Source organism: Loxodonta africana, chromosome 19, assembly GCF_030014295.1.
Source record: "Loxodonta africana isolate mLoxAfr1 chromosome 19, mLoxAfr1.hap2, whole genome shotgun sequence".
NCBI lineage: Eukaryota > Metazoa > Chordata > Mammalia > Proboscidea > Elephantidae > Loxodonta > Loxodonta africana.
Window position 1 is genome coordinate 19047441 of NC_087360.1, and position 57324 is coordinate 19104764.

The 57324-nt window shown below is 51.5% G+C and overlaps 2 protein-coding genes across 4 annotated transcripts; both read right to left on the reverse strand.

The window, feature by feature from the left end:
• Positions 1–8803: 8803 nt before the first annotated feature.
• On the reverse strand, positions 8804–29251 carry TMEM119 (transmembrane protein 119). 2 transcript variants are annotated; one of them, XM_064272324.1, is made up of 3 exons: positions 25803–29251; positions 24967–25084; positions 8804–10989 (listed from the first exon to the last, which is right to left on the reverse strand). In XM_064272324.1, exon 3 carries the CDS (start codon positions 10973–10975, stop codon positions 10133–10135), a length of 843 nt encoding a protein of 280 aa, XP_064128394.1. In that variant the 5' UTR covers positions 10976–10989; positions 24967–25084; positions 25803–29251; the 3' UTR covers positions 8804–10132. The 2 variants fall into 2 exon arrangements, with proteins under 2 accessions (XP_064128394.1, XP_010597222.2); XM_010598920.3 differs by lacking the exons at positions 24967–25084; positions 25803–29251 and adding an exon at positions 15802–15887.
• Positions 29252–32857: 3606 nt separating this feature from the next.
• SELPLG (selectin P ligand) lies at positions 32858–49032 on the reverse strand. Of its 2 annotated transcripts, none has more exons than XM_023559434.2 (3): positions 48869–49032; positions 47905–48046; positions 32858–38460 (listed from the first exon to the last, which is right to left on the reverse strand). In XM_023559434.2, the coding sequence occupies exon 3, from the start codon at positions 38453–38455 to the stop codon at positions 37460–37462; it is 996 nt and encodes a 331-aa protein (XP_023415202.1). In that variant the 5' UTR covers positions 38456–38460; positions 47905–48046; positions 48869–49032; the 3' UTR covers positions 32858–37459. The 2 variants fall into 2 exon arrangements, with proteins under 2 accessions (XP_023415202.1, XP_023415200.1); XM_023559432.2 differs by lacking the exon at positions 48869–49032 and adding an exon at positions 46344–46401 and having other exon boundaries at positions 47905–48028.
• Positions 49033–57324: the final 8292 nt, after the last annotated feature.

Sequence of the window (57324 nt, forward strand, 5' to 3'; positions counted from 1 at the left end):
GCTGGGCCTGTCCTTCCAGCCAGAACTCTGCTGCCGGCCAGACCCGGAGGAACTCGGCCTTTGGGTGCAGCGTGTTCAGCTTCGGTTAGACTGAAGGCAGTACTTCCTGACAGTGGGTGGGTTGCTGGATGCTGGAGAGACCACCACAGAGGCTGGGTGGGTTCCTCTAGACTAGAGGAACTTGATCATCCAGGAGCCCTGGTAATTAAGCGTTCAGCTACTAACCAAAATGTCAGCAGTTCGAATCCACCGGCCGTACTTTGGAAACCCTATGGGACAGTTCTACTCTGTCCTGTAGGGTCACTTTGAGTAAAAACTGACTTGACAGCAGCAGGTTTGGTTTTCTGATTTTTGGTCACTCTAAGAAGCCCTGGTGGTACAGTGGTTAAGTGCTCGGCTCCTAACCAGAAGTTCAGCAGTTCGAACCCCTGCCAGCTGCTCTGCGGGAGAAAATGTGACTCGGTGACAATGAGGTTGTTTTTTGGTTTGATCGCTCTGGGATGGATTATTGTTAGTTGCTGTCAGATTGATTCTGACTCATGGCGACCCCAGCTGTTAGAGAGTAGAACTGCTCCATAGGGCTTTCTTGGCAATAATCTTAACAGAAGCAGATCACCAGGCCTATCTTTCATGGTACTGCTGGGTGGGTTCAGACTGCCAACCTAGTTGAGCAGCCACGCGCAAACCGTTGGTGCCAACCAGAGACCTTCTGGGATGGATTGAAGGGGCCAGATCCCCCCAAGACCTGATAACTGAGAAGTTCTTTTTATTCCAGGGTTAGCGGCAACCTGCAGCCCTTTTCCCCAGGTGCTAACTTTTCACGCCTCACAGGCACACACAGTTTTGGGCCCACCAGCTGGCTGAAATCGAGAGCAAGCCTCCTTCTCTGTGTTGGAAGGGCAGCTGAGGCCCAGAGAAGGCAAATAACTTGCCCCGAGTGGCACAGCCATGGAGAGGACAGAACCAGACCTCCTCTCTGGTGCTCCTGACCCAGGGCCAGTGTCCGCCTGGGGACCCGGCCTCCACATTCATGTCTCCAGAGAGTCCCATGGTATGGGCCTGGACACCAGACTCTGTGGGCACCCTGCATCTCCCTAGGCAGCACCTTGGGCAGGAGCGAGGGCACTGGAGTCCAGTAGACTTGGCTTGGTTGTTCACTGACCATGTGACCTTGGGCAGGTTACTTCTGCTCACTCTAAACCAAAAAAAACCCAAACCCTTTGCTGTCGAATTGATTCAAACTCTTTAACGACCCTATAGGAGTGCCTAGAGCTGCCCCATAGGGTTTCTAAGGAGCAGCTGGTGGATTCAAACTGCCGACCTTTTGGTTAGTAGCCACTAAAAAACTAGGCCCCTCTAAAATGGAGGTGAGCAGCTCCGTGGATCAGTGTACAAGGGGGTGGGAGGCTACACGTCCGCTGGTGTGAGTTCCCCTCCCGGGTCAGAGCAGGTGGTGTCCTGGTCTAAACAGGAAGAGGCTGACCCACCAATTGACTGTCCTCAGGGCCCTCCTTGCTGTCTTTTCACTGGCAGTCAACGAGGGAGGCAGCATGCAGGGGTGTGAAGACACCCACTGCTGCCCACTGGGCCACAGGGGCCACGAAAAGTTTGGACTCATTGGCCTTGACCCCCTTCCCAGGGCACCCCGGCCCCCAATATCCTGTATGTATTCACTCATTCATTCATTCATTCCTGAATAAGGTTGCAGGCAGTGTGGAACAGGGGTTAGAGCTCTGGCTACACGGTCTGACAGCACTTGTTGTTAGCTGCCGTTGAGTCTGGCCCTGACTCATGGAGTCCCCACGTACAGCACAAAGAAACACTGCCCGGTCCTGCACCATCCCCATACTCGGTTGTGGAGTGGACCATTGTGATCCATGGGGTTTTCACTGACTGATTTTTGGAAGTAGATTACCAGACCTTTCTTCACAGTCTCTCTTACTCTGGAAGCTCCACCGAAAACTGTTCAGCATCATAGCAACACGCAACACGCCAGCTCCCACTGACAGATGGGTAGTGGTTGCATACGAGGTGCTTTGGCTCACAGTCGAACCCGGGTCTTCCGCACGGAAGGCAAGTATTCTACCACTGAACCACCAGTGTCGCCTCTAATGGCCCTAGGAGGTCAAAAGCCCACCCAGCTCAGACACTTTCCGGCTGTGTGACCTTGGGCAAGTCACTTCATCTCTCTGAACTTCCGTGTCTTTCTCTGCACGAGGTGGATAGTAACAGTGCCTCCCTAGACTTTGTGAGGCCCCAGTGTTTACAAGGAGCCCCTGGTGGTGCAGTGGTTAAGCATTCAACTCCTAGTCAAAAGGTCAGCAGTTTGAATCCACCGGCCACTCCTTGGAAACCCTACGGGAGCGATTCTACTCTGTCCTATAGGGTCGCTGTGAGTCGGAATAGACTTGATGGCAACAGGTTTTGGGTAATGTCTACAAAGTCCTTAGCGCCATGTCTAATATACACCAGGTGCTCAGGAAAGGTGGAAATGGGGCCTACTGGTGGGGTTTAAACACAAAAGCAGGGCAGAAACAGGAGATTCATGGGCTGAGGGAGATGCCCAGAGCCCTTTATCTCACCACCTCTCCCAGGGTGGGCCCAGAGGAGACTTCCAATGCCCCAACACCATCCTTCCCCTCACTCCCCCATTTGAGGGACCAACGTTTCCAGGTACTGAGCCCTCCCTTCTCAGCATTCATTGGGCACCTGCTGGGTACCCAGCCCTGCGCTGGGCTCTGACCGGCAGGGTGGGAGGATTCTCCTAGGGGGAATCAGACCTACCATTAGAACGAGCCATTTCTCAGGACGCACCCTGTGCCAAGCACTCCAAGAGCATTTCCTCATTCGGACCACGGGCTCACGTGGAATCTGAATGCTGGGATTCAAACCCACGTGTCTCAGGACTCAGATACCTGGTGCCCCTTCCTCACTGTGCCTGGCAGCGTTTCCACCCAGAGTCGGTCCTAATAAGTATTTGGTTGGTTTTACAGATGGAGATCCAACAGAAGCTCAGAGAGGGGAGGGCAGAGGTCACCTGGCAACTCATCCAGCGGGGTTCCCCCATCCCTCCAGCCTCCCTAGAAATAACCCTGGTGCTGGCGCCTGCCCCCAAGGGGCTCCAACCTCCAGGCTCCCCATCCATGTCGCCAGCCACGTCTCCAGCCACACTCACCCTGGACAATGTCTAAGCCCTGGCTGGGGTCACTGCACCCCAGAGGGAGACAGGGAGCAGCTGCATTCTGACCCCTGGCCCCCACCAGGCACCAAACCCCAGCATAGGGGCACTTGGGTTGGGGGACTTTTCACCTCCCAAAGGGCACGTGGGCCTGCCTCTTCTCTGGCCGCATCTGTCACCCCCTCCCTGTAGTTCCCGGGACTTCCCTGGCTGCTGGCTGATTTCACCCACACTTCTGGTGCCCTCTATCCTGCCACCCAAGAGAAGACGTTAAGATTCTGAAGACTCATGTATCTAAAAGTCACTGACCCTACGATTCCAAACTTTCTAAACTAGACCAAGAAAGAAGAGGAAATTCTCAGAACAGCCAGAATGTTTAGAAATGGAAGTTCCCCTTTTCTCCTTTGTGGGCACAGCACTTCACAGTTTATAGCTAACAACAGCTCACATTCTTCCAGGGCCCTGTTCTGAGCACTTGAAGTGAAGGAACTTAACTCCCACCGACCCTCTGAGGTACCAGTACCAGTTGCCATCCAGTCTATTCTGACTCATGGCAACTCTGTGTGTGTCAGAGGAGAACTGTGCTCCATAGAGTTTTCAGTGGTCACCAGGCCTTTCTTCCAAGGCACCGCTGGGTGGACTCGAACTTCCAGCCTTTAGGTTAGCAGCCCAGAACATTAACCGTTTGCACCCCCTAGCCCCTATCACAGATTCCACCATTATTCTCATTTCAAAGATGAGGAAACTCAGGCCCAGAGAGGTTAAGTGACTTACTCAAGGTCACACAGCCTGGGCCATCTGAAGCCGACAACCCTAACCCGCTGTCCTGCACGTTTGTAAAGTGTATCCATATCCGTTAGCCTCACAACATTCTGGGCGGAGGGGGAGCCAGGGCAAGGGAGGTGGTCCCAGCTTTACAGGTGAGGAAGGCTCAGAGAGGTGAGGCCACTTGCCCAAAGTTACACAGATGGGAGGGTCCCAACTGGGTCTCCTGGTTCCTTATTTCCACACCCCACTACCCCTCCCATCCATTGCTCTCCCCCGTCCTCAGCCCCTGTGCAATCCCATCCTTCTTCTTCCCCTTCCAGACTCTCTAGCCGAGTCCAGCTCCCCAAACCCCAGTAGAGAGGCTCCAGGTGGTTGCCCCAGGCCTGGACACTCCAGCCTCCTAGGGCACCCCACAATGTCCCTACAGGACCCCAGCGGACAGTGGGATGCCCATACTGGCACTGCAGAAGCCTCTGGCGTCAGTGACCCAGGCAAGAACAGATTTATGCGCAGGGGTATTTTATACTTTGCAGCTGCCGCCATAAACCCTGGACCCGCCTAGGCGACGGGAGGCAGCTGCAGGGGAACTTCCCCGGCCCCGGAGCCAGCGCCAAATCCCTCCAGCTATTTCTGAGAAGCCTAAGGAATCCTGAAATTAAAACCTCCCAGGAAAAAGGCAAATTCCTGTCCTGCTGTAGACAGGCCCAGTCCTTCCCCCAAACCAGACGAAGGGCCAGGGGTGAGGCAGAACCGAGCTGGGCGCTGCGCAAGGCTGCCCACCAGAGCCCAGCTTCCAGGCCCAGTGCTGGCCGGATCCCGGCTGGTCTGATCCTCAGATGCCCAAGTATAAAAGGAGAGGCTGGCCTCGGCCAGGGGTTCTCAAATTCTGATGTGGGTCAGAATTAGCCGAGGGCTGTAAGAGAGCGCGGATACCCTCTGCACTGCAGGAGATCCCTCAAGTCACGAGGCTTCAGAGACATCACAGGAAAGACCAATCGCTCCCTAGCAAAGGACGTAGAGGATGAGTGAAAACGAGGGAGACCCTCAAAGAGATGAATTGATACAATGGCCCCAACAATGGACTCAAACATACCAACAATCACGAAGATGGCAGAGGACAGGGTTTCATTCCGTTATATACAAGGTCACCCATAGCGATTAACAACATGACCTGCTTCTTGCTCCTGGGCCACCTCAGAACCCAGAGGGTTAATTCATCCCAATCAGGGAAGATCCAATAGCTCCAAGACTCTATGAAGGAGAACCAACAGAGGCCTGACCAGGAAGTGGGACAAATGATGAACCACCATGGACACAAAGCCCATGTCCCTTCCAGCCATCAGGGGAGGGGCTTGGCTTTGGGCTACAGACATGTCCCAAAATAAGGTGTGAAACTCCACACCAAAGAGCTTGGGCTGAGGAGCCAGAGACACCTGGATTTGAATCTCAGCTGTGTCTGGCTGTGTGACCTCGGGCAAGTCACCTCTGAACCTCAGTTTCCTTAACTGTAAGACAGGAGTAAGGAGCCCTGGTGGCACAATGGCTAAGAGCTCAGCTGCTAACCAAAAGTTTGGTGGTTCAAACCCACCTAGCGGCTCCATGGGAGAAAGACCTGGCAAGCTGCTCCCATAAAGATTACAGCCTAGAAAACTGTATGAGGCAGTTCTACTCTGTCACATGGGGTCGCTATGAGTCTGGATCCACTGGATGGCACCCAGCAACAAGAAGATAGGAGTAATAATATCCTCTCTCTGCAGGTGTGTGGCTATGGTGTGTGACACCTATGTCCCCCCACATACAAATGGAGCACCCACTGTGGGCCTGGCACCAGGCTGGGGGGCCAGTGGGGGGCTATGACCCCCACACCCTTCCCTCAGTATTTGGCATCATAGCAGTTACAAATGGTCAGCCCCACCCACAGAGATTCTGATGTAATAGGTCTGGGGCAGGGGACCCCAGGAGTCAGCATTTTTTTAAAGCTTCCAGGGGCTCCCAATGTGCAAGGTGAAGCCCCCACTCACACCTGGAGACTCAGGGGCCTGGGGAGGGAAGGAGGCTTGCTCAGGGCCACATAGCTGGAAAAGGGGAAAAGTAGAATTGAAGCCAGGCAGGCTGACCCGGGGGCCTAACCATCCTGACCACCACAAGGGGTTAAAGAGGGTGTGCCCACTGCAAAGTGGTGCCCAAGGGGTATTAGTCCTGCCCCCACATGTTCTCTCCCTGGATGTGACAAGTGCTGGCCAGTGAATGCCCACCCTCTGGGATTAATTCAGCAGGGCAAGGGCCAGGGAGGGGCCTGGCTGCCCACCTACTGCTCTCCAGCACCCCCATCGCAACGCTTATCCCAGAACCCCCCACTCCGACACTGAGCCCACATCTAGGGGGGGCTCATGTCTCGGGTGGTTTCGTGCACCCTCCCCTTCCCCCTTTATAGTGACAGCAGGCCTGGCCCCGGGACAGACGCCCAGGCCGAGGCAGCTGCACATATTTACAAGCCTGGGACAGTGGGGGCCTGTTCAGGCCCTGGCAGACTCCTGGGCCCCTGAGAACAGTGGAACTCTCGCCTCCCACCCCCAATCCCAATCCTCCTTCCTTGCCCACTCCCGCCCACACATGCCCCAAACATCAGCTCCCTAAATTGGTTCCCTCTTTCCATGGAGCCAGCCCAGGCGTGTGCCCATAAAATGCCCCTTCTGGGTAACTCCCTTGCAGAGGGGGGAAAGATTGGAGGGGCTCCAAGTGGGAGTGGAGCCCTGCTGTCTCCTCCCTCAGGGCTTCATTTATTGATTCATTGATTTGTTCGTTCACTCATTCATTCATCAAAGAAGCCATAGAGGACAGAGGAGGAGAGCTCAAACTCTGGGGTCACACCACTGGGTTGGAATCCTGGCTGTGTGACCCAGGCAATTGATGTCGCCTCTCTGGGCCTCAGTTTCCTTATCTGTGACTAGGGGATCATAACAGTGCCCACCTCGTAGGACTGTGAGGCTCTGCGAGTTAATGAAGTCAGTTGCTTAGAACAGCGCGTGGCACATAACAACAAAAAACCAAACCAGTTGCCATCAAATCGATTCTGACTCATGGCGACCCCACGTTTCAGAGCAGAACTGTGTTCCATTGGGTTTTTAATAGCTGTGACCTTTTGGAAGCAGATTGCCAGGACTTTCTTCCAAGGTGCCTCTGGGTGGGTTCCAACTGCCAATCTTTTGGTTAACAGCTGAGTGCTTAACAGCTCGTGCCACCGAGGGGCCCCTGGCACATAACATGAGCTCCTTCAGTGGGAGCTAGTATTATGGTGGATCAGTGACTGGCCCAGAGACTGGGAAGGAGAAGCTGGAGCTATCAGGGAAGGCGCCCAGGAGGAGGGAACATCTAGACTAGAAACTAAAGAATGAAAAGTGGGAAAGGTGTCATACTCAGAGGGAACAGCAGGTGCGAAAGCTCACAGGTAAGGAGAGGTTGACTCCCTGTGGGGCTCAGGCCACCTCCTTAATCCTCTGCTCCCTTCCTAGCCAGTCCTGGGGGACACAGGCTCTGGCTAAGGCGACGCATTCCATGTGTTCTGGGGGGTCCAGCTGAACATTAGTGGGAGGCCACTGACAAAATCAGTTGCTGTCGAGTCAGGTGGTACCAACAGTTAAGCATTCGGCTGCTAACTGAAAGGTTGGAGGTTCGAGTCCACGCAGAGGTGACATGGAAGAAAGGCCTGGCGATCTACTTCCGAAAAGCAGCCATTGCAAACCCTGTGGAGCACATTTCTACTCTGACACACATGGGGTCTCCACGAGTTGGCCCTTGACCAGGAAGCTTAAGGGGAAACTCACTCCTGCCGGTTCCCCAAGGCTTTCCCACCTGAAAACACCTTCTGTCTTCCAGGGTTTTTGTTTGTTGGTTTGTTTTACCTCTCATGGGGAAGCTTAATGCACTTCTCAGCCACAACGCAGCACCTGGAACCTCCTAGGAGCTCAAGAACAAGCAGAGAACCTGTCACACCCAGAGAGGTTGAGCGACTTGGCCAGGGCCACACGGCATCCAGGGATCTACTCTCCTGATGTTCTTGGGCAGCGGCCCGGCTGGGTGGAAACAGGGAGGGCCCTTCCCCACTGAGCCAGACAGAGGCCATTGTGTGTTGTGAAACCCAAACCCGGCCCCCTCCGGAAGGACGGATGTGGGGTTGGTGGAGGCAAGGGGCTGCAGGGGGACGGCCACCCTGCCCCCATCGCCCCAGGAATTCCTCACATGCTCCCAGCCCTAGCCACATCTGGATCCCAGCTGGCGGCTCCAGGAGCCCAGGGAGGAGGGGAGAAGTCGCTGCAAGAACTTGCCATCAAAGGCAAGGAGGAGCCTGACGGGTGAGGAGACAGACAAAGGCAGAGGACCAGGGCTGCCGCCAGCCCCGAGCATCCCGCCAAAGGTGCAGTGATCTCGGCATTGACCACTGCATAAGTGAGTCCAGGGGTGGGGCAGGGGAGGAGACCCATTCCCATCCCCAAACACCTTGCAGCCCAGCCTGGGAGCCACTCCGCTGCTCATCCTGCAGCAGGAAACAGAAACGGGTGGTGACTCCCCCAAGGCCACACAGCCAATAAGTAGAGAGCCTATCACAAGTAGAGAGGATGAGAAGAACTTGGCCAGGGCCACATAGCATCCACAAGTCCAGAGCTAGTTCTCAGGTATGGGGGCTCATGCTCCTGCCCTCATTCCTAGCGGAGGCATATGTTCTTCCACCATTTCCCACTCCAATCTGCCCATTCAGCTCTAGGGTCTGGCTGGTGTGTCTGACCCACTTCCATGGAACAGCCCAGGGGACCCCCCCTTCCCCAGCAGACCCTTTCGTCCATCAGAAAAGCAGAGAGATGCAGGCCAGAATAGAGCTTTATTGTGCTGGTTCGCTACATCTCAGCCCCCAAGGGCTGTGCAGAGAATGCTCCGGACGGCGGGATCAGGGGAGCCCCCCAGGCCTCCCAAGTCAGGTCAGAGCTCAGGCTCCCTGTCGAGGACTAAGACTGCTGTGGACTATGCTGACAGACCATGTGTGAGAGCAAAGGGCAGGGGGCCAGAGTACCCTGATCCAGGCTGGGCATTGGAGCCCCTCCCCTATCTCCTCAGGCTTCCCCTGGAGTGGGGGCCCCCTCACACGGCTCCCCCAGCTTCTAAGCTGCTTTGAGGATCTGAAAGGAAGGGTCCAATTCATTCACCCCAATTCACCCCTGGGCAGAGGTTGCTTGGGCAGCAAGCAGGTCCCCACATCCCTGGACCAACAAGAAACTGGGGGCATCTTTGGGAAAAATGATGGCAATATTTTCGAAAGTAAGTTCTGCAGGATTTTCCTCTGTTTCTGTTTAAAAAAAAAAAAAAAGAAAAAAATCCTCCATGGTCAAAACGAGTTTGGGAAAAGGCTAAGCGAACCCAAATTCAATAGGGGCCCTGAATGCAGGACTTGTCAGAGCCCTGGGGAGCCCAAGGGGCGGGGGAGAGAGGCAGTGGTTCCTCCACTCATTTGAAAGCCTTTCCCCACCCTGCACTGGGGTACCTCAAGCAACCAAGTTTGGGAAGTGCTCATCTTGGGCCTGTCATCACGTGTATAAGGACCCTGGTAGAAGGTCCCAGATCAGTCAGGACCACTTCTGCTGTGGTAGCTCTGGACAGAGGCAGAGCGACACCAAAATATTTGGGGTTGCGAGGGGAACACGAAGAATAGAAACTGCACAGTCCGGAATATTGCTTCATCCCAGACTGCCTTGAGCTTGACCAACCTGGAGACTTGAGGGTCTCCCCTTCAACCTCTTCCCAAGTGCCTAGTTATTCTGTTTCTCTCTTCTACTTTGATGGAAGAGGGGCGATGTTGCACTGTTGGACCTGGGACTTCTGTTTCCCAATTGACGTGGCTGATTCCGTGGGCCGTTGTATCATGACTCCAACAGTTCAATGCCCATCTCCCCAGAGAAGTAGTGTTTGGGGACTCAGCCCCTTGGAGCTGCAGAGGCACATGTTTCTGGAACTTGGGGAGGCTCCTGGGGTTGGCGGCGAATAGCCCCTCTGCCAGCTGTAAGAACAGAAAGCTCTGGGGTTTGCAGGGGGGATGGCCAAAGAGGGGGTGTCTGGGAGCCATCAGGGCTTTGTCATGCCCAAGGAAGTGACCACTCAGGGGCCAACAGTCAGGGCCAACAGCCCGGGGGGAGGCTGTTAGACCCTGGGGGTGATACTGCTGCAAGCACAGGGGCTTTCAAGGGGACCAGTGGGGCCCCCAGCTTCCTGGGCTAACGAAGACGCTGCATCTGGCTCCCCTTGGCCCTCACCAGCTGCCAGAGGCCCCTGGGCCCCTGCTGAGCAGGGCTCCTCCTGCACCTCAGGGCTCTCCGCTGGGACAGCGCATCCCTGGGCCTCCTCGTCTGCCTCCTGGCTGCCCTTCTTCTCCTCCTCTGACTTGCACTCCACCATCTTGGCTCCGTCCCCACCGCCCGGGGCGGCCTTGGCGGGAGACTTGAGGTTCTGGGTGGCAGCGAGGATGTCGGCCTGCAGCTGCTGGGAGGAGTCCAGGGCCTCCTCGGGCCGGTCATCGGGAGCCCGGTCGGGGACCTCGCTGAAGGCCCTGGGGCCCCCGGCCCGGTCACTCTGGTCCACGTACTTCTTCTTGGGGAAGGACGAGGGGTAGTAGGCCGAGGCCTTGTGCTTCTGGCGGGTGATGAGCGCGGCACAGACGATAAACATGAGCAGGAACACCAGCGAGCCCACCACGGCGATGAGCATCACGTACCGGCGGAAGAAGTCCACGATCCCGTCTAGGAAGTTGGTGGGTGGTGGGGGGCCAGCCAGCTCCGTGGGCTGGGGCCCCACCGACGTGGGGCTGAGGGCTGGCGTCCGGGGTGGTGCAAGGCTCGGGGAGGAGGCTGACGAGCCCTCGGCCTCCCCGCTACCACCTGTGTCCTCCAGGAAGGTGGCCTGTCGGGGCATGGAGTGGGCCGCCGCGGGCACAGCCCTCAGGAACAGCAGCAGATAGATGAGGGTGGGGGCCACTGCAGGAGCCATGCTGTCTCCAGGGCCTGTGGAGGCACGAGGCAGGAGAGCAGTCAAGGGGGGGACGCCAGAGTCCCAGGACTCAGAAACAAGGTGCACTGGGCCCCGAGAAGGAGCAGGGAATGTTGAACACTTCCCTTCTCCAGGTCTTATACCACATCTGGTATACAGTAGGTGCTCTATCAATGTTTCTGGACTGATGGGCTGAATTAATAATAATAACTAACTTTTTTTTATAGGTTGGAGCCCCTGAATGGTGCAAAAGGTTAACACGCTCGGCTACTAACTGAAAGGTTGAGTGTTTGAGTCTACCCAGAGGTGCCTTGGAAGAAAGTCCTGGCAATTTATTTCCAAAAAATCAGCCACTGAAAACTCTATGGAGCACAGCTCTACTGTGACACACATGGGGTCACCAAGAGTCAGAATTTGACGGCAACTTGTTGGTTATTTATTGACTACCACGTGTCAAGCACCATTTTAAGTTTCTTACATGGACTTTCTCATTGGATCCTCTCCCAGTGGGCGAGGTACTGTTATTATCCCCATTTTCCAGATGAGGAAAGTGAGGCAAAGAGGGGTTAAATGGCTTGCCAAGGAAGAGGACCCAGGCATGCAGGGAGAAATGACAGAAGTGGCTGAGTAGAAGAGAAACTGAGTGAGTGACTGGAGGAGCTGAGCGGCACCCTTCTCTGGGGAGCCCTCCCAGGCAGCCCCCAGCCCCTCTGTGGTCTCATTCCCCTCAGGGCCTCATCTGCATGCGCTGGGGGACTCCTGTGGCTCCATGCTGCCACATCTGGGCAGCTCAGATGCTAAAGGTCTCCTGGCTCTATCTCCTTACCCAGGAGATTTATAGGGTTAGAAGCCGCCAGAGGCTCCAAGCAGAGGGCCTGGAGGCTGGGGGGACACTGGCCCCTTTGAGGCGCAAAGACAAAGCTGAAGCCTCCTGACCCCTCTCCCTGCCGGCACCACTAGATGGGAACCAGATGAGCCCGCCTGCCAGCTACCCCCTAGGCTGCTCCCTGCGTGAACCCCCAGACCCCATCTGGGCCAGACAGCCTAGCTGATTAATAAGTCCCTCATGGCCCAGGTTTATGGGGAGCCTGGTTTTCTAAAACACTAACTCTCCCAGCAAAATCAGGGGTAGCCAAGCTACCCGCTGGGAACCCCTCTCCAGGGCAGTGGAGGCCCCAGGCCCTTTGCAGCTGGTGGCCAGGAGCTAGATGCCTTGTCTAAAGCCTTCTCGGCAGATGGGGAGACAGGCCCAGAGAAGGCAAGGAGCAGGCCCAAGGTGCACACAGCAAAGTCCTGGGCTGGAGGCAGAGCCGGGGCTCCCCACACCCCCACTGCAGGTCACATCTCCCCTGCCTAGGGTCCTGTCCTGTAAACTGGGGGTGGCAGAACCGACCTTCCGGGTGAGCTGAGGTAGGAACAAGGCTCGGCCATCTAGTGGCTTTTTCCAAGTGACCTGAGACCTACCAATTAAGTGTCACAGATTGAAATTAATTCTACTGAAGTAAATTTAGACAAAGTAGCTCCAAAGGCCTTTATGGTTTTCTCGAAAAGATGGCAAGAAAGAAACCCAGGACACAAAAAGAGGCAAAAGTGCTCAAATAGGGGCTCATTTTAACCACGCTGGTCACTCTGTGAGGAAACCCTGGTGATGTAGTGGTTAAGGGCTGCTTAATCAAAAGGTCGGCAGTTCAGATCCTCCAGGTGCTCCTTGGAAACCCTGTGGGGCATTCCACTCTGTCCTGTAGGGTCGCTATAAGTCGGAATCAAGTTGACGGCAGTGGGTTTGCTTTTTTTGGTTTGGTCATTATGTGAAGTCCTGGTGGCACAGTGGTTAAAAGCTATGGCTGCTGAGCAAGAGGTCAGCAGTTCGAATCAATCCCCCAGCTGCTCCTTGGAAACCCTAGGGGCAGTTCTACTCTGTCCTACAGGGTCGCTATGAGTCGGAATCGACCTGATGGCAGCAGGTTTGGTCATTACGTGCTTTCCTCGTGGATGATTCAGCTAAGCACTTTTCTGTGAATTCAGTCCTATGAAGCCCTGAGATGGGCATTCTTATTGCCTCCACTTGGCGGATGAAGAAATGGAGGTGCAGAAACGGAAGTGACTTGCCTAAGGACACAGACAATAAATGGCAGAGCAGGGATTTCAGCTTTTCTCTGATTCCAAGAGTCCAGGAGACTGGACACTCACACTCACTCGAACACACCACACACACAAACACACCGCACATACATACACTCACATACTCACACACCATATACCGTCACCCACACAGACATGACACACCACATACACGCATACCACACACACACTATACTCATAATACACACACACACACCACACACACTCACATTCTAGTGGTGGCCAGGGCTGGCCCAGGGATGAGGTTGACATCACTTGTCAGCTGGAGCAGGGGTTTGAGGTCCTCCACAAATTTCAGGAGCCTCCAGCCCGCCTCTCTCTGGTGCTTGTCAGCAAAGTTTCCTCCAGACAACTTTGAGCTTTGTCCTGCCTGTCACCCCCGGTCCCTTCCCCTCAGATCAAGGCCAGGAGAGACAGTGAACAGCAGCAGCTGAACTTTCTCACCAAGGAAGCCAGCGATGACCCAGGATGCTTTCCTCCGGTGGGACAAATTGTGAAGTTCCCCATGGGCAGTGCCAGCAAGGCAAGATCACAGAATGCCAGCTGGGAAGTCGGTGGTGGGGCCTGGATTGAATCCCGGCCCCTCCCGTTCTAGCTCGGTAGCCTGACCCTCTGGACTTGCTTTTCCCTTCTGTAAATTGGGATGGCAAGGTAGGGGTATATGACCACAGGTCCTGTCTCACAGAGCCCTTAGGACCAGATGAGGTGAAGTTCAGGAAGTGCCTGGTGCAGGATAGCTCTCACCGAAGAATTCCAGCCCCTGCAGAGCTTAGGAACCAGCCAACTTCTCCCACCCTGAGCCTCACCCTGTGGGGACATTGGCTCATTGTTACCCTCATCCCATGGAGGGGAAGCTCCTCAGCTCTGGTCACTGAGGAATCCAGAAACATACACTCACACACACACACACACACACACTCACAAATACCATACACACATCACACACTCATATACCACACACAGACATTCACACACATACACGTACCATGCTACACACACAAAACACTACACACACACACCACACTCACACACATATATATACCATACCATACACACACTAACACACACCACACCACACACACATAACACCACACACATACCACACACACACACAGGCCCTGGAGCCTTGGGCTTGGGGAGGAGGATAAAGGAAGCCAGCCCCACTCCCCAAGCTCACACAAATTATCACTGGCTCTTTAAAACTTCACAAGATGCTGAAGGCCCTGTACCCCTTCCTGGCTCTCTGGGAAAGGTAGAGGCAAAGGGGGAGCGGGGATAGAGCCCCTCCTGAGGCAGATGGGCCAGCCAGGAGACAGCTGAGTGGCTGACAACCCTGGCCCTCTCTGGGCCTCAGTTTCCCACTATAGAAAGGAAGAACTAGCCCAGACAGCTCTGGAATGATCATTCTGGACTAGGACCTTCCTACCAGGTGCTCTCACCTCATTCTGGGAGAAGATGCCCCCCATTCCTCCAGTGTTGGCCCCACCTCCTAGGTCCTAATTTTTTCCAGGGATCCAGAAACTCATTTTACTCAAGAAAGAACTCAGGCCCAGAGACAGAATGACCTGCTCAGAGTGGCACAGCAAGTAGGGGCCACCAGCCAGAGTCCTGAAAAGAGACAGTAGTTCAGGTATCCAGGAGTCAGGCGGTCACTTCCTAGCACTTGTCCTGGGACTGGTCCCACTGCCTCTTTGAGCCTCAGTTTCCTCATCTGTAGAACGGGGACAAGAGCCACCTCCCTGGGTGTATAGTTAGGAGAAGAAATGGCAGTGCCTGGTACACGTAGGTGATAGTAGATGATAGTTCCACTCATGGTTGTGGTCATGAATATGCAGATGAATGCAAATGCACCCCTAAGACCTAACGTGCTGCTGTCAAGTTGATTCTGATTCTGACCACCCCTAAACCTAAGGCTGAGGGGCCAGAGTCGCTGCCCCACCCCCACCCGCAGGGCTGGTGGCCAGAGGGGGAGGGGCGGCCCACGAGAACCTGGCTTCAATTAGTGGCTTTTCGGGATGGGGGGGACTCTGGCTGGGCCATTGCCCCACTATGCTGGGGCCAGCTAAGGACATGGACCTGGGCCCCTCAGAGGGGGCGGGGTGGGGTAGGGGCACTCCTGAGAGCTCAGACCCTCACCTTCCGCATACGCACAGATACACACACAGCAGCAAAATGGACGCACAATATACAAACACACATGCATGCCGACTTGTCTCTCAACACACACAGCAGAGACATACAATAGCAGACACACACACACAGGCGCACGGACTGAGCTACAACACCCAGACACTGGAGAGCTCACACAGCCGGCCAGCACGGATGCACAGAAATACACATGGACACGCAAGCACTGACTCTCAGTGAGCCGTGCGTGTACACAACCGGCTGACACGCAGCTCAGACCATCGACGGGGCAATACCACGCACACTTTCAGAGAACAACACAGCCACGACACCAAGGCAGCAACCGCGTCACACACAACACACGCAGGACCCATGGACACACACACATACACGCAACACACTTACAGAGTACCTTACCCACATGCATAACTCACACCTACTTAGAGAGGCCCCTGGAAGCGCTCGCTCACACTACTCCTAGTCTCTAAACTCCTAGACACCCCAAGCTCTCAGGATAGGGGGCCCTAGGCCCCAGCAGACCTGGGACTGGGACTTACCAGCTCCTCCGCGCATAGGCTGGGGGCTCCCGCAGGTGGAGCAAGCTGGGGCGCCCGGCCCTGCAGAGTTGTCGGTGCCCAGCGGCTGCTGCTCTGGGCTGGCGCCTGCCGCCTCCCTCCTCCCGGCCCTCCTCCCTCCTCCCAGCCCTCCTCCCTCCCCCCGCCCCCTGCTCCCTCCTCCCACCCCTGCCTGCTGCCTGGGCCAGCTTGATTTCATTAAGAGAGTTTGGGGTGGGGACATAGGGAGGGGGCAGGGCCGCACTCAATCCCACCCTGGAGCTCACCCTCGCTCACACAGGAGCCCCCTCCATGCCCCCTCCCCGGGGAACAACAGATGCAGTACTTCATCTCTGGCCCTGGGTCCCCAGGGCAGGCTGGGGCAGACGGACAGACAGACAGGGCTGTCCTGCAGCACAGCTGCCCCAGAACAGCAAACCCCTGGCTGAGCCTGGGGTCCTGCCCCTCACCCACCCCCTACTCCAAAGGCCCCCCTCCCCAGGTCCGGGAGGTTCAGAGCCTCCTGGAAGCAAGAAGGAAAATTCCAGGCCCTTGGTTCCAGCTGTGACTCAGGATTTCCAAGGCTCAGGGGTGCAGTGTGGGAGCCAGTGTGTTTAAGGGAGAGCAGGAGAGGAGGCCTGAGGAAGGGCCCAGGCCCCAGGCAGGGAGCAGAGCTCTGGCAACTGCTCCGTACCTGGTCGGGCCCTTCCCTTCTCCAGGCCTCAGTTTCCCCATTTGTGGGCATGGGGGGGGATCTTTCTGGCTCCCTTGGATTTGGATATTCTGGGATCTGTGGCCTCACAATGCCCCTGATGGAGTTGCTTGAGCAGAAGCTGTGGTCCCATTTCACAGATGGGGAAGGCAAGGCAAGGTGAATCCAAGTGGTTCAACCAGGGTCTTGAGGTGAGTCAGTTGTGGGCCCTGGGACCAGGACCTCTGGCTGACCTGAGGAATCCAGTGGGTCAGTGGCCCCTTGTATTCATGAATTCATGCATTCATTCATTCACTCAGCAAATGCTTGATGAGCCTTCTAGTGTACAGGTGCCATGCTAAGCAGGTTTCAGTATCTGAAACCTGCTTAGCACGGCAAATCACACACAGCCCAGCCTTCAAGGAGCTTGAAGACTGCCGGGGAGAAGGGCACGTAGAGAAATTACTTTTTTGTAAAACAGAATGAACGAACCCCAGGACAGACAGTTCGACCCTCAGGGGGAAATAGAGAAGTCATTGCAGAGGACATGGCCTAGGAACAAGCAGGGTCTGAACAAGAGGAGACGCTGGAAAGGGCATTCCAGGTGGAAGACCCCACAAGGATAAAGGCATAGTGGCTGCGAAGAACACCACACATAGACAAGGCTCCATAATTAAATTAAGTAGACAAAGGGGAAGAGCAGGTAACCAGGGTTGGAGAAGGGAACACGCTTAAGGCTCAGACCGCCGTTCATCCAGGAGGCAGTAGGGAGCCAATGCAGGGTTAGAGCAGGGGAGAGGTTGATTTAACAATCCGCCCCCTGGCCATCTACTTCTGAAAAGTCACAGCCCTAAAAACTCCATGGAGCAGTTCTACTCTGCACAGATGGGGTCGCCATGAGTCAGAATCAATTTGACAGCAACTAACGACAACAACATAGAGCCTAGCACTGAGCCTCAAACACAGGAGGCCCCATACGTGCTTGAGCGGAGGCGAATGAATAATTGAAGCCCATATGACAGGTACAGAAACTGAGGTTCGTGATGATTTGACTTGTCCAGGACCCAACAGCATGTTGGAGGTCAAAGCCCTTTCTTCTGCAGCAGCCTCGGTGTCACAGCATCTGAGAAATGGAACCACCAGGACTGTGACTCCTTCAAGGGACCCATTTCTTGTAGCAGAGACCCCATTAAAGGACTGTCAGACCGTGTCACATCTCTTTTCCTCTCTTTCTCTTTCTTCCCTAAAACCCAGCATCTCACCTGAGGATACATCAACAATGTCAGTCACTGATTGGAGAAAAAAGGAGCCCTGAGTTCCAGTCCCAACTCAAGTGCCAGCTGTGTGTGGCTGAGCAAAGCCCTACCCCTCCCTGGGCTGTAGCTAAATGTGAGGTTGGACCACACACTTGCCAGAAGCCTGTCCGCACTAACGTTCCAACCATTCTATGTTCCTACCATTCTACATTGCATTCACTCTGCAAATAGTTGTCAAGCGCTTACTTTGCACCCAGCCCAGTGTCAGGCCCTGGGAGACAGTGATAGGTGCACACAGACACAGAGCTTACAGGGTAGAGGGGAGACCCGTAGTACGTAGAGAAACAGATGAATATCTAATTGCAAACTGGATAGTGATGAGCATACGCAGATAGGGAGCTTACCCAGTAGAGAGGAGACCTGCAGTAAGTAGACAAACAAATGAATATCTAATTGCAAACCAGACTAATGGTTGGGATGAAGTGGTATGGGGCCATAGGATCACTTGCCAGGGGGCTAGCCTGGTCCTGGGGTCAGGGGTGCCTCTGTAAGGAGACGGCATTAGAGCTGCTCATGAAGATGAGGAGGGGGTATTTAGGAAGGCAAGACCAGAGAGGGTTTTCAGCAGCAAGAGCACATGCAAAGGCCCCAGGGGTAGATAGAGTTTGTTATATGGTGCAAGAGCTGATGGTTTCTGTACTGTTGTAACTGGCACATAGTATAGTGCCTGGAACACAGTAGGTGCTCCATTAATGCTTGCTGGCTGTGTGAACGACCACTCTGACCTCCACTCTCACACTGCTCCAAGAGTTCACTCCAGCCATCCTGTCCATCCAAAGAGGCTCGTGTTCCACGTTCTGCATTCCAGGATCTGTCACGGGGCCAGACACGGATGCTCCCATGGCCCCCATCACCATGGCTCCAAAGGGTGAGGCCAGGCCTGTGGCATGGAACAGGCTGGGACATTCACTTGCAACGTGTAATTTCAGGGGCAAAGAGCAGTGGCCAGGCCCTCAGCCAGCCTTGGAGCATCTCAGAGACCCCACCCTATACCCATCTTGCAATTAGCAGCCATGGCCCCCACCCTGCTGAGCAGCCACAGTGAGAAGGAGGCAGAGATGGTATGGGAAAACCCACCCCCTAAGGTCTCTGCCAGGCTCCTCCCCATTTGAGGCTGGGGCCAGCCACCGGCCACCACTCCTGCCCACCGCAGCCCTGAGCTCCAGCTTCTCATGGGCCCGGTGCCCTTTCTAATTACACAGCCCCCAAGACCACTGGGGCCTGCCCCCTGGATGAAAATAGCCCCAGTCTTTCATGTGGCTGGAGAGGCCTGGAGCCGTGGCCCACCACAGGCTCAGCCTGGCCTTCAGAGGGACACCCGTGGAGCGCCCTACCGGCTGGCACTCAGAGGAGGCAGTTCGGCTTTGGCCAGGCACACCAGAGCTCTAGGTATGTTAAGAAATCTCCCTGGGCCTCAGTTTCTCCATCTGCAAATGAGATACGTTCGTTTATTCCACAAGTATTTACCATGCACCTACGCGTGCCAAGAATTGTGCCAGAGGACAGGCACAAATGAGACAGAAGATGATGGCACCTTTTGCTCAGGCTGTCTGCTCCTCCTCCTGAAGCACCGTCCCCCATGCTCACTTTGTCCTGGCCACCTCCTACATGCTTTGTAGTTCAGTCATCACCACCTCCAGAAAGCCCTCCCTGATCTCCCAGCCTGGGGGCAGGAAGATCAACAGCCTCCTTCCCATGCCTGTACCCTCTAGACCCCCCTCTTAGAGCTTTGATCATGCTGGGCTATAATTGTCTATTTACCTGTCTCTAAACTGTGGCCACCACCTGTCTGTCCGTTTGTCATACTGTGGCGGCTTTCGTGTTGCTATACCACTGGTATTTCAAATACCAGGAGGATCACCCATGATGGACAGACTAGGAAGAAAGGCCTGGAAATCTTCTCCCCAAAATTAGCCAGTGGAAACCTTACAGATCACAACAGAACATTGTCTGGCTCACTTTCTTTGGACACGTCATCAGGAGGGATCAACCAATGGAGGATGACGTCAGGGTTGGTGAAGCAGAGGGCCAGCGAGGGCAAGAGAGACCCTCAGTGAGATGGGTTGGCACAGTGGCCGCAACAATGGACTCAAACATGCCATCCTGAGAATGATGCAGGACCAGGTAACATTTTGTTCTGTTGTGTATAAGGTTGTCATGAGTTGGAATTGACTCGATGGCAGCCATCTACCTACTTACCTGTCTGTCTATTAATTATCTATCATCTATCTGTCCATCTGTCTGTCTGCCTAGACTGTGAGCTCCTTGGGGGCAGAATCAGGACCTTTTCTGTCCCTCTATCCCCAGAACTAGTGCCTGAAACACAGTAGGTGCTCAATATACGCCTGTTGGCTAACTGGGTGACTCTAGTCCAAACCTTCCATATTACGAATGGAGAAACCAAGGCCCAAGGAGAAGACAGGATTAACTAGGGACTCCCTGACATTATTGGTTTGTTCATTGGTTCATTTAATGAATATTTACTGGGCATGTGCTTTGCGTGGGCACTGGGGGGACAGCAGAGAACAAGGCAGAAGAGGCCCCTGCCTCAGAGGGCTCCCAGGTAAGTAGGGGAAACAGATGCGTAACAAGTAACCCAACAAATAGGGAAGACAGTCAAATACTCTCAAGGAAATAAAAAGGATGAAGAGGTGGGGAGGAGGATGGTAGGGGTGCGGGTAGATGCCTGGGCAGCTATTTCAGCAACTTTGGTCAGCAACAGCCTGTCTGAGAGGCGGCTGTACTGACGCCTGCAGGATAAGAGGAACCAGCCATGCAAATAGCAGGAGGAAGGATCTCCTGGGCCAAGGAAACAGCAAAGGCAAAGGTCCTGAGGTGGGAAAGGGCTTGGCCCTAGGGCCTCCTCTGGGGAAATCAGGCTGGATGCTGATCTGTTCTCACCAGGAAGTGGTTAGAGGTTGGAAATCGGGAGGCTTGCGTTAGCTCCTGGCTCTGCCCCTCACACGCTGTATGACCTGAGCCTCAAAGGGTCAGGGAAGTCTCCTTCAAGCTCTGACATTCTGTGATTCTAAGTCAATTTTCCACTCGTTTCAACAACTGCTCCACCTCCCCCTGCCTCCCGTCCCCAACAAACAGCCAGGACACTCACTCGCTGCTGGTGGGGGACACAAATGGTGCAGCCATTTTGGAAAATGGTTTGGCAGTTTTTTATTAACTTAGCCAGTTGCTTCCTGTATGATCCAGCAACCCCACTTCTATTTTCCTAAGAGAAATGAAAGCACACAACCATATAAAGACAAAACCATCCCCTAGCAGCTTTATTCATAATTGCCAAAAACTGGAAACGCCCCGAGCATCCATGCCACAGGGAACGGCAAGTGCAAAGCCCTGAAGTAGTGGGTGCCTGTTATACACTGAAATACTGTTCAATGGATGACACACTGTGGTATGTCCACACCATGAAATACTACTCAGCAAGGAAAAAGAACAGCCTTCTGATCCACACGACAGCATAGATGAGCCTCAGAGACGTGCTGAGAGAAAGAACTGGACCCAAAGGACAAACACGGGATGATTTCATTTACAGGAAGTTCTAGAATGCGTACAACCACGCTATGGCGTGAGATGTCAGAAGGGCAGGGTACTTGCAGGGCACTGACTGGTAAGAGGCTTCCAGAACCTTCTGGGACTGGGAATGTGTAATTTTGAAATTTGGATTGTGCTTGTGCATATGGGAAAAATCAAGCTGCCCACGTAAAGTTTGCACACTTTACGTAGGTTATGACTCAATTACATTTTTCTTAAAAAAATAACAGAATGCTGTGTCCCTCTCTTTTGGGGGGGCCACCCCACAGGCTGAGGGCTGGGAGGGGGGTCTCCAAGCCGGTAGGATTTCTGGCTTCCCGTGGCCTCCGGTGGCCAGCCAGCTGCTTGCTCTGGTGTAAACATTTACATTTCCCGGGACAGGACGCAGCTTTGAGGAGCAGCCATTAGCCCTCATGGAAGCCATCTTGGCGGGGCAGGAATGTAAACACAGCAGCCGCCCCATGGCAGACGTGGCCTCGGGCTCCTGCTCTGCCCACTACTCACGGTGCCCCTCGGTCAGGCACTGCCCCGGGAGCCTCCAAGTCCCTGTCGTGAGGGTGAATGGAGGTGATGTAGGGAACATCCTTTGCAGCCCCGTGGGAAATGGGGGGCCCTGCCTGGCTTTGAGCAGGGGAGAGGCAGGCAGGGGACCAAGCAAGTCAAGGGTCTTCGTGAGAGAGAAGTGGGGAGGACTTGCAGCTGACCTTCAAGGGCCCTGAAGTATCCAAACACACAGCCAAGTCCTCTCACGTTTCCTGCCCTCTGGAGCCTCTCTTTACAGGAAGCTGTGGCCTGGCTGCACCCTGAGATCTTCTCCCCATCTTCCCCTCCCTCCGTTTCCTCCTTCTTTCCTCCTTCCTTCTTTCCCTCGCCCTCCTCCCTTTCTTCCTCCCCAGCTTCCCTCTCCCCTTTCTGCCCTTCCTTCCACCTTCCCTTCCTCCCTTTTTCCCTCTCTCCTTTCTGCCCTTCCTTCCACCTTCCCTTCCTCTCTTTTTCCCTCTCTTCCATTTATGCACTAATCCATCCACCCACCAATCTATCCTTCTTTCCTTCCTTCCTCCTCTTTTCCTCCCTCCCTCCTTCCTTCCTCCTTTCCCTCTCTCTCTCCCTCCCTTCCTTTCTCCCTCCCTCTCTCCATCTCTCCCTTTATCCCTCCCTCTTTCCCACCCTCCTCCCTCCCTCCCTCCCTCCCTCCCTCCCTCCCTTTCTTCCTCCCTCCTTCCCTCTCTCCCTCCCTCCTTTCCTTCCTTCCTTCTTTCCCTACCTCCCTCCTTTCCTTTCTCCTTTCCTCCCTTCCTCCTTCCCTCCCTCTCTCCCTCTCTCCCTTCCTTCCTCCCTCTTTCTCTCTCTCTTCCTCTAAACAGATACTTGCTGAGCACATACCGTGTGCCTGGCCCTGTCTAGGCACTGGGGATGCAGCAGAGAACAAGTCCTCTAGCTTGCACTCTAGTGGGAGGAGACAAACAATTCAGAAAGAGAACTTAGCAACACCTAGATGGACTGTTAGATGGTGGTGCGTGGTATGGAGAAAAGGCAAGCAGAAGAAGGAGATAACAGGGCCTAGTGTGGGCCTGACTGATCTTCAGTAGAATGGTCAGGAAAGGCCACGCTGGGAGGTGACATTCAAGCAAAGACCTGAAGGAGGCGAGAGAGAGTCAGGGAGATCATTGGAGGAAAACTGCTCCAGGCAGAGGGAACCAAGGGCAAATGCAAAGGGTAGGGAGTACCTGGCATTTTCAAGGTGTGGAAGAGGGGCTGGTGTGGCTGGAACAGAGTGAGTGAGGGGGAAGTTGGAGGAGATGGGGTGGGGTCCAGGGCTAGCTTACTCAGGGCCTCTGCAGGCATTTGAAGAGGTTTGGGCTTCTACAAGGAGTGCCGAAGGTGGACTGTGGTTCCCCTGTGAGTGCAAAACCCTCACCGCTCCTTTTCCCCTTTAGCACCAAGCACCCCTCAGCACACCCCCTACGCACACATACACACCCTTTCTCTGGAGGGCCCTGACCAAGAGATAGCTCTCGGTTCCATCTCTGGAGAGGGGAGGGGCTCCATGAAGGCCACACATGTACCCAGCCCAGCCTCATCTTGGCCCTTTCCACACCCGCCACCCGCTTCTGGCCCAGCTGGAGCTGAGATTTGAGGCCCAGGGGCTCCCAACATGAGCCACCTCCTCCCAGCAGCTGCATAAGTCAGGCTTCTGCAGCTGGGCCCAGCTGTGCCCCAGGAAGAGCCTTACTCAGGCGACCTTCCACACCACCCAAGACCCACCCACCAGGTGGTGACAGGGAAGTAACACCCACCCCTGATGAGCCAAGACCCTCTGCTCTTCAGGAACTCCCGGTTCTGCTTCTTCCAACCTGGGTGACTTTGGGCTAAGTAACTCAAGGGCTCTGGAACTCAGTTTCCTCATCTGTAAAATGGGGGAGTGATAGACCCCACTTCTCTGAGTTCTTGTGAGAATGCAGTGAGCCCTTGGCACCTCACACGTAATAGATATGTTGAACAGCAGCAAGATAGGGGCTCCTGGGACTGAGACTGGCCCTCGCAGCAGCTGACCTGGAGGACTGGCGGTGGCAGGTGCTCAACAAGGCTACTGGATGAAAAGGGACAAAGCAACTGGGTACCCTAGCCCCCACCTAGGCTGGTGGGCAGAATGGCAGATCCTTGGAGGGGGCCCACTGAATCCTTGGAGGGGTGGTGCTTCAAATCCTTGAAGGGGTTCCCCTGAATCCTTGGAGGGTTGCCCCCAAATCCTTGAAGGGATGCCCCCAAATCCTTGGAGGGGTGCCCCTGAATCCTTGAAAGGGTACCCCCAAATACTTGGAGGGGTTCCTCTGAATCCTTGGAGGAGCACCCCCAATACTTGGAGGGATGCCTCCAAGTCTTTGGAGGGGCGCCCCCAAATATTTGGAGGGATGCTTCCCAAATCCTTGAAGATATACAAGCCCAGACCTGGGGCTGGCCTCTCCCCTCGAACCTGACACCCAGTCCGGGCTCTTGAGTGCGTGCAGGGATTTGTCCCCTCCACCAGTCTGACCCTCCCCCTCCCCTAGGCAGGCCGGGACACTCGGCACTGGTGGGGGGATGGGCCCCCGACAGCTGGAAACATCTGGTTCGCATTGTCAGTTGGAAGCACCAGCCAGGCAGCTAAGGAATTTGTAAGCTAATTTTAGGCCAAAAGACAGAGAGTTCAGCAGGGCGGGATGGGATCTTGTGCCCCAAACCACAGGGCTGGGGGTTGTGGGGCAGCTGGGATGGGGCTCCAGGCTTGGATGGTCCACATCTGCCTGGCAGCCAGGCACTACCTCCCAGGACGGGCACGAGCTGGGCACCTACTGCATGCCCTCACATCAGCCTCCCACAGCCCTTGGAATGGGAATGAATCTTTTCCTCCCAACACAGTGAGAAAGCTGGGGGCCCTAGGACCTGCAGCTAATAAGTGGTGGAGCCTGGATTAGAACCCAGGCTCACCTGACTCCAAAGCCTTAACCCGTGGCCTCCCAGGGCCTCTGCTGAGGCCTCAGTGCCCCTGATATTCACATCTTCAGTCCCTTGCTTTGGTCCTCATCCTCTTTGCAAAGCCTCCCTCGTCATTCGGTAAACGTTTCCTGAACTCACTGTGCGCCAGGAATGGTGCTGGGACCAGGAACAAGCGTGAACTTGAGGGACAGAGCCCCCATCCTGTGAAGCAGTGCAAATCAAGATAAGAACAATGTCTCCGCAGACTGGTCAGCACCTTGAAGAAAACAAAGGGGGGTGTTCTAGAGAATAACAGAGGGCAGGGAGGCAGGGGAGGTGTCTCTGAGGAAGCGACACTATTGGTATTTGGGGTGAGCTACTTCATTGTCGTGAGGCATTGGTGGTTCGGGTAGAATTCTTGCCTTCCATGTGGGAGGCTTGGGTTCTATTCCCAACCGATGCCCCTCATGAACAGCCACCACCCATCTGCCAGCTGAGGCTTGTGTGTTGCTATGATGTTGAACGGGTTTCATCAGAACTTCCAGACTAAGATGGACAAGGAGGAAAGGCCTGGTGATCTACTTCCAAAACTCAGTCAATGAAAACCCTATGACAAGGGTCCAAGCCACAACTGATCAGGGGGATGGTGCAGGACCAGGCAGCGTTTTGTCCCGTTGTGCGTGGGATCGCCACGAGTTGGGGTCTCAACAGCAGCTGACAACAACCACTTCTCTGTTGCAGAGGGCTGTCCTCGCACTGTAGGATGTTGAGCAGCATTGCTGGCTTCTACCCACTAAATACCAGTGGCATCTCCCCAACTGTGACGCTCAAAAATGTTTCCGAACCCATTGACACGTTGCTGCTGAGTCCATTCCGACTGTTTCCAGACCTTGCCAAATGGCCCCTGGGGGACAAAATCAGCCCCAGCTGAGACCCACTGCCTCAGGGTCTTCCGGTTTGGGTAGTAAGAGCTAGAGGACAGTGATTTTACTCACCAGTTGAGGAAAGTCTAGAACTCACTCCCAAATGACATAGCCATTATGGTTTTCTTCTTTTAACTGAGGAAATTTTAGGAAAACACAGAAAAGTCCAAAGAAGCAAATAAGTCTCACCCATAATCCTACACTCCATGGCTAACCTCTCTTACCGGTTTGGTGCATTTCCTTTTAGTATTTTTTTCTACATCTGATATTCCTAATCAAAAAAAACCAAACCTGTTGCCGTCGAGTCGATTCCAACTCAATATCACTCCCCTGACAGTATCACCCCCCCGGCAGTGTCACCTCCTCTGACACTGTCGCCCCCTCTGAGTGTCACCAGTGTGGTCTGCACTCCCTGCACCCCTCTCGTTACTCCACTGTCAACACCTCCAGGAGCTGGTATCATTGTTATCCTCATTTCAGAGATGAGGACACTGAGACTCAGGAATTCGTTTCACATCACATCATGGGCATTTTTCTATGTTATCTTCAAAAACATCGTTTTAATTGCTGGATAATATTCTAATGGTTATGCGCTCTGCTGCTAAGTGAAAGGTCGGCCATGTGAACTCACTCAGTGGCTCTGAGGGAGAAAAGACTTGGTGATCTGTTTCTGTAAATATTATAACCTAGGTAGCCCTGTGGGGCGGTTCTACTCTATCCTATAGGGTTACTACGAGTTGGAATCGAGTCAACAGCACACACCAACAACTTCATACAGTGGGGAGTGCCTGACTTTCCTTACCTGTTTCCTCATTGCTGGAGTATTCCACAAACATTCCCCAGTTACCTGCTCTGTGCCCGCAGAAATTCCTCCTCTCTGGCCCCTGGCAGCAGTGTGGGCACAAGGCAGGACAGTGCCCAGAGGGGCCTCCCAGAGCCTCCCGCCCTCCAATTAAGGATGGCGTGGGCACAGAGGAAGCTTGGGGAGAACACTGCTATGCAGCTGATGGGAAGTCAGATCAAGGGCCCAACTTTAAGCCTCAGGGATTTGGGGGAGTTCCCGGCTTCCCCTCAAGGAGCCTGGTGGCCCCGGAAAGTCTGCTTTAGGCTTCTTAAAAATTTAATCCCCAAACTGTAATTTACAAGCTAAGTGACCTTAGTTTAGGCAAATCCCAGAACCTCTCTGAGCCTCAGTTTCCTCATCTGTAAAATGGGGTTAAAATAGGACCTGTCTCACAGGGTGAGGATTAAATGAGAAAATACAATCAACGTGCTTACCAGAGAGTGGTCCTGTGATCAGCACATACCAGCAAGCTGCTGCTACTGCTACTGTTGTTATTTTTAATACCATTTTAGAGATGAGAACTGTGAGGGTCAACGGGACACATGGCTAAGACAGAACCAGGCATCAGACTGACCTCTGTCTCCTTCCTTAGCCTTCTGGGGAATCAAAAATCCTCAAGCCGCTGTCCCTGCCTTGTATGGCTCTCACCTGAGTGGGAGGGACAGGCGAGGAAACAGTGGCCACTCGGTGACACAAGCAGAGGCATCCAGTTTACAGATGGAAAGACTGAGGCCTCAAGTGGAGGAGGGCTAACCTGGAGGTATCTGTTGCTCAGCCTGGTCTCTGTCCCCAGGGCTGGGGACAAGGATGGGGTGAGATACAGTCGTCCTGGGAGTAGTGGGGAAGGGGATGAGCAAACGAGGTGCCCCGAGGAGTAGATGGATAGATTCAAAGCTTGAAAAGGTCTCCTTGGCCTGGGGCACTGAGCCCTAAAGAAAAGAGAGGCAGTGTAAGGGGTGATAGAGAGGGCACTCCAGGCGAGGGGCACCGTGGGAGCAAAGCAAAGTGGGCAGGAGTCATGGAGTGAGTGAAGAGGCAGAAAACTTCTTTTCAACTTGGGCGCTAGGAAGCCATTGACAATCTCTGAGCAAGGTAGCAGCCACTGCAGGACAGAAGGGTTGGACCTACGGAGGACCTAGGAGGAGGGACACCCCAGCAGCTGAGGCCTCCTCCGGCCTCCCACAAAGCCAGTCCCAGCAAGGGATGGGGAATGGAGGCCCCTTGGCCTTGGCAGCTGCTTCCTGAGCTCCAGGCAGGAGCCCCTCCCCTTTCCTCTTACTCACACTCCTTTACCTGAGCAGACGCCCGGGCTCCTGCAGGCTCAAGCACCCACCCGCTAGTCCATTTGCTTGCTTTTGGGGGGTATATTTTACACACACAAAATACACAGATCTTCAAAAGGCAGTTCAGTGAGTTTCGACCAGTGTAGACACCCGTGTGAGCAGCACCCAGATCAAGAAAAAGGATGTTCCCATCACCCCAGAAGGTCCCTGCAAGCCCCTCGTAGTCATCCTCCCCAGAGGGTAAGCACTGATCTGATTTCTATCACCAGTGATTAGTTTTAAGGAGCCCTGGTGGCACAGTGGTTAAGCGCTCGGCTGCTAACCCAAAGGTTAGTGGTTGGAACCTACCAGCTGCTCGAAGGGAGCAAAGTGAGGCAGTCTGCTTCCGTAAAGATTTACAGCCTTGGAAATCCATACGGGGAGTTCTACTCTGTCCTATAGGGTCGCCATGAGTCAGAATTAACCCCATGGCAACAGGTTTTCACTAGTTTTGTCTGTCCCAGCCACCCCAGCCTTGTCCATTTCAGCAATGTACCCTCCTGTCTCCATGCTCTCCCTTCCAGCTCCCTGCCTCCTTCGCGTCTCAGACATCATGCTCCTGATCCGCTCTAACCTTTGCCCCCCAAACAAAGTCAGGTCCTGTTACATATGCTCAGTGTCCTCAGAACAGGGGCTCTGGGCCCAGCTGTAATTGGACACTCTTCTGGGTGAACCTTCAGTTCATCTCTGCCTCCCTCTAGACCGAGGTCTCCGAGGGGCGTCAACATGCCTGTCTTGCTCTCGTGACATCTCAGGGCCCAGCCCAATACCTGGCTCAGTGTGGGCATTTTAGAACAATCTGGGGCTTAGCTGAGTGGCAGATGGGGGCATCGTCTGGACAGGGAGTTTGGGGAGCCCCTCCCCAGATCTGCTGCTAGAGGAGCTACCTGCAGCGGTGGCAGCCCCCGCTCGTAAGAGACGAGGGACCTGTGAGTAAATGTAGCGCACAGTACCCACCCTCCCCACTTCCTGTCTACACTCCTTCCTTCCCAGCTGGCAGAGCTGAAGTCAGCAGAGTCTAGTTTCTTAGCAGTGCGACCTGGAACAAGTGATTCAGCTCTCTGAGCCCCAGTTTCCTCAGCAGTAAAATAGGATGATAATGGCACCCAACTCATGGGGTTGTTGTGAGGCCTAAATGAGATCATGCTGATAAATAGCGTTTCCCATGGGACTGCACGTGCCATGAGTGCTCAATAAATGCCACCTCCTTGCCTCCAGCCAATGCCACCTCCTTGCCCCAAGCCATCCCTCCGTGTCCTCTTGCTCTCTGCAAGGAGGGGGCTAGGGTCTACTCTGGAGTGAGTGAACATGTCACCATCCCAAGTATCAATGCCATCCCATTCCTCAGCTCCCAGGAGGGTAGGTCAGCAGGGGTGAGAGTTTGGAGCATGGGATTCCCCCAGAACCCCACTGTGATTCTCTCAAGGACATGTGACGCAGTGGTAAGAGCTTGGCTTTCCGACTCAGGCCTGGGTTCGAATCCCAGATCCTCATGCGTGACCTGGGGCAGGTGGCTTCACCTCTCTGAGCCTCATTTTCCTCTTCTGTAAAATGGGGAGAATTGAATTCGCATGGGGGGATTCACAGAGATAACTCAGGTGTGTGTGCTCAGGAAATGTTCGTTGAATGGATGAAGGGGGTGATTTAGGCTGCCGGTGTTCCAGGTTGAAGGAAAAGCTCAGCGATGTGCCTGTATGGGCTTATGGAAGCCCATTGTCAAGTTTTCAAAACTTTGTGAACCAGGTGTGTAATAAATAATATACTAATAAACCACCACGCACCTGCCAGTTTGTCATACCATGGTGGCTTGTGAGTTGCTGTGATGCTCAAAGCTATGCCACCAGTATTTCAAGTGCCAGCAGGATCACCCACGGTGGACAGGTTCCAGCAGAGCTTCCAGACTAAGACAAGGAAAAGGTACCAGGTGGTCTACTTCTGAAAAAAATTGGCCAGTGAAAACCGTAGGAATAGCGAATAGCAGCGGAACATTGTTGATATAGTGCTGGCAGATGAGCGCCTCGGTTGGAAGGCACTCAAAATATGACCAGGGAAGAGCTGCCTCCTCAAAATAGAGTCGACCTTAAAGACACGGACGGAGTTAAGCTTTCGGGACCTTTATTTGCTGATGTGGCATGACTCAAAATGAGAAGAAACAGCTACAACCATGCATTAATGATCACAATGTGGAATGTATGAAGCATAAATCTAGGAAAATTGGAAGTCGTAAAAAATTAAGTACAATAAAAATTAAAAAAAAATAGATTTGATGCATTGAACACTAGTGACCAAAGACTACACGAGTCATGGGAGGATATCATACATGAAGAAAGCAAAAAGTTATTAAAAGCATGGGAAAGAAAGAAAAGGGATGTCAGAAGAGACTCTGAAACTTGCTCTTGAACGTAGCTAAATTGAATGGAAGAAATGATGAAGTAAAAGAGTTGAACAGAAGATTTCAAAGAGGGGCTTGAAAAGACAAACTCAAGTATTATAATGAAATGTGCAAAGACCTGGAGTTCGAAAACCAAGAGGGAAGAACATGCTCAGCATTTCTCAAGCTGAAAGAACAGAAGAAAAAATTCAAGCTTCGAGATGCAATGTTGAAGGATTCTATGGGTAAAATGAGCCCTGGCGGTGCAGTGGTTAAGAGCTCGGCTGCTAACCAAAATGTTGGCAGTTTGAATCCACCAGCTGCTCCTTGGAAACCCTATGAGGCAGTTTTACTCTGTCCTGTAGGGTCGCTGTGAGTCAGAATCAACTCAACAGCAATGGGTTTGGTTTTTTATGGGTAAAATATTGAACGATGCAGGAAGCACCAAAAGAAGATGGAAGGAATACAGAGTCACAGTACCAAAAAGAATTGGTTGACATTCAGCCATTTCAGGAAGTTGCATAGGATCAAGAACTGATGGTATTTAAGGAAGACGTCCGAGCTGCACTGAAGGTGTTGGTGCAGAACAAGGCTCCAGGAATCGACAGAATATCAATTGAGATGTTTCGACAAATGTATGCAGTGCTGGAGGTGCTCGCTCGTCTATGCCAAGAAATTTGGAAGACAGCTACCTGGCCAACTGACTGGAAGAGATCCATATTTGTGCCCATTCCAAAGAAAGGTGACCCAACAGAGTGCAGAAATTATTGAACAATATCATTAATATCATATGCAAGGTTTTTAAGTAAAATTTTGCTGAAGATAATTCAAAAATGGTTGCCGCAGTACATTGACAGGGAGCTGCAGAAATTCAAGAGGGATTCAGAAGACCAATGGAACCAGGGATATCATTGCTGATGTCAGATGGATCTTGGCTGAAAGCAGAGAATACCTGAAAGATGTTTACCTGTGTTTTATTGACTATGCAAAGGCATTCGACTGTGTGGATCATAACAAATTATGGATAACATTGGGTAGAATGGGAATTCCAGAACACTTAATTGTGTTCATGTGGAACCTGTACATAGACCACAAGGCAATCATTCAAAAAGAGGATACTGTGTGGTTCAAAATCAGGAAAGGTGTGCATCAAGGTTGCATCCTTTCACCATACTTATTCAATCTGTACGCTGAGCAAATAATTCCAGAAGCTGGACTATATGAAGAACAATGTGGCATCAGGATTGAAGGAAGACTCATTAACTACCTGCAGTATGCAGATAACACAACCTTGCTTCCTGAAAGTGAAGAAGACCTGAAGCACTTACTGATGAAGGTCAAAGACTACAGCCTTCAGTATGGACTACACCTTGACATAAAGAAAACAGAAATCCTCACAACTGGACCAATAAGCCACATCATGATAAATGGAGAAAATATTGAAGTTGTCAAGGATTTCATTTTACTTGAATCCACAATCAACACCCATGGAAGCAGCAATCAAGAAATCAAACGATATATTGCATTGGGTAAATCTGCTACAAAAGACCTCTTTGAAGTGTGGAAAAGCAAAGATATTACTTTAAGGACTAAGGTGTGCCTGACCCAAACCATGGTGTTTTCAATCACCTCATACGCATGTCGAAGCTGGACAATGAATAAGGAAGACTGAAGAAGAATTGATGCCTTCAAATTACAGTGTTGGCGAAGAATATTGAATATACCGGAAGAACGAATAGATCTATCTTGGAAGAAATACAACCAGAATGCTCCTTAGAAGCGAGGATGGGGAGGCTTCGTCTCACATACTTTGGACATGTTATCAGGAGGGATCAGTCCCTGGAGAAGGACATCATGCTTGGTAAAGTAGACGGTCAGTGAAAAAGAAGAAGACCCTCAATGAGATGGATTGACACAGTGGTTGGAACAATGGGCCAAGCCTAACGATTGTGAGAATGGTGCAGGACCAGACAATGTTTCCTTCTGTTGTGCATAAGATCATGCTATGAGTTGGAATGGACCCTGTGGCACCTAACAACAACAATATAACGTAGTACAGTGTAGCATAGTATAGTATAGAATGCTTACTGCTGTCGAGTTGATTTGGACTCGACTCTATTGCCCCTGTAGGACAGAGTAGGACTGCCCCATAGTGTTTCCAAGGAGCAGCTGGTGGATTCCAACTGGTGACATTTTGGTGAGCAGCCGTAGCCCTTAACCACTGTGCTCCATAGTATAGTGTAGCGTAGTATAATATGATATAATATGGAATATATATAATATGGAAACCCTGGTGGCATAGTGGTTAAGGGCTATGGCTGCTAACCAAGAGGTTGGCAGTTTGAATCCGCCAGTCGCTCCTTGGAAACTCTATGGTGCAGTTCTATTCTGTACTATAGGGTCGCTATAAGTCGGAATCGACTCGACGGCAGTGGGTTTTTTTTTTTTAATATATATAATATAATACAATGATAACTAATTTAAGATGGCATTACGTTATAGTACACTACAAAGACTAAGGTTATCAATATTTAAAACTCATCATTTCCTAATTATTTTACAATATTTTATTTTCTCTATGCTCTTGCAGTTATTTTTTTTTTTCTTGCAGTTATTTACATCTACAGTATAATAGGGCGCCACATCACGTTGGTAGCTCAAAATTAGCCATGGGAGCGTTTACAGCAGGAAATTGGCAAATGCTACAAATCAGGAACCAGTTGTTAAATACTCACTGGGTTTAGAGCTGTTCCTGGGTGGCTGCTAACCAAAAGGCTGGAGGTTCGAGTCCACCCAGAGGTACCCCGCAAGAAAGACCTGGTGATTTACTTCCGAGAAATCAGCCATTGAAAACCTTAGAGAGCACAGTTCTGCTCTGACACACAAGACTCCGTGAGTCGCACGGACTCAGACAGCAACTGGTTTCTGGGCGAAAGGATCCCTCCTGCTTCATTCCAAAAGACTGGACAGAGGGAAGCTCCAAGCTTCCGATGGCTCCAAGAGCTGGTGGCCGGGCACCCCCTGGTGGCTTCTTCAACCCATCATCCTTCCTGTGTGCGGTGGCGTCAGCTCTGATTCACAGGGACACAATGTGATGGAGTAGAACTGCCCCGTGGGATTTCCTAGGCTGTAATCGTTATTTTTTTTTAATCGTTACTGGAGCAGATCACCAGCTCTTTCTCCCGTGGAGCGGGTGGGTGGGTTCAAATGGCAAACGTTTCGGTTAGCAGCCGATTGCTTAACAGTTGCACCACGATTGCTCCTTGAACCGTCATTATCAGCAATGCTGAATTGAACTGTGAACCCCGAGAGAGCTGGAAAGGGGACCTCCCCCGACTAAACACTTGGAAAACCAGGCCTGTGCAGTCATACAGCGTCCTAAATGGGGGACACTCCTGGAGCCTTAGAGAAGGAAGAGAACTGCCCCCTGCACAGAAGGACAGGGTGACAAGACCCCTGGGGAACCTCTCCAGTGTTCCCAAGTCCTTCACCCTTTCGGTCCCCAGCCCAGTGCCGTGGAGCCCTTCAGCTCCCCCTCTCTGATTTTCCTGTCCCCTCCCAAAGGGGAGGTGACTCATGTTCCTTCTAACCCATCAGCCTGCCTTCTCTAGGGTTGGCTGCCCCAGCCCTCAGGGGACAACTGCACACCCTTCTCCCACCAACCGCCACCCCAGCAAAGACCCATAAACACCATTTCCAGAAATTTTTCGGCTATTTCCCCATTCCTCACCTGCTCTGCCCGCTTCAGGCCCCTGCTGCCTGCCACGTTCTACCCTTTTCCCCACATCTCTCCTCTTCTCCCCCAGCTGCTCTCTCCTGACCTGCGGCCTCTCTCCTGATCTCCTCTCCTCTTCTCCCAGACTCAGCCCTCTCTTCAAACTCTCTCTTTGCAGGTTATACCCTGGAGTGGGGTCCTCACCTTTCACTCCCAAAGAGGCCGCTGGAGGTGTTATTCTAGAAGGGAAAGAAAAAAAAACTCCCGAGATGAATTCTATTCCTCTCCCAGAAAACAGGACAATAAACATTTTAAGCAGCAGTTTCCTAAGGAGCCTGGTAGTGCAGTGGTTAAGCACTCAGCTGCTAACCAAAAGGTTGGTCGTTCAAACCCATCAGTCACTCGGTGGGAGAAAAATGTGACAGTCTGCTTCTGTAAAGATGACAGCCATGGAAACCCAATGGGGCAGTTCTACTCTGTCCTATAGTGTCGCTATGAGTCAGAATCAGCTCAATGACAACAGGTTTTCTTCCTTTTTTCTTGCATAAAAATGACTAGAAGGTATCTGCAGACAGAAAATCAAGAGTTTGAATTCCAGCTCTGCTGCTGACCGTGGGCCCGTTACTTTGCCTCTCTAAGCCTCAGTTTTCTGTTCTGCCAAACGGGAGTCATGGCGGCACTCACCTCATAGGGTCGATGTGCTTTTTGAGTGAAGTAACGCATGCACTCTTGGGCAAGTGGCAAGGGTCACTTAAATCCAATGGCCAGCCTTCCTGGTTTGCCCTACACTGATAAGTTAACTGGGATGAGGGACTTTCAGTGCTAAACCTGGGAAAATTCTAGCCAAACCAGACAGCTGGTCACCCTATGCTCAAATCAGGAATCTGAACAATTAGAGCTAATCCGGCCCACTGCATGCTTCTCCTCAAAGTTTTATTGAAACGCAGCCACACCCATTCATTTATGTACTGTCATTGGCTCTTGCACTACATCGCAAGAGCTGAGTGGTTGCAACAGGGACCACGTGGCCCATAAAACCAAAACACCAAACCCCTTGCCATCAAGTCCGTCCTGACTCATGGTGATGCCATGTTTTACAGGGTAGAATGGCTCCATAGAGTTTCCTTGGCTGTAACCTTTACAGATGCAGGTTGTCAAGGCTTTCTTCTGCAGGGCCGCTGGATGGGTTCGAACTGCCAACTTTTAGGTTAGTAGTTGAGCCCAAACCATTTACACCATTTACTATCTGGCCCTTTAAGAAAAAAAGCTGCTAAGCCCAAACTACAATGAATAAGGAAGACCGAAGAAGAGTTGACACCTTTGAATTGTGGTGTTAGCGAAGAATATTGAATATACCATGGACTGCCAAAAGAACGAATAAATCTGTCTTGGAAGAAGCGCGGCCAGAATGCTCCTTAGAGGCAAGGATGGTGAGACTGCGTCTTTCATACTTTGGACATGTTGCCAGGAGGGATCAGTCCCTGGAGAAGGACATCATGCCTGGCAGAGTACAGGGTCAGCGGAAAAGAGGAAGACCCTCAACGAGGTGGATTGACACAGGGGCTGCAAGAATGAGCTCAAGCATAACAACGATTGTAAGGATGGCGCAGGACCGGGCAGTGTTTCATTCTGTTGTGCACAGGGTCGCTATGAGTCGGAACCGAGTCGATGGCACCTAACAACAACAACAACCCCAAACTTTGCATGCAAAAGCTGGACAATGAATAAGGAAGATCGAAGAAGAATTGACACCTTTGAATTGTGGTGCTGGCAAGGAATATTGAATATACCACGGACTGCCAAAAGAATGAACAAGTCTGTCTTGGAAGAAGTGCAACCAGAATGCTCCCTTAGAAGCAAGGATGGTGAGACTGCGTCTTACATACTTTGGACACGTTGTCAGGAGGAATCAGTCCCTGGAGAAGGACATCATTCTTAGTAAAGTAGAGGGTCAGCGAAAAAGAGGAAGACCCTCAATGAGGGCTCAAGCATAGCAACAATTGTGAGGATGGTGCATGACCCGGCAGTGTTTCATTCTGTCGTGCACGGAGTCTCTATGAGTTGGAGCCGACTCGATGGCACCTAACAACAACAATCTCAAACTTTAAATGACAGCTATTTAATACACTCAGCTGCTAAACAAAAGGTTGGTTCGAGTCCACCCAGAAGCACCTCGAAAGAAAGGCCTGGCAATCTTCCAAAAAATCAGTCATTGAAGACTCTATGGAGCACAATTCTTTGACATACATGGGGTCACCGTGAGTCAGAGTTGACTAAATGACAACTGGTTATTGGTTCATTGTTCCTGCAAGTTGTGCAAGAGCTTTGGGTGCAGATCCCTCGCTAGTGTGACAAATGGCTATTGGGTGTCGGGGGGGGAATGAAATAGAGGGGTCAGGGTGGGCTTCTGGGGAGGAGGGTGTTGATGTTTAAAAGGGTTATTCACTGAAATTTGTAAGCCAGAACTAGGTCATGGGAGAAGGTGAATAAAGGGTCTAGGGACCAGCCTTTCCTCTCCTCCCTGCCCCCCCACCTCTTCCCCACCGCCTGAGACCACTCCCAGCCCCCAAAGTGCCCCCATCGCTGACAAGTCAAGACTGAAGTCAGCCTAAAGGTCTGGAGGAACTCCTGAGGTGGAGAGGCTGAGGCAAACAGCCAAGGATCAACTCCCCACTCTTCCCTGAGGAATGGAGAATTCAGGGATGGCTGCTTGAAGGAGGCAGCTTGCTACCTTGAAGGATTCAGCCATCATGGTTCATCAGATATTTATTGAGTCCCTGCACTGTACCAGGCTGTGGGTTGGGCAGTGGGATACTTCAATAAGTAAGACAGACCCCCATCCTGAAATGTGGCCACAGGGAAGGCCAGAGAGGGCAGGATCGGGGTTACTCTGTCACCAGGTGTTAGCTCATTGGTCTAAGCAATCCAGAGAAAGTTCTAGCCCACCCTGACCCTCAGAGGCCAAGACCTCACCCTGCATTCCCTGGAGAAGTGCCCAGGAAAATCTAACTGCCCCAAATCGGGGGAGCAGCAGAAAACGGGCTCAGGGACCCGTCAGTCCTTCGTACCCCCTCTTCCAAATGCAAAGTTCCTGTTTGGTGACCATGGCAACCAAAAACAAAATGGTGGTGGGGTTGGGGGACCTCTTGAGTCTTTGCTGGGTGCGTGGGGAGGAGGAAAGAGAGGCTGGTAGGAGGTGTTAGAGGGGCCCAGACAAGGGGGTATGGAGGTGGAAAGGCTTTCTCTGCGCTGAGGCAGCCGAGCTAGAGAGGTTCGCTTCCAGGTCTCACTTGGCCGCAGGAGCCTGGCTGCTCATGGGCCCCGCTTGGGGCTGCCAGCATGCCTTCCCATTAGGTCCCCAGCCCCAGGTGGCTTCGAGAAGGCCAGACTTGTAAAAGAGAAGTCTGGGGTCTGGGTGGCGCTCAGTGGGCGGAGGAGGGATGTGGCAGGCCAGGTCCTGCTCCTGGCCGCTCAGGGTTAAGGCAGGAAGCTGCGCAAGGTGAGGTCGTCCCCGTCGCGTGCCTCCCGGCGCTCTGGCTTCTGGGCCTGGCTCTTGGCGTTAGGCAGACCCCCATTGGTCGCAGCAGCTGTGGGCCCCTCGGCGCCACCCCCGTCCGGCAGCAGGGACGAGATGCAGACCATCTCGGTGGGGGAGTAGCTGCGCACGGGGTACCTGTGGTTCTTGCGCGAGAGGCGGACGGCCAGCACCACGGTGCACACAAGGAAGATGGTGGCCACCAGGGCCAGGATGAGGATGGCCAGCAGACACTGCTTCACAGGGATGTGGTCTGGGATTCCTGTGGAGGTGGGGGCCACGGAGCTCCTGGGGTACAGTTCCCTTGCAACCTCCCCTTGCTTGATATTGACATCAAGTGGCTTGTTGACTGCCACAGTTGTGTTACTTTGAGGATCAGAGGACAAAAGAAAGGACGTTGTTGGACCCCTTGTGGTAGCAGATTCTGTGGTCTTGGCTTCTGTGGCCACAGGCTCTGTGGTCAGGGCTTCTGTGGCTGTGGGCCCCATGGCCAGGGCTTCCGTGGTGGTCAGCTTCATGGCTGGAGTCTTTGGGATAGAAGGCATTGCAGTGGCCAGTTGTATGCTCATATCCCCCCTTGCTGCCTCTCCTGCACCCAGGACAGCAAAGTCTCTCGTGACAGGCTCCACAGTGGCTGGCTCAGGGGTTCCAGTCCCCACAGGGCCTCTCTGCCCCAATGTCTCCATCAAAATCAGAGACTTGGTGCTCATAGTCATAGTCTTAGGGCTATAGTCAAGCATTTCCGGTGGGTCTGTGCCTATGTAGACATAGTCATCCTGATTGTTGAAGCCCATTTCCCAAGTCGTGGTTGCCTCTCTCCGGCCCCGGGCAAGCAGCAGGCCTGGAGCTTCCCTGGCTCCATCCTTCCAGATTGCTGGCAGCTGGAGGCTACTGCTGGAGCCCAGTAAGGTTAGCAGCAAGAGGAGTTGCAGAGGCATGGCACCTGGGGGAAGAGGGACAAAGGGCATCAGGCCAGCTTCACTGCTGGGCCTAACCAGCACCCTTGACTGCCGCCCTGGATGGCTGGTTGTGTGTCTGCAGTGGGCACTTGGTTTGGGGCATCCTCACCACCCAAGCACCCAGCACCCAGTGCATGCCTGGTGCACTGTAAGTTTCCAGGAAATAGAAGCTATTATTTATTAACATTAATAAAGCCATCTGTGGCTATGGTTGGGGGCCTAGTTAGGGGGACAGAATAAGAACAAGAAGGGCAATGTTATGGAATTGTGTCCCCCCAAAATGTGTTAGCTTGGCTAGGCCACGATTCCCTGTATTGTGTGGTTGTCCACGATTTTGTGACCTGAGGTGATTTTCCTATGTGTTGTAAATCCTATCTCTATGATGTTAATCAGGCAGAATTAGAGGCAGTTATGTTAATAAGGCAGAACTCAGTCTACAAGAGAAGGTTTTCTTAAGTCAATCTCTGCGCAGATATAAAAGACAGAAGCGAGCAGAGAGACAGGGGGACCTCATACCACCAAGAAACAAGAGCCAGGAGGATAGCATGTCCTTTGGACCCGGGGTTCCGGAGCTGAGAAGCTCCTAGACAAGGGGAAGATTGATGATAAGGACCTCCCTCGAGAGCTGGCAGAGAGGAAGCCTTCTCCTGGAGCTGGCACCCTGAATCCAAAATTCTAGCCTCCTAAACTGTGAGAGAATAAATTTCTCTTTGTTAAAGCCATCCATTTGTGGTATTTCTGTTATAGCAGCAATAGATGACTGAGACAGGCCGTGAAAGCCACGTCACCCAGAAAGGGGCAGTTCCATGCCAATATTTACCAGTTGCCAGGCAGGGCACAGGATTGAGAACACAGGCTTTGAGAATATACAAAACTGTGTTAGAGTACCAGCCCTGTCCTTTACAAGTTGTCTGACCTTGAGACAGGTGCTTGCCTCTCTGAGCCTCAGTTTTCTCATCTGTAAAATGGAGATAACAAACAATCCTGAAGTAGAGGGCCAAAGAAAATGAGGGAAACCCTCATGGACTCAAACATACCAATGATCATGAAGGTGGCAGCAAAGGACTGGGCAATGTTTCGTTCCATTGTACATAAGGTCACCATGAACTGGGGTCAACTTGATGGTAACTACTACCACTACCACCTATCTCATAGGGCTGTTGAGAGAATGCAATGAGATTATGGACTCAAAAGTTTTGGGGTCACAGAGCCAAAATGAAAAACAAACCCCTTTGCTGTCAAGTCGATTTTGACTCATGTAGAACTGCTCCATAGGGTCGGCGCCATGGTTAAGAGCTCCACTGCTAACCAGAGGGTTGGCAGTTCAAATCCACCAGCCACTCCTTGGAAACCCTATAGGGCAGTTCTACTCTGACCTATTGGGCAGCTATGAGTTGGAATCAACTGGATGGCAACATGTTCTTTTTTTTAATCCTATAATGGAGCCCTACTGGTGCAGTGGTTAAGCTCTCAGCTGCTAACTGACGGGCTGCTAACTAAAAGTTGGTGGTTCAAAACCACCAGCTGCTCTATGGGAGAAAGATGTGACTCCATGAAAGATTATAGGTTTGGAAACCTTATGGGGCAGCTCTACTCTGTCCTATAGGGTCACTGTGAGTTGGAATCGACTCGACAGCAACGGGAATCTTTACAGAAACAGAGTACCTCCAGGCCTTTCTTTCATGGCGCTGCTGGGCAGGTTCAAATCACCAACCTTTAGGTTAGCAGTTGAGCACAAACTCTCTGTGCCACCCAGGGTCACAGTAAGGGTTTAATAAATGTATCACACACATGCACACACATGCACACACGTACCCACTTTTTGTCTCCCAACCTGCCTTTGGGACAGCAGAATTTCTTTGCCCGTGGGATGACTTTCTGTTTGAGAGGAAGAGAGGTGACCCAACCTTTGCCCCACTTTCCTGGGGGCGGGGCCTTTGGAACAAGCCACCAGCTCAGAGACATCATTTCATAATCATGACAAGACTTACGCCTACCACCCCCACTCAGGCAGCTCTTGGTTCCTGGAAGGCAGAGCCCTCAGCCACTTCTTGGAAGCCGAAAGGGAAGGGGTAAAAACCTAAGGCCCCGCCTGCCAGTTTCTGGTGTGGGGAGGTGACTTGGCGAATCAGAGCTCAGCCTTCTGGTGTGCTGGGGTCCTGTTCTCTAACGTGGGCCTGCACCCTTGGCTGCACCTGTCCCCATCCCCTTCCCTACATCCATCTTTACAAGCCCTGCACACAGCCAGGCTAGAGTGGAGGAGAGACCATGGGCTTGACTCCCGTGTTCAGCCATTTAGCAGCTGTGTGGCTTGAGCAAGTCGCTTTGCCATCTCTGAGCCTCAGTTTCCACATCTGTAAAATGGGCCAATATTACTTCCAAGAAAGGTGGTGAGGATTAAATGAGATGCTGAATGAGGAGTAAATGGCACCCAGCGGGGCGGAGGACACCTTACTTGGGGGGCCCTCTTCAGGTTGCAGACAGAGGGGCAGAGGAAAGGAAGGCATGGTTGGGACTCAGGGAGGGTATGGAGAAGGTGACCACCTCCTGACAACAACCCGTGGGCCAGTTAGGGAAGCAATAGGGTCTTGTGGAGTGCAGAGATGACATGGGACCTATCGAGTTAATTGTGACTCATGGTGACACCACGTGTAACAGAGTGGAATGCTCCACAGAGTTTTCTTGGAAGTAATCTTAATGGTAGCAGATTGGCAGGCCTTTCTTCCATGGTGCACTGGGTGGGTTCAAGTGTAAGCTGTTTGTATCACCCAGAAACTTCGGAGGATCACTAAGAAACTCAAATCTTCTCGGCTGGGCCTGGTCTAGGGTGACCAACTCGTCCCAGTTTGCCTGGGACATTCCTGGTTTTAGCCCTGAAAGTCCCACATCCTGGGAAACCTCTCAGTCCCGGGCAAACAAGGACAGTTGGTCACCCTGGCCTGGTCGCTGTCTGTCTAAGGGCCATAGACACAGCCAGCCTCGTGCCAGGCCTCACAGGGCAGGCTCCCAGCCCACTCGGCAGAAAGGAAGGCAGGTCCTGGGGTTCTGTGGCTCTGTGGAGGCCGCCAGGTACTGAGGAGAGGCTTTCGCTCACTATGTCTGGAAGGTGGGATAATAGCTCTTTTATTATTTTTTAAAATAAATGTATCGTTACAGCCAAGAAAACTCTATGGAGCACAGTTCTACTGGGGTCACCATGAGTCATAGTTCATGCAACAGCAATGGGTTTTTGGTGTTGGTTTTTTTTTTTTGTGTCATATAATGAAAATAATTTATTGTGAAGCCTCCACTGCAGGGTTATTTTATTATCTCATCCTCTGGATGACCTCACAGTCACAGGGTGGGATTCAGGGAGCCCCTGGGTGGCACACACAGTTAACGGGCTTGGCTGCTAACTGAAAGGTTGGAGGTTCAAGACCACTCGGGTGCCGCAGAAGACAGGCCCGGTGATCTAGTTCAGAGAAATCAGCCATTGAAAACCCTACGGAGCACAGTTCTCCTCTGACACACGTGGGGTCACCATGAGTCGGAATTTTTTGGTTATTATGATCTCCTTTACAGATGGAAACCCTGGTGGCGTAGTGGTTAAGAGCTATGGCTGCTAACCAAAAAGGTCAGCAGTTCAAATCCACCAGGTGCTCCTTGGAAACCCTATGGGGCAATTCTACTCTGTCCTACAGGGTCGCTATGAGTCAGAATTGACTTGATGGCAATGGGTTTTTGTTTTTTATATGGATTAGGAAAGAGAGGCTCAGAGCCAAGAAGTCACTTCCTTGAGGCCACACCTGCCACCTCTACCCCCCCAGAGGAGGGAAATCATCACCATAAGGGTGAGGCCAAGGCAGGACTCTGGAGAGAGGGGTAAAGGGCTACCACATCCTATGCGTCTTGCCACTGCTGGTCAGAGACTGCCCGGCTTCCTGTCTTGCACCCTAATACTAGGCTGCCTCTGCCCCAGCCCCACCCAGACTGTGAGGGAGGACATGATGTTGGGGCCCCATGTCCCAGCCCCAGAGACTGAGCCATGCATAGCACCCCAGGCTGCTCAGGAAAAACACCCATAGGAACCTGGGAAGTTTGGAACCTTCCATTTGGGATCCTGGAACCTGGGAGTCGCAGCGTTCTAGGTCCTGGAATGTTAGATTTGGGTTAAGGGGCTGCCCAAGAGAAGGGGAGGCTCCAACTCAACAGTAGGTGAAACTGAGGGCCCAGGAGATGCCCCCAGAGCCGACTGCAGGTCTATGTCCTGCCTTGGGCAACTCGACTCACCTCTCTGGGCTCTGTTCCTCATCTGGAATACAAAGACAATAGCACACCTACACCTACACGTGAAGTTATTGTGGCCTGAAGTGAGTTAGTCCACGTAGAGTGCTTAGTGCATAGTGAGTGCTTGATAAATGCAAGCTGTTGTAATAATTATCCTTACGCATTCAGGGCAGAGGGAGGGGTCCCTAGGTGGCACAGTTTGCTCTCAACTATTATCCTAAAGGTTGGCAGTTCAGACTCACCCACTGGTACTGCAGAAGAAAGGCCTGGTGATTTGCTTACGTAGGTTTTTTTTAAAAAAGCCAAACCCGTTCCTGTCAAGTCAGCTCTGACCCATGGCGACCCCACGTGTGTCAGGGTAGAACCGTGCTCCGTTGGGTTTTTGGTGGCTGGTTTTTTGGAAGCAGATCACCAGGTCTTTCTTCCGGGGTAGCTCTGGGTGGGTTCGAACAGCTGACCTTTTGGTTAGTAGTCAAGCACTGAACTCTGCGCCACCCAGCGATTTCGTAAAGATTATAGCTGAGGAAATCCTACCGAGCAGCTCTACTCTAAAACATGAGGTCTCCAGGAGTCAGAATCAACTGGACAGCAGCGGGTTTGGTTTTGTTTATAAGGCAGAGGGCTCCCTGGTAATTCCCACCATGTCCCTGAAAAATCAGCAAGCCTGGGGCAGGCTTTGACACACCTCTGACCCTGTCAGGCTAGGGAGGACTGAGGCAAAGACCCTGTGAACCTGTCTCCATTCCAAATCCTGTTTGCCACCCACAGCTGCAACTTCCTAAAAAAACTATGTGACATAAATCTCATTTATTCAGAGGGTGTGATGTGCTACACACTTTCTAAGAGCTATACAACCATTACTAACTCATCCAGTCCCCATCACCTCCTCGAAAGTATGGGTCCTACTGCTAACCCCATGTTAAAGATGGGGAGGAAGTCCTATGCACAAAAACTAACTCAAATTGGATCGAAAACCCCAATATAAAAGCTAAAGATCATGAAAGAAAAAATAAGGACTATGCTAGAAGCCCTAATACCTGGCATAAATAGAATACAAACCATAACTGACAATGCACCAACACCAGAAGAGAAACGAGATACCTGGGAGCTCCCAAAAATCAAATACTTATTATGCGCATCAAAAGACTTCGCCAAAAGACAACCTACAGACGGGGGAAAAGAACTTGGCTATGACACGTCTGAGAAGGGTCTAATCTCTGAAGTTTACAAAATACTTCAACACCTCAACAGCAAAAAGACAAATCATCCAATTAAAAAATGGGCAAAGGATAGGAACAGATACTTGACCAAAGAAGACATCTGGGCAGCTAACAGATACATGAGAAAATGCTTGAGATCACTAGCCATCAGAGAAATGCAAATCAAAACCACAATGAGAAACCATCTCACCCCAACATTACTAGTAGTAATAAAAAAAAAATTTTAAAAACAAAACAAAACAGAAAATAACAAATGTTGGAGAGGCTGCAGGGAGATTGGAACTCTTAAGCCCTGCTGGTGGGAATGCAAAATGGTACAACCACTATGGAAGACAATATGGCACCTTCTTAAAAAGCTAGAAATAGAAATACCACACGATCCAGCAATCCCACTTCTAGGAATATGTCCGAGAGAAACAAGAGTCGTCACACGAATAGACAGACATATGCACACCCACGTACACTGCGGCATATTTCACAATAGCAAAAAGATGAAAACAACCTAAGTGCCCATCAGCAGATGAATGGAGAAACACACTATGGTACATGCACGCAATGGAATACTACACAACGATAAAGAATAATGACAAATCTGCGAAACATCTCACAACATGGATGAATCTGGAGGTCATTATGCGAGTGAAATAAGTCAATCACAAAAAGGCAAATAGTGTATGAGAGTGCTATTATGAAAACACAGGAAAAGGTTTTAAAACAAAGGTTTACACAGAGGAAAAAAAAAACTTTTGATGGTTACCAGGGAGGGGACGGATAGGGAGGGGAAATCGCTAACTAGATAGTAGATAAATGTCAACTTCGTGAAGGGAAAGACAACACACAATATAGGGAACTCAGCACAACTTGACGAAGGCAAAGTCATAGATGCTTCCTAGACGCATATAAACATCTTGAGGGACCAAGCAGTTGGGGCTGAGGGCTGGGGACCATGGTCTCCGGAGACATCTATGTCAATTGGCATAACATAGTTCATAAAGAAAATATTCTATAGCCTACTTTGGTAAGTAGCATCTGAGGTCTTAAAAACTTTCACCTAAAGCTTGTGAACAGCCATCTAAGACACATCTATTGGTCCCATCCCGTCTGGAGCAAAGAAGAATAAAGAAAATGAAAGACGCAAGGAAAATATTAGCCCAAAGGACTAAAAGACCACATGAACCACAGCGTCCACCAGCCTGAGACCAGAAGAACTAGATGGTGCCCGGCTACCACCACCAACTGCTCTGACAGGGATCACAAGAGAGGGTCCTGGACAAACAGGAGAAAAATGTATAAGAGAATTCAAATTCACAAAAAAAGACCAGACTTACTGGTCTGACAGAGAGTGGAGGAACCCCTGAGACTGGCACCAGACACCCTGCTAACTCAGAACTGAGGCCACTCCCGAAGTCCACCTTTCAGCCAAAGATTAGACAGGTCTACAGAGCAAACTAGGAAACCCTGGTGGCATAGTGGTGAAGTACTACGGCTGCTAACCAAAAAGTCGGTAGTTTGAATCCACCAGGCACTCCTTGGAAACTCTACAGGCAATCCTACTCTGTCCTATGGGGTCACTGTGGGTTGGAATCGACTCAATGGCAATGGGTTTTGGGGGTTTATGGAACAAACTGTGGAAATCCTGGTGGCATAGTGGTTAAGTGCTACGACTGCCAATCAAAAGGTTGGTAGTTGAAATCCACCAGGCACTTCTTGGAAACTCCGTGGGGAAGTTCTACACTGTCCTGTAGGGTCACTATGAGTCAGCATCAACTTGATAGCAACAGGTTTGGTTTCTTTGGTTTATAGAACAAACAATAACACACGTGAAGAATGTGTGCTTCTTAGTTCAATCAAGTATATGAGGCCAAATGGGCAACACCTGCCCAAAAGCACAGCCAAGGAGGCACGAAGGGACAGGAAAACTGGATGAATGGACACAGGGTGGAAAGGGGGAGAATGCTGACACATTGCCAGGATTACAACCAATTCCACAAAACAATTTGTATATACGTTTTTGAATGAGAAACTAATTTGCACTGGAAACTTTCACCTAAAGCACAATAAAAAAAAAATTTTTTTAATGCAGATTTCTGAGCCCCACTCTAAACCTGCTGCATCACAGTCTCTAGAGATATAACCTGGGAATCTGCATTTTAGAAAGCTCCCTGGGAATTCTGATGCTCCCTATGGTCTGAGAGCCCTATTCAATGGGTGTTACTGACTTTTCCTTTTGCCTCAAGCCCCAATATGGCTCAGCATGGCATTGTTACTCTTTTTATTCAAATTTTTGATATTTCGCTCATTATGGATTTTTTTTGCATTAATTTTGATTTTTTAAAAAATATTATTTGACTACCGAGTTTCTTGACACCTCCTTCACTCACCTCAGCCTAGTCCCAGCTGTACTTAGAACAGTTGGCTTCTGGACCTTCGTTTTCTCAACTGTAAATGAGGGAACTGAATTAAATCAGAGTTTCTCAAGGGAGAGAATGAGGAGGGTGGATAGGGCCCTTTTGGGGGTAGATCAGAATTCCCAGAAGGAATGTGTAGTTCAAAATAGCATGCTGGAGTAGCAATGCAAACAGATACATATACATCAGGGTTTATTTCAGCACTATACACTAGAGCCAAAAGATGGAAACAACCTAAATGTCCATCAACAGATGAATGGATAAACAAAATACGGTGTGTTTATGTATATACATACAATGGACTCTTGCTCAGATACAAAGAGAAATGAAGCCCTGATACCTGCTACAATATGGATAAACCTCGAAAAAAAAAATACGCTGAGTGAAATAAGTCAACTACTAAAGGACAAATCGTATATGATCTCGCTTCCATGAACTGTCTAGAATAGGCAGATATATAGAGACCAAAGTTTATTAGTGGTTACCGGGGTGGGAGGGAAGGGGAAACAGGGATGGTGGTGCAGTGGTTAAGAGCTTGGCTACTGACCAAAAAGTCGGCAGTTCAAATCCACTAGCAGCCCCAGAGGAACTTCCCCAGGGTTGCCCTGCAAGGCCACACCCTGTGTCATGGGCGCCTTGCTCACCAAGCTTGGCCAGCAGCCAGAGACTGAAACCCAGAGAGCTCAGGGGCAAAGGGCCAGGAGCCAGTTCCTGAGCCATCTGCCCACTGAGAAGCCTGACCCCAAGGGCTCGGAGTCAGGGGCAATAGAGAAGAAAAACAAGAGAGTCCAAAGAAAAGGAAAGGAGAGAATTCCGGGCCACAGGGGCCCTGATCCTTGTCCACGGTGTGTGTATACTGGTATGGGAGGGCGGGGTAGGGGGTGGGAGGAATGGGAAGAGGATGGGAAGTGCATGGCTTTAGCTCCTAAAGCACCCCAAAGAAACATTAATCATAGCATTCTAACTTTTACTATTTTCTTCTCTATTGCTAATAATAATATCCCAATTCTAATATCCTAATAATCCGCTGTGGACAAGCATCGTCTTCTCAAGCTTATAAAAAGGGTGAAGGCCATGTCTTTGGGTCTGCAACATATACAGCCTTAAGACGGGTGCTGCACCCCTGGAGCTTTCTGGCATCTCCTGGACTTAATCTCAGCTCTTTCCCTAGCAAATCCCTTTGCCTCTCTGGGCCTCAGTTTCCCACTCATGAAAGGAGAGCATAGGGCCATTGCTAGGGAAACGCCCATGATTTCTCTGATTTTCAAACTTAGAATGCTGGCGAATCTGACAGGGAGGGTGGGCTGGAAGTTGAGGGGAGCAGGATCCACCCGGAAGAGATGCCTCAAAAAGGTGGGTCTGTGTTTTGGGCCCCGTGGAGGCTTGGACTGCCCTCCCCAGGGTCTACAGTGAATGGAAAGGCCCGGCCGTCTTGCTTTGGAGCTACCCCCAGCTGTAAGGCCACCCAGTAGGTCTCTTGAGTTCCCCCCCAGCCCCCCAGCTACACCATGTGGTTTTTCAAGTCAGCACTTACCGTGCTCAGCAGAGCATGGAAGAGCTGCCTCGTGGGCCCGGGAGAGGTGCTTCTCTGCTTTAGTGACAAAGACCCAGCCCACGCCTTGGGGCACTGCTGTGGCAGCCTTGTTGTGGCCCCGGCCCTGGCCAACCCCCAACAGCTATAAGTGGTTAAAAATAAAAGGAGGAAGTGAGAAATCAGTTGCTCCGGCAGGGCCACGTGATGGCCCACACCCCCTTGTTTGTGATAGCTTTGGTGACAACCTCGATAGAGACGGGGGCGGGGGGGGTAGTGGTGGTGGTGGTGAGGCCGTGGGGCCTGCTGGGTCTGACACCACTCTTGGATTCTATAACCATGGAAATGCCAAGGACCACGTGGAATCTTCTGGGGAGGGGCCCTTTGGATGGGGAATCATGGCATCACTCCACAGGCAATGGAGATTGGGGTGGGATGGGACCCCCCCCGCCTTGGAAGGAAGGGAGTGACCAAATAAAAAGGAAGGTGTTTCTCCCTCCTTACCCTTTTTACCCAAGAAGAGGGTGGGAGAGAAAACACAAGACACAGCTCTTCATGAGGTTTGCAAATGTGATGTCATCATTTTTTGAGATGGAAACAGTATCTCCTGATACACAGGTGGGCCTTTTGGGTGCAACCAAGAACGCCTCTGGGGAGTTGAATGGCAAGATCCCTGAGGGTGAGGCCCGGTTATCTTGTTTTTCCACCTTGTTTCCCAAATCCTGGCACCCTAGGCTGCATGCTCTGGGATCCAAAGGTGAACAATTCCTGACTCTTGCCCTCCTGCAGCTCTTAATCTGGAGGCGAGGTCTTGCCCTCCTGGAGCTCTTAATCTGAAGGGGAGGCTCTTGTCCCTTGGAGCTCTTAATCTGGAGGGGAGGTTGGCAGGTAAACGAGTAAACAGACCATTATGAGGACACAGTATGGTGTCACTGTGGTGTGAGCAAGGGAGGGGTTCGTAACTTACCCTGGGTAGGAGAGTGGGCTTGTCAGGAGAATCTTCCAAGAAGAGGTGGCACTTAAGATGACAAACTGGGGTTAGCTGAGCGGGCAGCTCAGGAGGAGAGCACAGATAGGCAGAAGCTGGGAGGCCTGAACACACAGACAGGAAGTGCAGGAAGGGGTTGTGTCCCGGGGGCCATCTGTGGCTTTGCACACACAGCGGGCTCAGGACATATGCAGAGAGCTGTGAATGACCTGCCTTACATACAGGTTGTTTTAAAATGGAATGAAATAAAATATAAAATGAAATGTATTCTGTCATAAAGAGAAACGAAGTCCTGACCCATGCTACGACATGGATGAACCTTGAAAACCTTATGCTGAGTGAAATAGGTCAGACACAGAAGGACAAATGATGTATGATCCCGCTTATGGGAAATACCTGGGACAGGCAAATACATAGAGACCAAAGTTTTTTAGTGGTTACCAGGAGTTTGGGGGAGACAGGAAGAGGAGTTATTGCTGAAGGGGTACAGGGTTTCTGTTTGGGGTGAATTAACATAATTTAAAAAAAAAAGTTAAAATGACAACTTTTTTATTATACATATTTCACCGCATTTTTTTAAAAAGCTGTCATTTATTAATGATGAGACAATTGATGATGTTTTTATTTAAAAAAAGACCCCCAGAGCCCAGTAGGTGTCCCCAGGACAGAATCTCTGTCACCTTAGAGAGGTGCAGCTGGGAGAGCTCCAAATTCACCGAGTCTGCACAGACAGGGAAACTGAGGCCCCAGAGGAGGGCGGGAGCGCGTGGAGCGCAGGTGTTCCTCTCTTTCCTAGCAGGGCTGGAACCAGCCAGTCTCTCCCGGTGACTGCCCCACACCCGTATCCCACGGGGAAGTGAGGGGCCTTTCTTCCCCTTTCACTTCTGAGTTACTCACCCTGCAACCCGTGCCATCCTGAATGGAGGCCAGGTGCCACATGTTTCAGGTTCTGAAGCTGCTTCTTGGCAGAGTTCTTGTGCCCAGGAAGATAGCCGAGGTCCCCGAGGCACAAAGGGACAGGGAGAGGACGGCTTGGGGTCAGGAGCCTGGGGAAACCCGGAGGGCCTTCCCCCTCTGGGACTCAGGTCTCTATCTGTAAAATGGGAAGCCTCCAAATACGGGAGGTTCTTCAAGAGCAGGGAGGATGACCATGACTGATGATTGACTGAGTCAAAGAGAAATCAAGGGAACCCCCACAGGGGCCAGTAGCCTGTCTGTCAGGATGGAAGGGGAAGCAACTCCGAGTTTGCAGCCAGAACGGCCCAGTGTGGGTCAGGCTTTGTGCTCACAGGGGATTCACTGCACCTCAGTTTACATGGGGGGTGGGGGAGGATGACCAACAGTCCTGGCCTCCTGGGACTGAGGTGGCTCCCCGGACGAGGGGTTTTCAGTGCCCAAACCGGGCAAACCAGGGAGTGTTGGTCACCCTAGAGGATGAGGAGCCCCTCACAGGCCATGGGGGCTGGGGGTAGGGGTCACTCGCTAAATTCTGAATTGGCTCCACCTGCGGCATCAGTGGGCGCTGCTCGGGGGTCTGGAGCCAGTGAACATGAAGCCCCCACATCCTCCAGGTGCTTCCTCCTTGTCCCTGGTGCAGCCACAAGCACGGCGTGGAGGCAGGTTCCTCCTCCAGGCCACTCCTGGAAGGAAGGCTGCACAGACTGCGGGAAGGAAACTGGCCTGCAGACCTGCCCTGGTCCCCCATGCCCATGTCAGCTCTGAAAACCACCATGCACAGTGCCCTAGAGGGGACAGCTCACCAAACCAGGATGCTGATCACTGGCTTCTTAGGAGCTGCGTGACCTTGGGCAAGTCACTTTGCCTCTCGGAGCCTCAGTTTCCTCACCTGCAAAACCTAGCACTATACAAGCGTAACATTTCCTGAGCTTCCGCTGCGGGCCAGACACTATGCTGAGTGTTCCACCTTTACCAGCTCACACAATCCTCACAGGACAAGGAAACTGAGGCTGAGGGAGGAAGTGCCTTGGCCAAGGTCAAACAGAGTAAGTGGCAGAGCCAGGACTCAAGTCCAGGCAGACAGACTCAAAGCCCTTCAACTTGACCCCAAGCCTGTGATCATGGGGGCTGAACAGCGAGTACTGGTGAATATTCGTTGTACATTAGAAAACACTTGAGGTAAGGGGGTGGCAGTAACTTAGCTATCCCAAGGTAAAACTTGAGCAGCTAGATTCGTTACATAGAAAAGCAAATGTTGCTAAGAGGGTTCTAGTTCACGTTGTCTGTGCAAAGACCAAAACCACCACATCTCATCACACCTAATCCCTGTGAATTCAAGCGTTCAAAGCGACCAGGTTTTCACTTCTAGGAATTGAGTGCAGAAATACACTGCAAAATGCCTTCTAAGACAGAAGCAATGATATTTCTTGCAAAAGAGATATTGGGGAAAAACATAAACGTCCCATACTATGCAAACCTCTTCCTTCGCAGAACCGATGCAGGTCTTAAATGTATGTTTATGTTGAATACTTACAGATAAAGCACTCATGACCTGTTAGGTGGAAAAAGCAGGCCATTAAAGCATATAAACAGCATCATTTCAACTGTGTGTGGGAGTACTTAGAGAACAGACGGAAATGAAATTCATCCAAATGTGTCCAGTGCTTATCTCTGTGCAGGACAATTATGGGTGGCATTTTCCTTTTCTATATTTTTATATAGAAAAATACATATAGTGATGTACGTGTTTGCTTTATAAACAAGAAATAGATTTTAAATGGTGCAAGGACTTCACGGACACCCTAGATGCTGGCTGGACCTCTATAGCATTTTTCTGTCTCCTTTCTTCTTGAGTCTTCTTTTGGGGTACAGCTCCTCCCACACCCCAATCCTGTGTTTCCCGGGGATGCCAACCACAGTTCCCAATGCCCCTCAGCCACAGTGATGGAAGGCGCCAGTCATAACTGGAATGACCTGTGGTCCCATGTTCCCTTCTCCAAATGCTTCTGAGCCCAACTATGGAGAGATCTCCATGGAAGAGCCTCTGGGGGGTTTTAAGAACCTGTTGAGACGTCACAGACACCTAGGTGCTAGAGAGGGATTTATATAGAGGCTAAAAGGGGAGTCCCTGGGTGGTGCAAATAGTTACGCAGTCAACTACAAGCCGAAAGGTTGGTGGTTGGAACTCCCCGGAGGCGCCTCTGAAGGTTGGCCTGGTGATCCGCTCCTGAAAGATCACAGGCTTGAAAACACTATGGAGCAGTTCTAGTCTGCACACATGGGGCTGCCATGAGTCAGAATCGACTCAACAGCAGCTAACAACTACAGAGGCTAAAAGGACAGTGGGTAAAGAACCAGAATATTATTCCCCTTTTAAGACTTTGTGATTCTCCACTTTGGCAACTAACTGATGGTTTGAGGTCATCTAACTTCCGCTTAAGTTGGACAGATATGATTGACATGAATAGTTTATTCACTTTTGACTAAAACAACAGACTACATACATACACGTGAGTACACTGAAACCAACACCTAGGAAGCACCTATCGTGGGTTGGGCGCTGCCCTGAAGCCTGGGCCTAGCAGAGACCAGCCAGCCTGGCATCAGCCAGCCCTGGGGTCAGTCTGTGGACAAGACAGGCCTTGGGCTTACTGTCTGCAAGGCTGCCCAGTGGGGACATCTTGGCTTGTTTCTCTAGGACAGTGGGTTTCAAATGTGCCATGGAGCCCTGTGTTCAAATGAAAACAGGGCTTCGAGCCAATTCATTCTGTACATGCACCCCATATATACTGAATCAGAATCTACAGTTTAACAAATGCTCCGGTGATTCTTATGTATAATAAATTTTGAGAACCACTGCTCAACTAGTAAGTCTCAGAGTTGGTCTCTAACGAGCAGCTTTAGCGTCACCTGGCAACTTGTTAGAAATGCAAATTATCAACATGGGTTCAAATCGGAATGAAGCGGTTCGAAGCTCTCACTGAAAGTCTCATAAAACAGATTAGGAACAGAGTGGCTCTATCTAATGAAAGGCCCCATCCTGAAAGGGGTGGGGGAGTCACGCTCACTTGCCCTCTATCCCCCCACACACTTTTTTGATTCTGGGGAAAGCTCACAGGCTCATGTTTGACTTAGAATCATCTAAAGGGGAAATGGCACTTTGCGGCCTGCTGTGGCCAGGACTCAATTCCCCTTTTTCAAGTGGGAACAGAGCTGCAGGGAGTTTACCTTCAGCCCCAGGCTCTGGGTGCCAGTCTGGGTGGCACCAGGTGGATTTGAGGGTGAATGACTGCAAAGTGAGGACCGTTCCCCCCAGGGCTTAAGAACAGGGGCTCCCAGAGTTCATTGGGCTGGCTGGGCAGCGGACAGTGGCCAAAGCAGGGCTGACCCCAGACGTGGAAGGGCAAAGGGCAAGCATACCTAGAACCACAGTCCAGATTCAGTGACTTTCCATGGAGGGTATCAGGTGAATGAATCCGTGCCCCGACAGCCACCCCTGAGCCTGGCCCTGGCCTGGGTGCTGGGGGTAGAGAGGAAGAACTCTGGATTTCCAACCTCAAGGAGCTTACAGGTCTGGTGGAGACAGACCCATTACAGATGACGTATGACGAACAAGTCAGTGGCAGACAAACTCAATTCAAGCCAGCTCACGTAGAAACAGGATTTCAGGTTGGAAACGCAGCTGGCTCTTAGGCATAGACTTAGTGGACTAGAGGGACCCAGAGCCCTTTCTCCACCGCTGCACTCTGCCCTCTTGCACCCAGCCAGCTGGCATCCCCAGCGCCCAGGCCTACGTGAAGGAAAACTCAATTTGGCACCACAAGAAGTGGTTGGTTCCTTGGGCTCAGTTGGTCCAGCCTGGCTCTGGTGATCTTCCTTGAACCAATCGACTGTGGTCAGGGGACCATCCTGTTCTGGAAGCAAGGTACCACTGTGCAGACTATCCAACAGGAGCCCCCATCCCAGATAATGTCCATATTTTTAATTATTCACCCATTAATTCAACAAATATTTATTGACACAATGTGCCAGGTCCTTAAGTTTACATTCCAGTTGGCGGAGACGACAGAAACTGAAGGAGAAGGCAGATCAGGTGTCACGGACAAAGGAAAGCAAGTTAGGCGCCCAGGGAGCAGGGCAGGTTGTCAGGTGAAGGGGTGAGACACGCAGAGTGGAGGTGAGGGAGGGAGGGACAGCAATCGCTCGGAGGAAGGAGGCCCCAGAACACAGGAGCATCTACAGAGGAGGGCAGAGAAACCGCAGGGCCCGTAGACCAATTCAGGGGGATCTGGGCCTTTTTCTGAGTGGAACGGGAAGCCACAAAGGGCTTTTGAGCCTAACTACAAGGGTCAGCAAGATTTTCTTAATAAAAGACCAGATAGTAAATATTTTCAGCTTTACGGGCCACAAGGTCTCTGTCGCAACTACTCACCTCCACTGGTCCGTAAATACATGGGCAGGGCTGTGTGCCAATAAAACTTTATTTGTGGGACACTGAAATTTGAACACCATATAGTTTTCAAGTCACGAATTATTTTTTTTTTCAACCTTTTGAAAATGTAAAGGCTGTTCTTAGCTTGTGGGCTGTACAACAGGCAGCGGGCTGGGTCTGGCCTATGGGCTGGAGTTTGCCCATCCTCGCCTTAATACCTGACAAAATCACTCTGGCTGCTGCATGGAGAACAGACTAAAGGGGGCAGGGCAGAACAGAAAGGGTGGTTACGAGGTGATGGGGGCACACACTAGGGGGTAGCAGTGGAGGCGTGAGTAGTAGTTGGAATAGGGCTGTATCTTGAAGCTAGAACCAACCAGAGTTGCCCACAGCCTGGGTGGGGGATATGGAGGAGATGGGAGTAGTGTGGGAGGCAAGAATGGGTTGAGGTTCTCAGAGTGTCGTCAGTGGGGTCTGTGTCTCCCAGAGACCTGGCCAGATTTTGTTCTAGGAAACATCACAGTGGAAGCGAAAAAGGGAACAGGTGGCTGGAAGAGAGAAACCAGTGGTACGACTGCTCAGTGGTCTGGTCTCTCTACAAGCAGAGGTGTCTGACAGGGTGCTGGAGGCCTACATGTGAATCCTGCCTTGGCATCTTATGTTCCATTTTGAGCCACTGCCTCTGGCGGGGAAACCCTAGTGGCGTAGTGGTTAAGTTCTACCGCTGCTAACCAAGAGGTTGGCAGTTCAAATCCACCAGGTGCTCCTTGGAAACTCTATGCGGCAGTTCTACTCTGTCCTATCGGGTCGCTATGAATTGGAGTTGACTCGATGGCAGTGGGTTTGGTTTGGTTGCCTCTGGTGGAAACTGGCCAGGGTAACGGTAATTAATCTATCATTTGGAGCACTGTAGCTGAGGGCTGCAGTAGGCAATCCAGGAGTTTGTGAATCATGAGGTACTTCGTCTACCTTCTCCAACCCAAACAGCATCTCAGAACGGAAGTGAACCTGCAACTTCCTGTTATGCATGGGCCAACTTCTCTGTTCTCACACCTCATCATGATAGCCCGAAAGCTTGGATTTTGTTGCAAAAACCCTGATGGGGTTGCTTTCTTCGCCCCGCACTTCTCTGAGGGCTCTGAGCTATAAGCCTGAAAACCTCCCCTTCCTGGACCACTTCATTATCTGCTCCGATACCATGTTCTCCAGGACCTCACACGCTTGTTAAAATAAGTACGGACCCAATGAAAACCAAAGCGAGTAAAACTGTGTCCAGTGGGAAGAGATTAGGAAATGAACTCCGAGAAGTCACAGGGCCAGAAGGAAGGCCAGCCTGCTGCTGTGACCTCAAGAGGCGCTGGGGGAGGGGAGGCCCAACGAATTTGGCTACAACCCCGCCCTGTTTCTGCAGCATCTCAGGGCACCCAGCACCATGTGTTGTGACCCCACTACATCACCTCGTCCTCACCTGGACTAGACGCCCGTAAAGGCAGAACGCGCTTTATTTGTATCTGAAGCCCCAGCACACACGTAGCACCTAGGACTCTGGGTAAACTCACCCTTCCTTTTCTCAACCACTCAAAGGTTTCTCCACCCCAGCTGCCTGCCTGGCCTTTCTCTGGATCCCATCTCCCCGGTGCTCCCCCATACCCACCAAGTTGCCCTTCCCCACTGGTTTGTGATGTTTGCTTTAATACACTGTTCATTTATCATTAATAATTGAATTCAATAACTTCTTTCTGGGAATAAAGTAACACGTTGACTACAGGAAATCTAGAAATTCCAAAAGGGAAAAAAAAAAATACCAGAATTAAGCAAAAATTACTGGCCACTTCTAACTCCAGGCAGCAAAAACGACATTTCTGGTATTTACTGTACATGTAAATATACAGAGGCATATATCTTTAAAAGGCGTATCAGCTATAATCTGTTTCTGGGGCGGGTATTCTGTTTTCCTATCTTTCTTTAAGGTCATGAGAAACCTGGATTTCTCACTAAAAATTCTGGTCTTCCCTGGTATGGCAGTGGTTAAGAGCTTGGCTGCTAACCAAAAGGTCAGCAGTTTGAATCCATCAGCTGCTCCTTGGAAACCCTACAGGGGCAGTTCTACTCTTTCCCATGGGGTTGCTATGAGTCGGAATTGACTCAAGGGCACATAACAACAACAAGGTACTTCACACCTCCCCAGCACAGTTTTAAAAGGATAAACCAACCAATGTCATTTACCTCATGGTGACTTCATGGGAAGTGACCAGCGGATGAGAATTATTTTTTAGACACAAGTTTACTTTTTTCTGATTAGTGACAGCTCGCTGTGGAACACTGGGGAAATCCAGAAAAGCATGAGGGCATCCCACCACCCAGAACTAATACACTCTATGCTTTCACCTGGGTAAATACATACACTGAAGACAAAATCTGGAATTGACTATATTTTGTAGTCTAGTTTTTAATGTTTCCTCTTCAATATTCATTTTAAATAACTACACAGGATTACGACCTATGGATGGGACAAGTTAACCAACCTCCTTGTGGGCTGAATGCTCTGCGTTTATACTTCTCTAGCTTTTAAAATACATCTCCCACTAGCTCCTGGGGACACAATTCCCAGAGGTGGAAACCTGAAAAAAAAAAACAGGTAGATACAGCTGTCAAACTGGAAAGGTTGTTCCAACCTGTGCAGACTCTCTCTAGTGGTGAAGGAAAGGGCCCACCACCCCCTGCCTTCTTTGGAGGGGAGGAACTTTCTGACCGTCCAGCCTGGGCAACGAGTGTGGCTGGTCAGAAGAGAGACTGGTGTGTCCTTGAGGATGACTCACGTTTGTGAGCCATTGATGGTTTCAGGGTATTTTCACGCGCTTGCAGAAAGAGAAAGGGCTGCTTAGAGTTAACAGATGTTTAAGAACCAACAAAAAGTTTTTCTGGACACAGGACACTAAGTACAGCAAGGAAAGCAATTTTTTTTTTTTAAAATGGAAGTTCTCTCTAGACAAGGTCTGGCTGTCTGTCTGGGGCTAGCAGGATGCCCCTTAGACCTTCTGGCAGA

Bases quoted from the DNA above. Each gene is read 5' to 3' on its own strand.
- SELPLG (XM_023559434.2), bottom strand. From the start codon at position 38,455: ATGCCTCTGCAACTCCTCTTGCTGCTAACCTTACTGGGCTCCAGCAGT.